The 72,089-nt window shown below is 41.9% G+C and overlaps 1 protein-coding gene and 1 pseudogene across 3 annotated transcripts; one reads left to right on the top strand and one right to left on the bottom strand.

The window, feature by feature from the left end:
- Window positions 1-40,764: 40,764 nt before the first annotated feature.
- Window positions 40,765-61,874, bottom strand: LOC147429732 (uncharacterized). Of its 3 annotated transcripts, none has more exons than XM_086495971.1 (7): window positions 61,488-61,870; window positions 43,825-43,882; window positions 43,653-43,733; window positions 42,205-42,243; window positions 41,805-42,047; window positions 41,582-41,720; window positions 40,765-41,484 (listed from the first exon to the last, which is right to left on the bottom strand). In XM_086495971.1, the coding sequence occupies exons 1-7, from the start codon at window positions 61,778-61,780 to the stop codon at window positions 41,216-41,218; spliced, it is 1,122 nt and encodes a 373-aa protein (XP_086352097.1). In that variant the 5' UTR covers window positions 61,781-61,870; the 3' UTR covers window positions 40,765-41,215. The 3 variants fall into 3 exon arrangements, with proteins under 3 accessions (XP_086352097.1, XP_086352099.1, XP_086352098.1); XM_086495973.1 differs by having other exon boundaries at window positions 43,825-43,871; window positions 61,488-61,611; XM_086495972.1 differs by having other exon boundaries at window positions 41,314-41,500; window positions 61,488-61,874.
- A 727-nt stretch (window positions 61,875-62,601) lies between these two features.
- Window positions 62,602-66,339, top strand: LOC147429731 (uncharacterized; annotated as a pseudogene).
- The last annotated feature ends 5,750 nt before the right edge of the window (window positions 66,340-72,089 follow it).

Below are 72,089 nucleotides of genomic sequence, written 5' to 3'. Positions count from 1 at the left end.
TGTTTTCCATGGGCTTGACATTACGTCTAGCCCCTTGATGGAAATTGATGCGTGAAGCAACCATGGTGTGATGGATTACTTCGCTAATAGTACCAAGCCGTTGAGAGTTGATGTATTCGGCCATCTCTTCAGGTAATCCCGCACATAATTGCTGCCTTTGCTCGTCAAAGTCTATCTTTTGAAAGACAATAGCCTTGAAATGTAAATCCCAAAACTTGTCTACATATTTGTGGATAGACTCATGGGAGAGGAGCTTCAAGCTGCGCCATTCGGTAAGAACTTTGTCCTTTGCATCGCTTGCAAGGAACTGCTTCATGATGGAAACGCGTAGAGTCTTCCATGTCTTTGGGGCTTCACCATTTCCACGAAGGCTAGCCCACCATTAACGAGCTGATTTTTGGAAGTGCATAGCTACATGGCGTAGCTTGGAGGACTCTGTGAAGCCCTCATCTCCAAAGGCCGCATCAAATTGCTGAATGAAGGCCAACACTTTGTCGGTAGCACCAAAGGTGCCATCATAGGTGAGAAAAGAGATACTCTTTCCTCCCTCCTTGAACTTCTTTGGTTTTTGTGACCTTCGCCATGCAGGAAATGATTTGCGATGTCCTCCCCTCTTGTATTCTCTAGGAGAATAGCCATAACTTTCGTCGGAAGAGGAGGAAGGTGAAGAAGAAGGAGAAGAGGGTGACCTCTTCCTAGCCCTTTTCTTCCTTTGTTTCCTCTCTTGCCTTTCAGAATGTTGAGGAGAAGGACTATGTGTTGATCTTTTCCTCTTGGGAGGAGTGGATGATCGTCTAGACTGCCATCTTCGTGGAGCCACATCTTCAGAGGAACTTAAACTTTCGTTGCTTTCTTGCTCCTTGGATTCCTCCTCTCGAATGGGAGAGAGTCTTCTTTTGGGGGTCTCTTCAAGAGGCCTCCTAAGCTCTCTCTCCTCTTGAAGAGGAAGGGAAATTCCATAAGCACGAAGTTGTTGAGTAACTTCGGCCTGTAAAGCAGGGTTGCCCATAGCTTGCTGCAACCTAGTAACGAGATAATTCACAAACATGGGAGCATCATCATTAGCACCTTCCTGTGCAAAATCAAAGCTATCAATGTTCATTCTACTCTCTTGATTATTGTCAGCCATGTGAAAATTTATGTATGTACTTAGTGTATGCTTTGGCAATTCAAAACCTTAGTTGCCACTCCTCTTAGCCTTTGAAAATCGGCTCTTAAGTATATACACCCACGGCTCGAAGTGGTTAATTATAGAGAGTAGAAGAGTAGGTCTAACATAGCAGAATTGCCGAGGGTTACCTCCTTTCAGACTTCTTATGGCTCAATAATGGTAAAGCCGTAGGCAAATCTAACAAGACTCCATTATTAAGTCCAAAGCTCCCGAGGTGTGCACCATCCCCCACATAGTGGGCTCAACAAAACCGATAATAGATCCCAGTTCCACAACATCAACCATTTATAGGCTACTTAAGGACCTCTCTTCTTAAGCAAGAAAAGAGAAACCAAATGCTCTGATACCAATGTAATGGAGCGGAAAGTAAATAACATATTGAGCATTTCCTTGAGTATTCTTTAGTGTGTAGATGTATAGTGAGAAAGAAAGTGCTTGGATAGGGAGAGCGACACTTAACACATTACTTCATTAACATGGCATGATCAATACTTGTAAAAGAGAGTGAGAGTTTAGAGAAATTGACACCAATAAAGGACCGGATTAGTTGGAGCCGGTCCCCCCTCCAATAGGCATTTGTATTATAGATTCTTCCATGACGGAAGACTTGTTTACAATACAACTGTTTGTGTTCCTTGAGACCTTCTTGATGAGATGAAGATGGTAAGCTTCACTCACCAAGCATTAGCATAACTACAACAATAAACATGATTAGCATGAGCTTGAAAAATGCCCAGCCTCAATCCCAAGACCTCAAACACCATGAAAGGTGAGGAGAGCTAGCAGGGAGTGAGGAAGAAGAGAGAAGTAGAAGTAGCTCTACTAGAAAGAAATAACCCCTTGCACATAATCACTCATAGCTCTTGTAGCATAGCTTAGCATAGAGTTAATGGAGATTAGAGAGATTGATAAGCAAGCATAAGCATTCTCTTGTGTGGATTTGCATCTATAGCTAAGAGCTTGTGGTAGTAGGCACTCGACTTCTCAAGCTTGGAGAAGGAGGTGGAATCCTTGCTTCACAAGAGTGTATGAAGGGAAGAATGAAGGAGAGAGAGCTCGTGGGAGGCTCAAATGAGAGAGAGAGAGAGAGAGAGAGAGAGAGAGAGAGAGAGAGAGAGAGAGAGAGAGAGAGAGAGAGAGAGAGAGAGAGAGAGAGAGAGAGAGAGCTAGCTAGGTCGGACCCCTTTCCTAGGGTTCCTTTGAAGCTGATTGGGCCATGTATCCCTCTAGCCAATGAGAGCTGGGCTCCCTTTGGGGCAAGGTGTGTAGCCTCTTGACAAGTGTCCTTCTTCCCTTTGTGAGGCTAAGCTAGCACCCCCCTTGCTTAAGCACAGCCCCTGCTTAAGCACAACCCCTACTTGCTTGAGTAGTGTGTCTCTACACTTGACAAGTGGCCCCTTTCCTTTCATAAGGGTATGGGTCCTTGGTGAGGTGATCACTTACTATCTACCTCCCCCCTTTGTAGGGCTCGCCCCCTCTTTAGTAGCAAGTTATTTGAACTTGGTAAGCAGGCAACCCCCCTGCTTAAGCACAGCCCTAGCTTAAGCAAGCTACCCCCTTTCCTGCTTGGACTTTAGTGACTAAAGAGTAAAATTTTAAAGACTATGTCTTAAAGCTTTTAACACTTACCTTTGGAGGCTTTAATGAAGACAACCCTAAGGTCTTTTGCTCCATTAGTTAACCTTTCTCTTTGATAGACCTTTTCTCATATGGGCCCCTTTACCATTGGCCCCGTGCTTAAATAGATCTATAAGAACATCTATATCTTAACCCTTGTTCCCGTTTATTCTCCCACATTAAATGATCAGTTTAATATGAGAAAATCATTTGGGTTGGTCAGATATTAGATTTTATGACACCAATGTATCATGGATTAGGAGAAATCCGGAGGTTCTCGCTTCAGCCATTACACCACACACGTTACCCCAAACTACAAATCTCTCTTCTTCTCCAAACGAGGTAACCGAACTCATCCCTACAGCCTTGAGCCCATCCCGTTGAGTGCGATCCACACTATTGCCTCCATTCGTCTTAGCTCCCATTCTCTACGTTGCGAGACAGGACGTTGGGGCACTGGCGAGGAGTGTCATCGACTTTGCACCTTATGCCCTCGTCAAGTGCGAGAGAGTGAGTTCCACACACTACTTGAGTTCTTAGCTTTTGACCACATTAGATCCTCTTTTCCCCATATATTCAGCCATGAGCTCTCCCTATATACCTTCCTCTCCCAACCACGATGTGGACTCTCTATTGCGACGCTCATTTTAGCCATTTTTGAGCATCGAGAGTCACTTATGACCTCCACTCACACCACGTGACATGTTCATTTGGTCCCATAGGTCATATTTGACCTCCGAGGACGATAATAGAACTATCTGTCTCTCTCTTTCTCTCTCTCTCTCTCTCTCTCTCTCTCTCTCTCTCTCTCTCAATATCTCTGTGCGCTTTCATCTCCTTTTCATGATGTGCTGCGGCCTAGTGCTTTGATCTTCTTGCGCCATTGCTTTTTTCATTGTTTCTGTCTGCGTTTTACCATGCATTTTTTATTTTACAAACTCTCCTATTTTAAGATCCACTTTATTCTCGCCACATGGCATAGCTAGCTTTGTTGCATTCTTCAAATTGTTATTACATAATCAAGGTAAAAAATTGCCCCGGCTTCAGCAAACCTCTCGTAGAAACCACTATGGGGTACCAGCTGGAGAAAATTCAAAAAATACATCATTAACACCCTTTGAATTGGAGGTTTAGTCGAAGGCTGAGTGAGAGGGAAGGGAGCCAAGGCACGTGGAGGCCATGCATTTTTTTCCCCCAATTTCGCTCTCTCTCTCTCTCTCTCTCTCTCTCTCTCAGCACATCTTTGAGGTGAAGATGATACACATGGCATGAGCAATCACCTCTCTGTGTCGGGGTTGATGAAAATGCAGCACGAATGTACGCGAGTGAGGAGGTCTTGGTGGACGGAGGGAGGAAAGGGCGAGGAGAGGTGGAGGTGTGAGGAATAGGATAGGAGGGGGTAGAGGATGGATACGCGGGCGCTGGGTGCTGGTTGCACTACAGTGCTAGCGATGGCGAGGGGAAGCGAAGAGATAATGAGAGCGAATCTATTAAAGTATTGAATGAAATTTTTTTACATGAAGCCAGTAGACACTCTGAGGATTCAGATTTTGCCCAAAACTAGATTGCCTTGTTTGATTCACCATGCAGATGGTAAGAAGGAAAAAAGTGATAGTGATGTGGATTTTACCACATGGCATAGCTTGTGATGATAGCTCCATAGTATCTCTCCTCAGAGCTTTTGCCAAAAGCTCCATGACCTCGTATCACAAATGAGATTTAGCATTAAAAGGCGTATGAAGGTGAAACTTCGCACATTATAATATAAATTTAAAGATAAAGAGAGATGTACTTCGTGCATTGCAATGCTTGTGCCCATAATAAAAAAGGAAAAACCATATATATGATATATATGTAATGGAAATGGCCCATGAAATTTGAGAATAACGGAATTAAAAGAATTAAAGTGAGCATTTTTATGAGACTACTTTGAGAACATAGAGGATGAACTTAATTAACGGTAGGAACATAACCATTATACTTAATTAATTTGGGATGAACAATAATTTTGCAAGAGGGAGAGAAAATTAGAGAACTTGACAACAGTTGAGGACCGGATTTATGTGGAGCCGGTCCCCCCTCCAATAGGCTTTTGTGTTATAGATTCTCCCATAAAGAGAGACTTGGTATAATACAATCTTTGTGTTCCTTTGTGACCTTGGTGATGCTATGAAGATGGAAAGCTTCATGCATCACGAGCATAACATAAACTTTGTAAAAGCATTAACGATCCCCGGCCTCAATCCTAAGGCCTCAAACACCTTCAAAGGTGGAGAGAGCTAGCGGGGAATGAGGATAGGGGAAAAAAAGAAGAAACATTCATAGGAGAAAGAAATAGTTCCTCACTTATCATCACTCTTCTTGCTAACTATCATAATAATCAATATCTAATTCTCCTAAATGATTTTCTCATGTTAAACTGATCATTTAATATGGGGAAGTGCCAGGGGAGAAAAAGCTAGAATATTGGTTAAGCTAGCAGACCGGCCACAGTAGGGATCCAAAGGAGGGAAAATAGGGATCCAAAGGGGGGGCCATATGCAAAAGAGCTATGTGCAAGAATGGGCTAAAAATACCCTAAGGTTAAGCCCATTAAGACTTCCAAAATGCTAAGGTTCCAAAATTCAAAGGTTGTGTCCAAAGGTCAACCTTAAGGGAATTGGATGCTTTGTGTGTGACCAAAAAGTCTTTGCATATCCCTACATAGGAGGGGGCGAGCCTAGCATGTAGGGGATGAGAGAGAAAGCCACACACACACACACACACACACACACACACACACACACACAAGCCCCCTTTACACAAAGGGAATGAGGGACACATGTCAGCTCCCTAGGCCAGATGCCCACAAGGTGTACCCAATTCCTATTGGATGGCCTTGGAGGTGGACCAATGAGAATTAGGCTAGAGTAAATCTAGTTTAATTAATTTAAAAACACTTAATAAAAGAACCAATGAGAATTAAGTTCTCTAGAAGACTATTGGACAGTCTCCCAAGGGGTCCAATGAGCATTCAGCAGCCCAATGGCTTGCCTGATTCCTATTGGCCAGGAGGCAAAGGGGTCCAATGAGAGTTTAATTGAATTATTAATTTACGTAAAGCTCTCACAAAAGGGGAAAGGGGGACACATGTCAGAAGGCTATCACTTATGTTGCTTAATAGTCATTGGCTTGACTTGGGGAGGGCCAATGAGGGTTGAGCAAGAGCAAATGGCAAGAGGGCTCGCCCAAGAGAGAGAGGGGGCTGATTTTTGCAAGGCATTATCACACACACACTCTCACACAGTCTATGTGAGAAGTAAAGAAGACTATCTCTTCCCAAGCTTTAACGGAGAGCTCATCACCTACTCCAAGCTTGTGAGATAGAAGCCTACATCGACATACTCTTGGCATGTGGATGCAAATCCAACCAAGAGCCAAGATTCAATGCATGCTCATCTCCTCTACCAAGCTAATTACTAAGCTAAGCTATGATAATATGAGTGATTATGTGAGGAGATGTACATCTTTCTCGTAAGATACTCCTTCTTCCTCTCAATCTACTCTCATACCCTGCTAGCTCTCACCATCTTCGAAGGTGTGTGGGGTCTTGGGTCTGAGAACGGGGATAATTGATGTTGTGGTTGCTAAGTGTTCTGCTTAGTGCATGAAGCTTTCATCTTCATTGCACTAGCTAGTTTTGAAGGAACACAAAGAATTGTATTGTACAATGTCTCTCTTGATGGGAGAAACCATAATACAAAGCCTTTTGGAGGGGGGACCGACTCCATGCAAATCCGGTCCTCAACTGTTGTCAATAGCTTAATTTCTCTCTCTTTTGAATTATTTGTTGATGCTATCTAACTAGGTGATGCTTTTTGTTGCTCTCTGCACCCAAGCACTCTTGTAATTCTCATTAGAATCTATTCTAATGAAATACCCACTATGTTCATGCTAATTTCCGCTACACACAAGTTTGAAGACCATTAAATGTTACACTAACATACATAATAGCATAGTAATGAAGATGGAGAAGATGGAAAGCTTAATCATTGAAGCATGGCTCTTGGTTGGATTTGCATTCCATAGTCAAGAGTGTTGGTGTACGCTCTCAACTTGTCAACAAGCTTGGAGAAGGAGATGGAGTTCTTGCACTTTCACTCAGTGAGAATGTGTGAAAAATGAGTGTGTGAAAGGATGTATACCCCCAAGCACACCCCTTGCTTGCCTTGGTCAACCCCTCCTTGTAGCTCAAGCTTGAAGCTCATTGGACCCCTCTAAGCCTAGCCAATCACATGCACAATGCATTTCAAGCAACATGGGTAGCCTTTGGACAAGTGTCCTCCTTACCCCTTTGAGAGAGAGAACTTGAAAATATCTGGATATTTGTTGAATTGAACTAGAAGCTCATTGGACCCCTCTTTAGCCCATCCAATCCCTCTTTAGCCCAACCAATAGGATTCAAGCAGAGCCTGACATGTGTCCATGTGTCCCTTGAGAAAGGGGGTGCCCTTTGGGTAAGTGGGAGGTTAAGTCAAAGATTTTCCAACTTTGGGACTTTCCCCCTCCTTTGTAGGGTCTCTTTTTTATTAAAGCAGCTTACCCCCCATGCATGGGAAGCTTCTCAACCCGGGGGATTCACTCTATATACAAAACAGGATGCCACCTGCGAGCGGACAACTTTGGTAAAACCCCTATATACGACTTATATTAGAGAATATGACTCCCCTTTCTACGCTTATACGACAACCAATCAAGAAAAGTATCATACCCCTATCTTACATATAAAATTTAGGTCTCACATGATCTAACTGAGTAAAACTACTCAAAGAGTGTGTAGCCGCTAGTGAATGGCAACGTACTAAGGAATCATTTTGGTTGATAAATAGATATACCCTCACTGTGTCTTGATTTGACTTTAAAACTATGTGCTTGATGCAAAATGTGATGTGTGACTGATAAAAGCTTCCCCAAAATTCATCCGAGTTATAGTGCACACTGATGACCAATCATTACAAGTAATCAACCTGGGTCAAGTCTCCCCCCCCCCCCTAAATATGATACCCCCCTTCCTTATTTTTAAGCTTGGGAGATAAATTATTGGGGTCCTGCCCCTAACTTATACACTTATGTAGCTTGTTAAAAAAACCCCCTTCCTTGCACTTACGTGGTGCGGTAAGTTTTTCATGGTGAATCCCCCGGGCTTCTCAAGCACCTTACTCATCAAGCATGACAAGCACGACAAGCACCTCAAGCTTGGGTTGGGTTCCCACCTCAAGCTCAATCCTAGCTTGCCTAAGGTCCTAGGTCTAAGGACTTTTAACACTACCCTTTGGAGGTCTTTAATGAAGCTAACCCTAAGGTCTTCAAGCTCCATTAGATGCACGTTGCTCTTTGATAGACTATCTCTTTTTGGACCCCTATTGAGATGTAACCATCTCTCCTCTTAGTCCCCTGCTGAGATAAGTCTAAAAGCACTTATTATGTTGGTAGACAATCTCCTTTTGGACCCCTATTGAGATGTAACCATCTCTCCTCTTGATTCCTTGCTGAGATAATTCTAGAAGTACTTATTACACATTGCTCTTTGGTAGACAATCTCCTTTTGGACCCCTATTGAAATGCAACCATCTCTCCTTTTGGTTCCCTGCTGAGATAAGTCTAGAAGCACTTATTACACATTGCTCTTTGGTAGACAATCTCCTTTTGGACCCCTATTGAGATGTAGCCAGCTCTCCTCTTGGTCCTTTGCTGAGATAAGTCTAGCACTTATTACACATTGCTCTTTGGTAGACGATCTCCTTTTGGACCCCTAGTGAGATGCAACCATCTCTCCTTTTGGTCCCCTGCTGAGATAGGTCTAAAAGCACATGTCTCTATTCTAGCTCTTGTTCCCGTTTATTCTCCCACATTAAATGATCAGTTTAATATGAGAAAATAATTTGAGTTAGCTAGATATTAGATTTTATGACATATACGTATGGTGTGGAGTTGGCACCATTCTCCACATTTATAATGATATCGTAGGGAACGTGTCTTTCCCCTATCACTTTTATCCCCTCCAGTGTTGAAGGGGGACTTATGTTGCTCCTCCAGTGTTGATTTTTCTTATTGTAAAAATACTGCAATTGTAAAAAGAACTCATTACACCGATATTTTATGAAGATGTGTATAATTCCAGGTTGCCATGACGTGCCGTACTTGAGAAATGGCCAAGTGATGGCTGGTATTATATGCTGCAAGATGTGCTCCAGTGTCATTGTCATCTCAATAGTGATACCCAGCTTGACTGCACTAGAACCATCCAATTGATCTAAATCTAATCCATACCAGCGACAAAAAATTATCAGTCATTAAACATGTTAGACCTTATCCCCATTGGATGTAATATTTGTGAGGACCTTGATACCATCCTCCTTGATAAAATATTGTGGATGGATGACAACGTAAATTAGAAGGTGAGCTCGGCCCAGCTGTCATTTGCAGTAGTGGTGGGGAAGGAGACGCCTTGATTCTTATACACGGAGGAGGATAAGTGAAGCCTTCAATATGTGAAGGGTGTCAAGCGCAGGAAGAGGCGTGCCTCGTTGGGCCAACTCATGAGAGATGGCTTGCCAGTGGCGAGGTTGTAAGTGTATTGGAACGACCGTGAAGTGCCGTCTCCTATTTGAAGACCAAGTAGTTCCATTGATCATAGAACGCGGAAGATGGATGCAAAAAGTAGGTAGACCTTGCCACTAGGACCAGCCATTGGCATGTGCCCACTTGTGAAGACCATTTGATGCACACATGCAATCAGACCACAGACGGGGCTTTGATCGAGTCCCTTTGGGACAGAGCTGAGTATTCCATCTACTCCTAAAGAGGGCGTAATGGTGCGGGGCGGCAAAGGACACACAAGGACAAAAAGGGAGGAGGGGGGGCTAAAAAAAAAAAAAAAAAAAACATAGAGGAGGTGGGAGGGGAGGCAGCGAGCAGGGGGTGGGTTGGGCGGCACCACAAAAGGCGGGGGGGGGGGGGGGGGGGGGGGATGGGGGATCTATAGGGGTGAGCAAGGGACAATGCAAGAGAGGGGGAGAGGCCAGACGTGGAGAAGCGGTGGGGTGAGATCGAGGGCAGCTTGCAAGGAGGGGCCAATAGCTAAATATCGGCTTGTTAGCCACACTGTAGGTAAGGGTGACTGGCAAGGCTGGTCAACCAACTTTTGAGTGGGCTTGTAGTAGGTATTTAGCCATCATCAGCTGCATGCGTTGAGTCTTCAACGCACACCTGTAGGCGGAGTGGTAAAGCACTAGCCTCATGAACTCGAGGTGCAAAGTTTGAAGCTACCACATCAACTTTGTGTTGAACTTTTTAGTCAACCCTTGTTGGCCAATTGCAGTTGACTGACAACCACCTTAAGCTGCCTCGCCATGAAGACATGCAGGTTGATACTTAATCAACGCCCAAGGAGGGAGGAAGGACAACGCATTGGGGGGGGGGGGGGGGGGGGGGGGGGGGGGGGGGGGGGGGTAGCTATCGAACTTCCTCCATTCAATGTGAAAGAGTCACCAAAAACGATACCAACTACTTTTTGACTCCCACAATGAGGCCTTCTGTTGGACTGTCTTTTAGATTGTCGGAAGCCAGAGTGAACTTGGTGGCAATTTGTTCTCCTAACTTGTAAATTTTACTACCTGCATCTATGCTGCATGCTTTCTAGCTACCTTTGTTACCAAAGAAAGCACCCAGTTCTACGGACTTATGGCACCGAGGAAAACTGGTAGTAGCAGGCTGGTCGTGATTGGGGCTTCGCTGCCAAAGTAAGCTTTTGGCTAATCTCACCTACATTTCCAATATGAGATTGACATCCAGCTAGAGCACCCATAACAAGAGCATGGTTATGCAAGCTCTTCAAATTTACATGTTTCATTCACTGTGTGCTGCATTTTACAAGCTGCATTTTGGCTAGGACACCCAAGGGAGTCCTCTTTCTCAATTTGATGGTGTTAAGATTGCTTACCTTGGTTGTGATGATACAATCACTTTGTCTATGGGAGCCCCATTGTTGTAATGCCAAGGGAAAACTTAGGGGGTCACTAACCCAGGCCAAGGGCTAGCTGCTAGGTGTGGACAGGGGATTCTAAATTTGATGGCCAAGGGCCTACATAAAATGTGATAGGGCGGTGAATCCTCATAGCAGTTCCTGTTCTCACACTGGTATCAGAGCTCAGAGTTTTTGGAAAAGAGGGACATGGTCTCTTGGCTTATGCATGAAGTGCATGAGCATGCAAGTCGTGGAGAAGGATATCTAGGACGATCGCATGTAGGGTTTGCTAAACAAGAGGTCGAAGCAGGTTGTGTGGAGTGACTCCAAGTTCAGGAAGAAAGAGGGGGTCGACTTGCATCGTTTCGATCAGGGTAAGCACGGTATGTTAGCGTTGAGGAGAAGGGCAAATTTTGCTTCTCCACCGAGCGTCATCTCGGCATGTAGCCGACGGGGTGATCATCTTCTTCACGAGCTCACTGCCTGCCATCGTTTTTTTTTGTGCAACGGGTGTCCATTTTTTATTTGGCTGCCCACTTCGAGTAAAACTTTGAGCCCATCAAGAAAGGAAGGGTGCCCACGATAGCCCCCCCTCCCACCTTCTTCTCCTCGCCTAAGAGGCCACAGCCCTGGCAAAAGCAATCAAGGTCAAGGGCCAAAGAAACCCAAATTTTAGTCATTTTTATGAAATTACAGCGATTTTGATTAACTATAATATATATCATAATTATCAATTTTCAGCATAATCGACAATTAGAGTTGGAAAAACATTCAAATAGTACATATAAAACTACAGAGATTACATCTCTTGATCTTCGGTGCTCGCAAGCAATGAAGGCACGATTTTCTCTTTGGCAAGGTAAATTTTCTCGCTTCGAAGTTTCTTTCAAAGGACACTTATATATAAATACTTCAAGCCATCAAGAAGCTATTATAGCTTCCAATTGCGATTCAGAGAGGGTCGACATTGGCACCAGATTTGCTTTCGACAAGGCTACGGGCCAATACATCAGATTTTTTGATGCTACGACATACAAGACTCCCGCTTTAAGGATCAAGGCTCCATATCTCATTGCTAGAAGACAATTTTTCCCTTGAATCGGGCTATATGGGCTCCAAGATTGGGGCAATTGATAGGATCAAAGAGAGTTTCTCTTACGTTTTTCATAAACAAGGTAACTTATTTCCAATCTTTTATCAGTTGATTAATCATAGAAGATGCATGCAGGCAAGGTTGCCTAGTCCTAATGGCAAGTCGGGGCTTATTCTTCCGTTTGACATGCAAAGGCAAGTACAGGCAAGGTCTGTGACTTGTAAGGTCACGAGTTTTGGATTTTCTAGGGCATAACTCCCAAGCAAGTTTACTGCAACCGAGGCAGTAAAAAACTGTCATGCTCAACCCATTAGCGACAAGCTAAATTCTATGGGTTTTTAAGAAGTAATTAGCAATAGGTGCATGCCAGCAGTATTGGCCAACTCGGGTACACTTATGCTTCTGCAATTAGTGTAAGTGTGTTTAACTTTTTGGTCTGATATCTTACTCGACAAGGTTGACAATTGGCAGGGTTAATTTTCTTTCATCTCCGTTTAATATGACAATGCCATAAGATGCACAAATGTACATCAATTTTAAATGGGGAGCAAGGCTTTGTACAAGGATTCTCAAGAACCGGCTTGTGTATTATATCGGTCATTATATCTTTGATATCTCCTCCTTGTGCTACCTAGAGGAGGGAGAAATAAAAGCTTCTAGGAGCATGACTCCATGCATTGGATGCATAATCACTTCAAAGACATTATAGCTTGCCAGTGTGCAGGCATGTAAGTATGTGAAGTACATTGAAAGCACAATCATGGCACCAAATGTGACGACTTCCAATGCCAAGGACGGTAATGCAGAAAATTGATAAGTACGTTAAATTTTGAGCTTCATTACTCTTGCAGAATCTTTTACAGTGCCAACTTGCCAAGCAAATGTTGCTGCATAGCTAAGTTTCAGGTGCTAGCTCTTGAGTATCTCTTTCAATATTAGGCAATCTCATGATTCGCAAGGCTATTTCTCCATAAAAGTTTGACAAGGTTGATTCTTTTCTGATGTCAAAGCACCTCTTAGCTAGGAGCACTCAGGCTTTGTTCTTCTCATCTCCTCGATGAACTTATGCAAAGTAAGGCTTCTATTTAGAGCATTTGGCCTAGAAGTTTCCTAAGTTTGGAATATGTTATTAGCATACGGACTTGGGAAAACTTGGCAACATGTCTACCTGTTTTTTATTGGAGGTTAGTAGTATGAACCAAGCCCCAAGGGCATACAAGGTACATCCTATATCTCTAAATTTCTTAGCATACATGGCTACGAGCCACATTCAAGCGAAGGCAATTGCTCTTAGAGAGACGACAAGGTTAGACAATTTCACGTTCTACTTGTACCTTTGTCTTACAATTTTCATTTGAAAAGATTTCTCTATTGTCCAAAGCAAAGTGCTTTGACAGACTTGCTCCAAAGCAAGGATTCTGTTTTGTGCCACAATACTATCCATTGACTTAGGATCAAGGATAGTGGTACACCGGTTTGGCAATAACCAACTGTGATGTATCCTTGCCAGTATGCATCATGCGAGGCACATATAGTATCTGCTCACTTTGTGGAGACCGTCAGTGAAGCCAAGGGCTTATCACAATATTTTTATATATGCATGCATGGCATGCTAGCATTATGGATTCGTTCCACTAAAGCACGGTTTACGCTTTCACTATAACATCAGCTACTCCGGTTAGAAAGAGTTGAGGCTGGTATATTTTCTTGTGATCGTTGTATATAACTACAACGGCGGGCAATTTTTGTGCACAATGTGCTGGCAATATACAGGATGATTTTTGTGGATAGTAAGTAGGCACGGTCTCTCTATCAAGAAAATATTTCATGGGACAACATGAATATATTAAAAGAGCCTCCTAGTAGGTAATCTCTTCTTACAAACCCAAGAAAATATAATATGGCTGCTTTAATTGGAGTGTGAGGAATCATTTTCTTCTATTCGAGGAGAGGTATAGCCATTTGATATTTAGTTGTGAATAATATTCCAACTATGAGATAGTCTATGCTTATTTGCAACACTAATTTTGTCTCTTGGAGTAGTAATTGTAGGGGTATGACCCAGCTAATATACAACCACTCCATGGGTGTTGAAGGTCATAGTTTGATTTGTCACAGTTCTCCTTTCAAGGAAAGAAGTCCATAAGCTGTCAAGGGGTCGTGGATAAGTTCAACTTCCAAAGTTGATTTCAATCACTGCTAGACACGGTAGACTGTGTTGGTCATTGTTGATGACTGCTAGGGTGAGCAATTTTCGTACAAAGTCTAACCAAGGGGTTTGACATTCTCAATTTTAACCAAGGGGTTTGGATTGCAACGGCCACAACCAAGGTTACCATTGCAATACTGCTTGATTTTCACTTATCTTTCAATTAGTGTTACTAGGGCCTTTCAGATGGGCGATTTGATCATGCGCATTTGACTATGGGTAAGTGAACGCTATGTTCAAACTCCAAGTACGCATCTGATTTGCTTCCATTCTATTTTTGAATATGCTTTGCTTGAATTTTCTAAGTAGGATGTGTTAGCTTAAATGATTTTATCCATTTTGCTCTTAACAAACATGACAAGGTCATTTAGAAACAAAGTATTTTGGGTTGTAGTGTCCGCAATACATTTTTGTATTATGCAGTTATAGACCTACATGGTAGAGTTTTATTTGACACATGCTGTCACAAGAGGAGAAAAGCGGTCTAGGAATTCATGGAGTTTGGTTTAGCCAGTGTGGAGCAAGGATAATGAGGGTCCCTCTCACTCGCAGTGTGTTTACAGTTACGTCCACATACAAGTACAACTCGTACTTGAAGAATGTTCTTCCTTCATCCTTATCTGAGACATATTCCACATGTGGAGAATATGAGTCTCTGGGACTGACACTCGCACCCATTATTTCAATTGTGTGTCACGATAAAGTCCCAAATCCGTTTGTTAGACCATTATGAGCACATTCTATCAAGAACAATTTCAGTGGCCAAAGATTGTTGGGTACTTAGTAAGACTTGTTAAGGTTACAAGTATTGTTAAACAAAATTAACGGATGGTTCTTTATGCACATAACAAAGTTCCGTTCTGTTACTGAACTAGTTCATTTGGTACCTAGGTGTGATGGTATTTTTACATTCTATTATTGTCCCATAACATTATCCATAAGCATTGGCAAGTACGGTTATGGATATGCAGGTTTGGATTTGTTTTTGCTAAATACATGCACACTAGGTGTTATCGGCCCTAGTGTTTAGCAAAGACTGATTTGGAGCGGCATGCACATTCATGACATTAGTAGCTTTTAAAGCATTTCATAGTAAATGTGCAATGTCTCTTATGAGATTAACTGTAGATATGTTTATCACCAATAGAGGCCATGGCTCGGTTTGGGTGCTTGTTCACTAAAGTTAACCAAGATGATCGTTCTTAACATTGTTGATTAATTAGCAATGTTGCACAAAATTGTGATCCCTATTTACCAATAATTTTGGCGGACTATTTGTAAATGGTGGGGAAATACATCTCAGTACTGCTAGTCATCCAGACAGGGTAGGCATATTACAAGTGTTAATTTTCTGCTAAAGGATATGCAAAGCTACGTTAGCAACAAGCACTCCTATTGGAAAGTTTATTTCTCTAGTAAGAGTTTCTACCATGAGGCAAAGCATGTTGCGAGGCTAAGTTTAGTCTCTTCATGTTTACATCACACTCTCAACCTCGAATATCAGTTATGGTGGGGTTGTTTATTGATGCAGATTGATAACAAGTCAAGGACTTATACTTTGTTGATGAGTTATGTCAGCCACTTACTTTCATGGAAAGTGAAAAGAGGTAATTTTTGGGGGTACATCTTCATCTAGAACTCACTCGTTTAGCATGCTTGAGTGAGTTCTAGATGGAGTCTACATGCTATGTTGGATATGGGCCAGTTACACAAGACGATTGCAAAGGGACAACAATGTAGAAAATCAAGATGCTCTTCTTGATTTCATTGGATCTCCTGCTGAGCCACACTTTGGTCAAAAGAACAGCTAGATCCATGAAGGATGCCACTGCGAAAAACATTTGTGTCCAAGGGGGGAGTAATGTAATGCCAAGGGCAAACCCAGAGAGGTCACAGACCCAAGCCAAGGGCCAGCTGCTAGGTGTGGACATGGGATTCTAAATTTGATGGCCAAGGGCCTATATAAAGGGTGGTAGGGCGGTGAATCCTCATGGCAGTCCTTGGGTTCTCACAATTTCTAAGGGTAGACCGGCACTTGGTTGTAGACTTGTCATCCTCATGTTGAACAATGTTGTTCATGCAAACCACTGAAGCCATCTAGATGCACAAGATTAGCATCATTACCATGACTATCTTGAGACATCCTTGTAGAAGCATCCCGTGTAGCTTCTACTGCTTGAAGACTCCACTTTGGTGCATGGACCAACCATGAGAGCACTCTCGTAACAACTTCCACCAAATGAAGGTCTACTACCAACAGATGGCGCTTTGCGAAAGCTTTGCAAGGAGAGAGTACAACTAGGGTTTTCAAATGAATAAGTAAGTGCAATATTATTACTATAGCTTGGGTACTTGTCCACAATCCTGCTCGGATTGTAAAGCTTGGTGTGGAGGATACCAACATAGAAATCCATGGCATCGTTTCTTCTCTCTGCATGACACTTAGCCATTATCTTGTTTCTAATAAATTTGCCAAAACCCCATGATAATTTCACACACAACATCTTCTAAAGACTTTTTTTTTTGCTTTATCTTGTAAGGAAATACGTGCTCCCCCAATACAAGATAGAATAATGATGATTTATTGTAGGCTCATTCTCAAAATTCATTGACACAAATGCTTGTGCATAGGTGAATTTATTGGTGAATTTTTTTGTTTAAGGCACTTAAACATGAATCTTTAATATTGTATCAAATTGCCTATATCAAATTTTGAGCAATGTATTTCAAGGACGTTATGGGGGTTTCGATGAAATGTAGGGTTTTGTTAATATTGGAGACACTCGCATGTAAGGCCTTCATAAAGTATCATGGCAAGTATCCCATTATAAATCTTGTTGAATTGAGTTTATTTGACCTTACACGCAGTGATAGTGTGTCTCTCCAGAGATGCAAGTGTGAATCATGCCTAGGCATGAGGGCAAGGACCTCAGTTTGCCCGCAACCAGTGCAACCCAAAATTGAATTTAGTCCAATATTATTTTTAGGAATACTTAACCAAATTAAAGATCAACTAGTCAAATTACCAGATGTGAAGGTCCCACATTTTTGCACCCTGGTTTCATACAAAGGAAATGTGGCAATTGAAATTGAGGCTACACTTCCTTAAAGGACCCTCCCAATACATGAGTTGTTACCCTATGATAACATGCCATCCTTTTTTATGATTCCATCTCCTATTTGAAAAAAAAAAACTTATTTATAACTGTTTTCTTTTCTGATAAGATACAACCTTTTCCTCCAATATGTGATAACCCCTTCAAAAGACTCCTTAGAATTCTCATATGAACCCACATGCATACTTAAACTCTACACACGCATCTCTCACACACTCTCTTTCAAATGACATGTCTACCATTGACAAGTCAAAATGAGCCCTTTGAGAGTTTCACATCAATTATTTTTAACACTTATATCTTGTTGAGCAAACCCACATTGCATAAGGGCTATTATTTTTTGAGCAAGGCTAAGTAGCCCGCCACATTCTTTGACACATGATATATCATGAATAAGGAGCTCCCTCTCTCTCTCTCTCTCTCTCTCTCTCTCTCTCTTCCCCCCCCCCCCCCCCCCCCCCCAACCAACACACACACACACCCAATAGTGAATATGGCCTATACTGCTCCTTGAGAAAGATTGGGTAATCAACCACTCGCTCCCACACTTGACAAACATCAGAGACACGAAGATCTCTCCCTCTTGTATGTGCACATAGTGTTAAGTGGCACGTATACTCCTGACATATGTGATCTTCAAGAATTTTAATTCAAAACTTTCTAACTTAGATCTTGTAGAACCACTTGCATTTTAGATAACGCGTTTGCCGTGCTTTAGAAAAAGTTTAGTAACCTGTCTCTACCTTTTGCACAATACCATACACGAGCAACTCTCTTTCTCACACACCTACATAAGTTGTCAAGCCACACACAAGCAAATTTTTTTCTCACAATCATAAATAGTGTTGATGGAATCTCGACTGCCCATCGCAGGAATGAACCCCAAGATTCAACAAAAAGATTCAAATCTAATAAAGAATAGGAGGTGGGCATGTGAAGCCACCAACCCCCTGCTTCCCTTACGTGCAGTGGCCCTCGTTGAAAGAAAACCCCATCCTTTGGTGCCTTATCATACCACCATCTCTATCTCCCTCTACCGCAACCCCAAAAGGGTGTCTCTTTGTCTCTCTATCTCACCTTCATCCAACCATGCAGTCCAAGTGACGTAGCAACCATGCAAATCCCCACACACACACACACACACACACACACACACACACACACACACACACACACACACACACACACACACACAACCTACACATGGAAACAATCCCCTAGTAAAACTTAATCCATCCCATTAAAACTTTCAAAAATCACACACACTAAGAGTGGGCAACCACCACTCCCTTAGCTCACAACAGCCAAGTTAAGACGTCCATGATAAATTCACTATGATGGATAACCCTCCGTGCAGCTAGAAAAAAGAAAAATCTGGTTGAGAGGATAATGGGACTGGCTTGACATTATCCATTCAGTCGTGCCCTTATATAGCCAAAGGCCATGTAAGGTCCCTTTTCCAAGCCTTTGTAGCACTACTCTCCCCTTGAAGAATAATTTTCGTTCTTGAAAACAGAAATGGGAAATCCTTTCTTAAGACTTATTTTCTCCCAAGGGGAACCCTCATTAATCTATCTTTCCAATTAACCAAAACTTGATAGCATTCATGATGCCTTGTATGTAAAACATCAATATCCATAATACATTTTTGTTCATGACAAAAACTTGGTGGTTCATTGAAATCAACCAAACATCTATGTCTACAACATTGTCATCAGTACTTAGCCATTTCATTAAACCACTAACCTGCAATCTTGGATGCACACTTGAAGAAGATGGCAAATCCAACTTATAAGAAACTTCACCAATGCATTTGATGACATTAAATGGACCATATTAATGAAGAGATAACTTCAAAACTAGTCGTGCTTTAGACTTTTCAAATTTTCCATTACACATAGAAAAACTTGATCACCTTCTTCAAAAGTAACCAATCTTCATTTTTCAGTAGCCTACTCTCGATACTTGTCTTATGCTTGTTTAACATTTAAACAAGTAGCACGTAATATAGCCATGTGATCCTATAAGAATAGAAACATGATTGGGACTATTGTACGCAAACTTCAACATTTGAAGATAGTCTTTCCCATCCCATTGTGCCTTAATATATAAAATATCCTCTATGACTTGACTTACCCTTATGGTTTGAACATCACTTTCAAGACACTCATGTTAAAGTTTATGCATCCATATCAAGCCGTGGGGCACTTAAGGTCCCCAAGTAGGTATAAATAGAGCCCTTGGTCCCCATTGTATAGAGCTCTCATTGACAAGCTCATTGGTGCTAAGAATCTCTCTCTCTCTCTCTCTCTCTCTCTCTCTCTCTCTCTCTCTCTCTCAACTCTATGCTTTCACATACTTGACTCTCGCATGATATCAAAGCTTCATGCTCTTTAATTAAAAAGGGAGAATGACTCGTGAAGGAGGAGCAGTTAAAGTGGAGGAGCAATGGGCGGCTATAACTACCTTATTTCTATGCATCTCCAATACAATGTTTTATTATGGTCATGAAAAATGGGACTTTGCAATGGTTTTTTTTAATTTAAAAGCTATGTTTTTTTACATACTTTGGACGAGGCTATGTTTCTGGCCTGCTTTGCACCTTTGTTTGGAGATGCACTACTAGAGGATGACCTACTACCTTGTTCCCGATCGCATCTTGAGATGCCCCCCCCCCCCCCCCCCCCCCCCCCCCCCTTCCCTTGGTGACTGGCCCTAAGCCTCATTGTTGCATCTTGAGATGCCATTCTGTGCCTTTCCCCTACTATGTCTTGATATGCCTCCAATAGGTTCTCATGTGGCACTCATGAAGGAAATCAAACCCGATGTACAGACTTTAAAAACTGCTAATGAAATGTGGTCAAATCTTGAATGAATATTTGATCGAGACTCTACAATCTGAGCAGTCGCCCTTATTGGACATTTATTTTCCATCAAGTTTGAAGGCCAAACTCTTTTTTAATGAAGGGAAACGCGATCCATGATGAACTATTCACTATAAAAAGTTCATTGACTACTACGAGATGGTGGCAAGGGCATTACGCTTGCAAATCACAAAATAAACTAGAATTTGATAATCTCAACTCTTTTCTCATTAAGGAGGAAGCCATCTTAATCTCGCAAGGCAAGGTTTGAGTTTTGGGGAAAAAATGGAGAGGCACTTAGTGCTTTGGAAACCAAAAATAAGTCTAGTTTTATGCTTGGTGGCAAGGGCATTACTCTTGCAAATCACAAAATAAACTAGAATTTGATCATCTCAACTATTTTCTCATTACGGAGGAAGCCATCTTAATCTCCCAAGGCAAGGTTTGAGTTTTGGGGGAAAATGGAGAGGCACTTAGTGCTTTGGAAACCAAAAACAAGTCTAGTATTTAATATTATAATTGTGCAAAGAGTGGTCATGTGTCAGGATTGCAAATCCAAAGCAATAGCTCAAAAAAGGGCAAAGACAAATGTAAGCTTGACGAGAACAACAATGATAGTGATTCAATTGAGGAATCGATGGAGTCTGCGAGCCTCACATTGACCACACTGGCAATAGCTCTAGCTTTCTACTCCATTGCAATATGCTTTGGCCAGAGAGAGGCACGTGAATGGCAAAGAGGGATAATTGGATCTCTCAATACTTGATTTGGACCCATGTGCTAGAGTTCACTTCTTTAATGTTTGAACCAATGTGTTTTCATCACTAGTTAAAGTGGAACTTTGTGTAGAGTCATCATGAACACTAGCTTAGAGTGTTGGTGAGATCTCATTTCATAACATGACTTTGCAGCTTAGAGTACGACTGATTATTCTTGCATTTTCCCTTAACATATATAGAAATTCACTTTGAATTTTTGTAAATGCAAGAGCATTTACCACAGGCATGCGACTTAAAGAATTCATTGTAACATTGTGCTGATCTTTTTGATACCTTAAATTGTAGTCATAGTGTTGAAAGAGTTCAATCCACCAAGTCTTAGGTCCGTTCAAATCTTCTATTGTGCAAACAATTTTATGCTTTCACAGTTTTAAAAAAATCTCAAATTGAGAGCCATACAAATAGTGTTTCCATTGCTTCAAAGCATAAATAACGGCATAAAGGTCACACTGATAAGAGGAATAACTCTAATGAGCAGAAACCAAATTCTTGATTTCAAAAGCAATAGGACATCCATCTTAAGTAGCATTGTGCCTATGACTTTGCTGCCTGCATTCGCCTCAAGAAAAAACAGTTTGAGAAGATCAATAATAGCTAGAATGGGCACCATGTTAAAGCTATCTTAAGCTTATCAAAACCACATTGTTGCTCTTTGCACCATGTGAGGACCTTGCCTTGATTTTAAAATTGTTTCATCATAGGAACCGCCATCTTAGCATAATCTTTAATGAATTTATGCTAGTAGCCCACCATATATAGAAAAACATGTTCTTTCAGGCCAGTTGTATGTGGCCATTGTAAGATTGCCTCCACCTTGGCTAGTCCATTTGAAGACCATCATAAGTTATAACATGCTCCAAGTAATTAATTTGAGTTTTCCAGAAATCACACTTATTGAGCTTTGCATAAAACTTGTGCTCTTGTAGCAAATCAAACACCAACTTGAAGTGCTTTAAGTGGTCTCTTTGTCAACACTAGAGAATAAAATGTCATCCAAGAAAACAATGACAAAGTTCCCCTATAGTATCATCCATCGTAGTCATGAAAGTGACAGGAGATTATTGAAACCAATGGGCATAATGAAAAATTATAATGGCCAAATTTTGTATGAAAGGCACTCTTTGGAATATCTTCCAAACATATGCATACTTGATGATATGAGGAGCATCAATCTATTTTAGAGAAAACCTAAGCTTCCTTAAGTTGATCAAATGACTCATCCACCCTTAAGAGAGGATACTTGTTCTTAACCAATACTGCATTCAAGGCATATAGTTTATGCACATTCGCATAGAACTGTCCTTTTTCTTAACCAACAAAATTCCTGGCACTTATGGTGAAGAACTTGTTTGAATCAACCCACCGCTTAAGTAGTCTGCAAGCGACCGCTCTACCTCCATGGCTACCCTATGAATGAGGCTATAAGGAGACTTACTTAGACGTTTTACTACTAGGTACCATATCAATGCCATGTTGCATTGAACATTTTTGTGTTAAGCCTCAAGGAAAATCTTGAGGGGAAACATCTTTGTAATCTTATAATAGTTGCTAGAGTTGATGTGCTACATGCTTAGAGATACAATTCTAAACGTGTTTGTGAGTAGCCATAGAAAGAAGAGAGTGAGACTGATGAGTTGAGGAATTTCCTTCGTTAATAGACACATTGCCATTAAAAATTCTAGCAAAGCATGATGTAATGAGTCATGACTCACACAAAAAGTCTCTTTTCATTCATCATTGTGGTACAACTTTGACAATTCCATGGAACATATCTATGGAGACCTAGGTACATCTTTTTCTTCTCGCAACAACATGTGCTTCTATTGGCAAAGAATCAATGAAGGGAATTATGCTCATAGCTCCTAGCTAAAAAAGGACCTAAACTGTGTAACCATGCTCTAATAAAGACCACATTTAAAAGACCCATTTTTATCACTTGAAAATACAAGTGCACGAGAAGGGCTTGGACAAAACAGACCAATGTTAGCTTGAGTTTTGTGGTAGGGTTTGGTAACCAATTTTTGATTGAAGAAATTGTGTGCTGCACCATCCACTCAGTATACACACACATGTGCCCCACCACAAAACAAGAAATTTATGGAGATCCTTCATGTGAGAAACCTCCACCAAAGAGTATGTGGAAGAGGAGTTTAAGGGCAGTAATTGCACCATGTTCAAGGCCTTGCCTTAACCCTCCTCCTTATCTTTGCAAGATCTTTGCCATCTTGGGGTTTCCCTGAGTGGTCCTCAAAGTGCCTTGAGGAATCTCTCGTAAGAGCAAATATTTTTCTTTTCTTGATAGATGCAGGTGTTTGTGTTGATGATTGTGCAACTTGCAAGTCTTCTTATTTTTTACTCACTTTTACACAAATTCTCATCATGGAGTTGTGCATGTTGAATTGCTTCACTTAAAAGTTTAGGGTTATGGGTTTCACATTTAGCCCGATACTTTGGATCAAGCTTAGGGATATAACACCGCACCTTATGAAACTCATCTTCTAGCTTCAGGATGACCTCTTGTATAATTGGTCATGTAGAAAGTAAGTGTGAGAATATCCATCACACACTCATCTAGGCATCCCAATTGAGATCTTGCTCATTCCGTGAATTGCAAAATGCAATCTCAAAAGATGCAGAAGTGGCCAGCTTATAAGGGTCCTTAACACTCATTCACTATTTGTAGGCCTTACCCTTCAAAGCTAGACTAGTCTCTACCCCTTTTTCCTCTTGCCCTTCAAAGATAGATTAGTCTCTACCCCTTTTTCCTTGAGTTGTGTGCCTGAGCTTGTGAATATCACTCCACTTATGGAGAAAGGTATTCATGGAATCCTTATTCCACTCACAATCTTCTCCATCAATTTTAGATTCGTGGTCTCATGTTCTTAAGCTTATTCTTCACCCTTTTTTTGGACGCTTATCCTCACATTGGTCTTTGAAATTGCATGCTAAGAATGGCGGCAAAAGGATCAGCGTTCTAAAAATTGACAAAGGTGTAGCATTACTATTTAAGGGTAGTGGCAAAGGACGTCAAGATCTACAAGCTTATAGTAAAGTTCCTTGGGACCTCCAAAACATCGTCAAGGCTAGCCATGAAGTACCACCCACATGTTATTATTATTCTTAGACCATGGGCTATGCATAAATCTAGTGACCTGTGAGACTGCAAACTGAATATCCCGGCCTCATGTTGCATAAATAATAAGGCATCCACCAATAGTTTGGTAAAGAGTGACATCTGCAGGATCACCAGCATCATGAAGACTCAATTTCAAACATGTTTTCATGGGAGTGGTTATAGGTTTGCAATCCTCAAGTCCAAACTTACATAGCAATGTCTCTATGTAACTTTCCTGACACAAGGCAATACCACAATCACACTGCTTAAACTTTATACCCAAGTAATGATGCTCATCTTGAAAGTAGCATTCAAATCAGTCTTAATTTCAACAATAGTCTCTCATTTGGTCCATTGATCAGCAAATCATCCACATAAAGAACCACAATGAGAAGTACATCACTCTCACGCTTTACATACAATGTGCTTTTTGTTGGACTATTACGAAAGCCTCGTTTGACCAAATGGTGTTAGCCTTCTCATACCAAGCATGAGGAGATTGTTTCAACCCATACAAAGCTTTGTTACATTTGCACACATTATCCTCTTGTCCTTTCTTGACAAAACGGCGAGGCTGCATTACATAAACTTCCTCAAATATGTCACCATTCAAGAAAGCTGTAACAATGTCTGATTGATGTACATCCCAACCAGAATGAGCTGTCATGCACATAGAAAACACACAGTTGTCATATAAGAAGTGGGAGAAAAAGTCTCTTCATAATCTATGCCTTTTTGTTGTGCATAACCTTTTGCAACAAGTTGAGCATTAAGGCGATCAATCTCACCATCCAGCTTGTGTTTCAACTTGTACACCCACTTTGTACCAATGGCCTTCCTGCCAGGAGGCAATTCACATAAAGTCCATATGTCATTTTCTATAAGTGCATCATATTTTGATTGCATGGCAGCCATCCAATTTTTTGAATTATGTGCTTCATCAAAAGACAGACGTTCCTCAACATCATGTAAGCTAGACACAACCAAATCATAACAATCTGATGCATGGCAAGAACCTGAACGAGTACGACTAGACAAAGGTGCATCCAATTTACTATCACACAAAGTATGCACCAATAGGCATACCTCTAGCTTGCTCATTCTCATCCCTTTCCTCATCAAGTATGTTATGTACATCTGCATTTGTAATAGGCTGATCTGTAACATTTTCAAAAGCCCCCATAGGCTGTACATTTGATTTCGTGTAATTGAACTTTCACCACTGAAAAGAGGCAACAAAGTGTCATAAATGTCATGTGAGCTTACATTATTGTCTCTAGTACATGACAGCAAGGGCTGAACAGAATTTTCCACAAACATAACATCCTGTGAAACTAGAATAAGCTTTTTTTGTGGATGATACAACGTGTAACCTTTGCTTTCAACACTATAACCAACAAAAATACATTTGACAACCTTATCATCCAATTTAATACGTTGCGTTTGTGGCACCAAAGCATATGCCAAATAACCAAAACAATGCTTGTGCTCAATAGAAGGCTTTCTATCATGCCATGCTTCATATGGACTAAATAGAATGCAAAGCTTTTTTAGGATACCTGTTAAGTATATAAGTGGCACACATGATGGCCTCAAGCCAAAACAAATGCGGCAAAGCTTGAATTTTGACCATACATTGTGTCATTTCCATAAGTGACCTATTTTTCCTCTCAGCAACACCATTTTGTTGAGGCGTATAAGGCAATGTACATTGGTGTTTTATCCCACGGCTAGCCAGAAATGGATTAAATTCATGAGACATATCCTCCCCCCTCGATCGAAACAGAGGGTGCCCATAATACATTTTGAGACATTTTCAGCCCTAGCCAGAAATTGTTTGAAGCACATAAATACTTCGGACTTTGCTTTAAGCGGAAATACCCATGCATGCTTGGAGTAATCATCAATGAAAGTCACAAAGTAAAGGTAATTGCCCAAGGACAGAGTTTGCATGGGTCCACAAACAACACTATGAACAAGCTGCAAACTACATGTGGCCCTAATTGAACCATCCTTTGGAAACTTCAAACGCTGCATCTTACCCAAAATATAGCCTTCACAAACATGTTTGACAGGTGCTTCAAGAGGTGGCAAAGAAGTAACCATATCAATTTTTTGCAAACGCAACAAACTGGCAAAATTCAAACGACCAAAACATGCATGCCAAAGTTTTGCATCTGTAATAGCCCTTGAATCTACAATTGCATTTGAAAAATTCTGCCCACACTTGTCATACAAAGTGAGCTTATTCAGCCAAAGGCATAAAATAGCAGATGCAACAATTTGATCACCAAAACTGAGATCATGTACTGTACATTTATCATCCACAAATTTGACTACAAGACCAAGTCTAACAAGTGCACATACAGACAAAAAATTATTCTTTATCCCAGGTACATAAAATAAATCTTTCCAACTCCCTGAACCAGATAAGAGGTATTGTTGGCACAAGTAACTAAATTCCCATGAGGGACAAACTCAAGAGAGGTGAACAAATCATGATGTGAGGTAATGTGCTTTGTAGCACCATTGTCAAAATACGACACATATGAATCTGCACCAATTGACATGCATGCATCATGGACAACAGGGTTATAAGTGCACTCTGCACTAAAAACATCAGCATCATAGTCTCCTTTCACAGAAGACTCAACAATAGTTGCATTTGTAGTGGAACCAACATTAGTAGTGGAGCCAGCCTCTTTCTTCTTAGCCGCTTTGGCCTTCAACTTAGGACACAACTTGATCAAGTGATCATTAGCTTTACAATAATGGCAACGCATTGTTTGTTTGCCCTTATCACCAGAATTTCCAAACAAATTGTTGCCATAAGAAAGATTAGGAACATCTGATTTTCCACTCGCAGAAGAACCATAAGAAGTGGCTACATTATTGTTACCACCTTTTCTTTGAGCAATAATAAAAGCCCGTTCAACTGCACACTGTTTAGTCCTGTTTTTCCTGGAAAGTCACTCTTGCAACAACAATGTGCCCAATGCATCAAACTTGACAAGTTGAGGATTTCCTTTGGTCATAAGTCTCCAAGTACTAGCAAAAGTCCAATAAGAATCTGGCAAGGCATCAAGAATAGTCTGCATAAGGGAACTGTTTGAAATGACTTCACCTGCAGAAATAAGTTGCTCATTGATATCCTTGACACCAGCAAGGAAAGTGTCCATATCATCTACCTCATGCTTAATCTTTGACTAGCTCTTTACGTAGCAATGCAATATTTGCCTCATTGCGACTTGCATAAAGACCATCTAAAATATCCGAAGCTTGTTTTGCAGATTTCACTGAATGAATGTGAGGAGTAATATTGTGCTTCACAGACAACACAATCAATGCATGAGCCTGCGCATCTTTTACATCCCAACGAGCTTGTTCTACCGTAGGCAAAACAACTCTAATAGCAGCAATCCTTGCAACAAGACCTGCGACATCCATTGCCTACATCCTTAGAAACAGGACGTACATCAATGCCTTGCACAATATTCTAGACACCCTTTGACACAAGAACATGTTGCATCATGTAATCCCACAGAGGGTATTGTCCCCATCCAATCCGTCCTCAACAACAAACATCTTGAACACATCTGTGTTGTTGTTGGCCATGGCGAATGCCTGCACATCTGATGTGAAAACTGCCCAAAAAAAAGGAGAAACGAAGTGGGAACAACACGTGCTATATAGCACAAACCTTTAAATTACCTAATTTATGCACTATTATAAAATCCACACATTCCTCTAGCCAATAAATTCAATATAGCATCTTTGGTGAGCTATGTCTTACTCTGTCACTCTTTCCCTTCTAGACTCTCTATAGATTCTCTTTTAATTTACTCCTACCACACATAGTGATACGAGTGTTTTTATCATCCCATACCTTTAAATTTTGATCTTATTATAGATATTTTCTAAAGGGTGGGATCACACACTAGTGCAAATGGGATACACTTTGGAACTCCCATCTCCCCCTTTGATCATTCAAGGGCTACTACCCTACATTCGAGATGGTAAGTTCCATAGGGCTACTATTGAGTATGAAATGGAAAAACTATAGAAAGATGAAGCCCTTAAGCTCCTACTATTGATACAACTTGACCTCCCGCTTTGGTTTAGGGTCTATGCCCTCCTAAGTAAGTGTTGAGAAAGTGAGCTTTCCCAACACAAGCTACTACTTAAAAAATTGCTACTAACCTCCATAATTATTCAGAGAAATGATGCTAAAGAAAATATTGATAAGAGGTAAAGTTCCCACCAATTCATTCAAAAGTTCATGGAGTGCAATCGAAATAAACTATGTAATGAACCCTTTATCCAAAAACATAGAAAGTTTTTATGTTGCAAGGGGCCTTCTCCCTCTCTCTCTCTCTCTCTCTCTCTCCCCCCCCCCCCCCCGCCCCCCCCCCCTTCCCCTTCCCATCATTAAAGCTAACATGCTCATTCCTAAGGACTTGAATGAGGAGGAGAGTCAATATTGTTAGCCAGAGCTTCTCCATAGCATCTGTCCTTTTCTAATACCAAAGAAGACATACAAAACCTAAACTAATCCCTTCATACCCAATTGCCTACTAGAGCTTTACCTAGCACATTCCAACCACGAAGCATGGTCTGTTGGTAGCTTTGCGATATTGGCCCCCCTCAATGTGACTTTTCTATTGTCATCCATAAATGCCAATGATAAGGAAATAGTCACGATAGGACTACAATGGATTGCGAACTCAAACAACTCTAATACATTGGACTCCTACATTATCATGTGTCCCTTTACAATATACTGATTTGAGACACAAAGATGGAATGCCAACTTGAGCAGCTTATTGGATGTGAAAGGAATAATATAACCCATCCGAAGGGATGCAAACTACATGACATAGATCTAAAATGTGGATAGGCCATTCAAAAAAAATGAATGTGAGCATGCTCGAGAGGGTGATCTTTGTTAAGATGGAAACATTTTTTTGTTCGACCATTGTTTATGGTTGATGATGCATAAAATCACTACCTTCTCTCATGTACCCTCATGTAGGAACTTTAAAGAAATCCATGCTACTATTTTGATGATGGGTTTCAATTGAGGGTCAGGAGATGTAATGGAAATGGCCTATGAATCTTGAGAGTAGCGGAATTAGGAAATTAGATGAAGCACTTTTGTGAGATTACTTTGTGAGCATAGCGGGTGAACTTAATTAATAGTAGCAACATAAACATGGTACTTAGTTAACTTGGCATGAAAAATACTTTTGCAAGAGAGAGAGAGAGTGTTTAGAGAACATGACAATAGTTGAGGACCGGATTCATACAGAGCCGGTCTCCCCTCCAATAGGCATTTCTATTATAGTTTCTCCCATCAAGAGAGACTTGGTACAATAGAATCTTTGTGTTCCTTGTGACCTAGGTGATGCAACGAAGATGGAAAGCTTCATGCATCACAAGCATAACATTAAATTTGAAAGCATTAACTATCCCAAGCCTCAGTCCCAAGGCCTCAAACACCTTTGAAGGTGGAGAGAGCTAGCGGGGAATGAGGATAGGGAAGAGGAAGAAGGAACATTCCATAGGAGAAAGAAATAGTTCCTCACTTATCATTACTCCTCTTGCTAGCATACATAATAGCATAGTAATGAAGATGGAGAAGATGGCAAGATTAAGGATTGAAGCATGGCTCTTGGTTGGATTTGCATTCCATAGCCAAGAGTGTTAATATAGGCTCTCACTTCTCACAAGCTTGGAGAAGGAGGTGGAGTTCCTCAACTTTTTCCAAGTGAGAATGGCTCCACCAAATGAGGGTGTGTGTGGTGTATATCCCCCTAGCACCCCATTTGCTTGCTTGGGGCGACGAGTTGTGACTTTTCCACATGCTGCAAGCTCATTGGACCCCTCCCCCCCTAGCCAATCACATGCATCATGCATTCAAGTACATGGGTAGTCTTTTGACAAGTGTCCTCCTTACCTCTTAGAGAGAGAGAGAGAGAGAGAGAGAGAGAGAGAGAGCTTGAAAATATCTAGATATTTGTTGGATGGAATCAGAAGCTCATTGGATCCCTCTTTAGTCCAACCAATAGCATTCAAGCACACCATGTGGTTAAGCTTAAGGAGAATCTAACATGTGTCCCATGTGCCCTTTGAGAAAAGGGGCGCCCTTTGGGTGAGTGGAAGGTTAGGTCAAAGATTCCCCTAACTTTGGGACTTTCATGCATAGGAAGCTTGTCAAGCACCTTCCTCATTAAGTTTGTAGGGTCTCTTTTTGACTCAAGCACCTTACCCCCCATCCATGGGAAGCTTCTCAAGCACCTTCATCATTAAATATGACAAGTACCTCAGGTACCTTAGTGATCAAGCATGACAAGCACCTTAGGTGGAGTTCCCACCTCAAGCTAAGCCCTAGCTTGCCTAAGGTCAATTGCCTAAGGTCAAAGGCAAGTTTAGGTCAGTTTCCCACCTCAAGCTCAGTCCTAGCTTGCCTAGGTCAAAGGACTTTTAACACTTACCATTGGAGGTCTTTAATGAAGCTAACCCTAAGGTCTTTTAAGCTCGATTAGTTAACCTTGCTCTTTGACATACCATCTCTCATTTGGGCCCCTTTACCATTGGCCCCGTGTTGAGATCGATCCGTAAGCACATGTCTATATTCTAACCCTTGTTCCCGTTTATTATCCCACATTAAATTATCAATTTAATATGAGAAAATTATTTGGGTTGGTTAGATATTAGATTTAATGACATTACCTCTCTCTTGAAATCATAATCGTCCTTGACTATGAGGTAAAAGAGATAAAGCCATAGTCATTAATCAATTTGTCTTCGCAGTAGAGGATCCCTTTTTACCCTACGGCATCATTCCAAGATGGATGACTAATCCATTTGGTGCTTGGGAGACATAGCTGCCGTAAGCATGTCTGCTCTTTAGTCCATTTCATCCTCCCAAGTAGAGTGACAAATTCTACATGGTGTTTGAGAGACGTCGTCATCCCAAACATGATTCTTAGTATGCATACTACTTGAATTTGTGCACAATAAAGAGAGAATTAGTCTTATAAGACAAAAACATTGAGCATTAAAAAGAAACATGTACATTTTGCTTATTGTAATGTAGCATTGAAAGCATTGACAAGGTTCATATTATCCTTAAGTTGGATCCCTTGCATCCATCTAACATATTCAAAAGGATAATTTTTGAACTTAATAAGATACCGTTGGATAATCTTACCATGTCCTCTAGTACCTTGTCTTCATGCCGAAGGACAGCTTCGACTTGTAGTACCTCTTCTTGATCTTCGATTTCGGGAGGGTCTTCAATAATTGGTTCATTTAGAGGCTCTCCTTTGTAGGGCTTGAGTAGGCTCACATGAAAAGCATTGTGTATAAACCAATGGTTAGGCAAATTGAGTTGATAAGCCACCTCTTTGATTGGCTTCAAAATTTGAAAAGGACCATAGTATCTTTTTGCTAGTTTAGCATAATACTTTTGATGGCCTATAGGATTTTTGCCCGTCGTTTGCCTCAATCGAGCCTTAAGAAACTTAAGTAAGACCCAATCATTTTCTTTGAACGTTAAGGACCTTCTGTGCTTGTTCAGAGCAACTTTTTGCCTTAGTTGGGAGATGGATATAGCCTCTTTAATCTTTTGAAAAGATGCTTGCAGGTCACAGCTATACTCCTCGGCAACGAAGATCTTTCCATGTACTTTAAGTAGCAAGGGGCTTTTCCCGTAGAAGTATGGATAGTATTATTATACGCATACTCTACAAGAGGTAAGTATTTTTTCCATTGTGAGCATTGATCTACTTCTGTAACATAGGTCTTTAGTAGATCAAGAATCATAAGATTGGCTATCTCACTTTGGCCATCCGTTTGTGGGTGATAGGCCGAGATAAATTCAATCTTGTACTTAGATTTTTGAAGAGATCTTTCTAGAAATTACTGGTCATTCTAGGATCTCTATCTGACACGATGGATGTTGGAAATCCATGGTGTTTGAAAAGATGGGATATGAAGAGAGTTGCCATTTGGTGTGCCTTAATAGTCTTCTTGACAGGGATAAAGTGTGCTTGCTTGCTAAACCTGTCGACTATTGTCCATATTCTCGTATTCCCATGGATAGACTAGGGTAATCCAAAGATAAAATCCATGGATATACTTTCCCATGGTGAATTAGGAATTGGCAATGGCTGGAGTAATCCAGGTTGCTTCCCTCTATCATACTTGGTCTTTTGGCATACCACACATTTTGAAACATACTCTTGTATGTCCACTTTCATGGTAGGCCAATAAAAGTACGTCTCTACTCCTCGAAGAGTAGGTTGAATGTCTCTATGCCCCACATAGGAGGAGCATGGGATTCATACATGACTTTCTCACAAAGGGAGTGGGTAATACATAGCCTATTGCCATGGAGAAGATAACCATCCTGCAAGGTGAATGGTTCCTCTTTCTTCCCCAAAGCAAGGGCTGACATTATGTCTTTAAAGTCAGGGTCAATGGCATACTCATCTATCATAGAAGATAGATCATTGTGAGTTGCTATTGACACAACATTAACTTTTGGTCGTCGTGAAAGTGCGTAAGGACTGGTTGGGAGGTAAGCTTCTCTTTGAGCTTGTCAAAAGCACTTTGCTCCTAACATTATGTCTTTAAAGTCAGGGTCAGTAGCATACTCATCTATCATAGAAGATAGATCATTGCGAGTTGCTATTGACACAGCATTAACTTTTGGTTGTCGTGAAAGTGCATAAGGACTGGTTGGGAGGTAAGCTTCTCTTTGAACTTGTCAAAAGCACTTTGCTCCTTAGCAGTCCATGAATACTTAAGGTTTTTCTTTGTTACGTCATGTAATGGTCCTGCTATTTGGGAGAATTTTGCTATGAAGCGCTATAGTATGCACACATGCCAATAAAGCTTCTTAGCTCATGTAGATTCCTTGGATTATACCATGCTTTTATTACCTCCAACTTTGACGGATCCATACGGATACCATCTCGAGAGATAATATGGCCTAAGTATTGAATCTCTTGAAGGAAAAATTGACTTTTCTTTTGATTGAGAAAAAGCTTATTCTCCCTTAATGCTTGAAAAATCACTTGGAGATGTTGCTTGTGTTCCTCCAAGGAATTGGAGTAAATGATGATATCATCAAAGAACACTCCAGTGAATTTGCGGTAGGATCTAAAAATTTTCTCCATTAATCGATTGAATGTAGCTGGTGCATTAATCAAGCCAAAGGCATGACTAGATATTCATAAAGGCCAAACGTTGTACGAAACGCGGTCTTTAGGATGTCTTCATTCACTATCTTTATTTGATGGTAGCCACTTTTAAGGTCAATCCTACAAAAGTAGGTAGAGCCTTGTAGCTTATCAAACAGATCTTCTATCCAAGGTACGGGAAATCTATTTTTGATAGTGATATGGTTTAGTGCGCAATAGTCCACACACATGCGGTATGTACCATCTTTCTTTTGCAGTAAAAGGACTGGAGAATAAAATGGAAAGGGGCTAGGCCTCACCATCCCTTTAACTACCAATTCTTGTACTTGCCTCATGATCTACTCTTGTTGAGCTTGTGAAACTCGATAGGAAGGTTGGTTAGGCGGTGAGCTTCCTGATAGGAGCTCAATTTGATGGTCATCATCCCCTCGTTTTGGAGGTAAGTCCATAGGGATATCATCGGTGAACACATCTTGGAATCCTTTTAGAAGGTTAGACAAGTCTAACTCTTCTTGATTCCTACCATTCACCTTTGATGAAACATTAGGACCTTTTAGGGACTCTTTGACAAAAATCATGTACGTAGAAACTCAGCTTTTCATTGATTATCAAGGGCGAGAGGATTTACAAGTGGTATAATATGACCAGACTCATTAGCATCTATATATATATATTCTTTCCCCTGTAGGTGAAGTAGATTCTCCTTTCAGGGAAATTCATGTTGGCAGCCATGCGGTTGAACCATGGTACCCCTAGGATAGCATCCTCATGTTGGAGAGGAGAGATAAAGAAGTCTTCTTTGTCGACATAGCTTTGGACATGAAGCCTCAACTTCCCAATCAAGGGAGTAATGGAGGCTTGTTGTCCCTTGAAAGCGGCATCGGCAGTTACAACATCTCCCATCTCAAAAGCTTGAATGCCCAACTTGGTGGCCAACTCCATGGATATGAAGTTGTGATTAGAACCAGGGTCAAACAAGATGAAGGCATCATGCTCCGTTATCTTTCCCCAAGCATAGGAGAGAGGTGATCCTTTACAATGAGCATCGTCTTTTGGACATTCGATAGTGGAAATCTAGGAGTCTCATTGCGAGCATTTCTTTTGGGGAAAGAACGATAACCAAGTCCTTGCTCCCCTCACTTAAAACATTTGTGATCCTTGCAAAAAGTTTCAAGCTCTTCAGGAGAGTTTATTTTTAACTTTGTAAACCCCTTTCTCCTTGGACCGAGATTGTTGTTGTTGTTGGAATGGCCTTGGGAAAAATTTTGGGTATTAATTTTTCCCTCTGCATCACTTTTGTCTTTATTTTCCATGGCCTTGACATTCCGTCTAACCCCTTGTTGAAAATTGATGTGTGAAGCAACCATGGTATGGTGGATTACTTCGCTGATAGAACCAGGCCGTTAAGAGTTGACATCCTCGGCCATCTCTTCAGGTAATCCCGCACAGAATTGTTGCTTTTGCTCAGCAAAGTCTATCTTTTGAAAGACAGTAGCCTTGAGATGTAAATCCCAAAAGTTATCCACATATTTGTGGATAGAGTCATGAGAGAGAAGCCTTAAACTCTGCCATTTGGTGAGCACTTTGTCCTTTGCATCGCTTGCAAGGAATTGCTTCATAATGGAAACTCGTAGAGTTTTCCATGTCTTTGGGGCTTTACCATTGACGAGCCGATTTTTGGAAGTGCATAGCTACATGGTGTAGCTTGGAGAACTCCGTGAAGTCCTCGTCTCCAAAGGTCGCATTAAATTTTTGGATGAAGGCCAATACTTTGTCGGTAGCACCAAAGGTGCCATCATAGGTGAGAAAAGAGATACTCTTTCCTCCCTCTTTGAACTTCTTGAGCTTTTGTGACCTTCGCCATGTAGGGTAAGATTTGCGATGTCCTCCCCTCTTATATTCTCTAGGAGAATAACCATAGCTTGCATCAATAGAGGAGGAAGGTGAAGAAGAAGGAGAAGAGGGTGACCTCTTTCTTGCCCTTTTCTTTCTTGGTTTCCTCTCTTCCCTTTTGGAGTTACGAGGAGAAGGACTATGGGTTAACCGTTTCCTCTTGGGAGGAGTTGGCGATCCTTTAGTCCGCCTTCTTCGTGGAGCCACATCTTCAGAGGAATTTAGGGATTCATTGCTTTCTTGATCTTTGGATTCCTACTCTCGTATGGGAGAGAGTCTTCTTTTAGGGGTCTCAACAAGAGGCCTCGTAAGATCTCTCTCCTCTTGGAAAAGGATATCCCATAAGCACGAAGTTATTGAGTAACTTCGGCTTGCAAAGCTGGGTTGCCCATAGCTTGTTGCAACCTAGTGACAAGAGAATTAACAAACATAGGGGCATCATCATTGGCACCTTCATGTGCAAAATCAAAGTTATCAATGTTCATTCTACTCTCTTGGTTATTGTCAGCCATGCTAATTAAACTTATGTATTTACTTAGTGTATCTTTGGCAATTCAAAACCTTAGTTGCTACTCCTCTTAGTCTTTGAAAATAGGCACTTAAGTATCTACACCCATGGCTCGAATTGCTTAATTATAGAGAGTAGTGGAGTGAGTCTAACATAGCGAAGTTCGCGATAGATAGCTCTTTTTAGACTTCTTATGGCTCAATAATGGTAAAGCCGTAGGCAAGTCTAAAAAGACTCCATTATTAAGACCAAAGCTCCCTAGATGTGCACCATATCCCACACAGTGGGATCAACAAAACCGATAATAGATCCGAGTCCCACTTACCATAATATAATTAACAAAAACAACCATTAAGAGGCTACTTAAGGACCTCTCTTCTTAAGCAAGAAAAGAGAAACCAAATGCTCTGATACCAATGTAATGTAAATGGCCTATGAATCTTGAGAGTAGCGGAATTAGGAAATTAGATGAAGCACTTTTGTGAGATTACTTTGTGAGCATAGCGGGTGATCTTAATTAATAGTAGCAACATAAACATGGTACTTAGTTAACTTGGCATGAAAAATACTTTTGCAAGAGAGAGAGAGAGTGTTTAGAGAACATGACAATAGTTGAGGACCGGATTCATACAGAGCCGGTCTCCCCTCCAATAGGCATTTCTATTATAGTTTCTCCCATCAAGAGAGACTTGGTACAATAGAATCTTTGTGTTCCTTGTGACCTAGGTGATGCAACGAAGATGGAAAGCTTCATGCATCACAAGCATAACATTAAATTTGAAAGCATTAACTATCCCAAGCCTCAGTCCCAAGGCCTCAAACACCTTTGAAGGTGGAGAGAGCTAGCGGGGAATGAGGATAGGGAAGAGGAAGAAGGAACATTCCATAGGAGAAAGAAATAGTTCCTCACTTATCATTACTCCTCTTGCTAGCATACATAATAGCATAGTAATGAAGATGGAGAAGATGGCAAGATTAAGGATTGAAGCATGGCTCTTGGTTGGATTTGCATTCCATAGCCAAGAGTGTTAATATAGGCTCTCACTTCTCACAAACTTGGAGAAGGAGCTGGAGTTCCTCAACTTTTTCCAAGTGAGAATGGCTCCACCAAATGAGGGTGTGTGTGGTGTATATCCCCCTAGCACCCCATTTGCTTGCTTGGGGCGACGAGTTGTGACTTTTCCACATGCTGCAAGCTCATTGGACCCCTCCCCCCCTAGCCAATCACATGCATCATGCCCCCTAGCCAATCACATGCATCATGCATTCAAGTACATGGGTAGTCTTTTGACAAGTGTCCTCCTTACCTCTTAGAGAGAGAGAGAGAGAGCTTGAAAATATCTAGATATTTGTTGGATGGAATCAGAAGCTCATTGGATCCCTCTTTAGCCCAACCAATAGCATTCAAGCACACCATGTGGTTAAGCTTAAGGAGAATCTAACATGTGTCCCAGGTGCCCTTTGAGAAAAGGGACGCCCTTTGGGTGAGTGGAAGGTTAGGTCAAAGATTCCCCTAACTTTGGGACTTTTATGCATATGAATCTTGTCAAGCACCTTCCTCATTAAGTTTGTAGGGTCTCTTTTTTACTCAAGCACCTTAACCCCATGCATGGGAAGCTTCTCAAGCACCTTCCTCATTAAATATGACAAGTACCTCAAGTACCTTAGTGATCAAGCATGACAAGCACCTTAGCTGGAGTTCCCACCTCAAGCTCAACCCTAGCTTGCCGAAGGTCAAATGCAAGTTTAGGTCGGGTTTCCACCTCAAGCTCAACCCTAGCTTGCCTAAGGTCGAAGGATTTTTAACACTAACCATTGGAGGTCTTTAATGAAGCTAACCCTAAGGTCTTTTAAGCTCCATTAGTTAACCTTGCTCTTTGACATACCATCTCTCATTTGGGCCCCTTTACCATTGGCCCCGTGTTGAGATCGATCCGTAAGCACATGTCTATATTCTAACCCTTGTTTCCGTTTATTATCCCACATTAAATGATCAGTTTAATATGAGAAATTCATTTGGGTTGATTAGATATTAGATTTAATGACAAGAGACTATAAAATATCACTTGATTCACTTATAGTACAAGAAGAAACTGAAAGAAGCAATGAAGCACTTCTCCCTATCGTAGAGGTCACCATCGTGCTAAACCGAAGGTGTTCATGAGAAAGATGACCTAAGTATAATGGAGGCACCAAATGTGCCAAAGAAGAGCATCATTGTTATAAAGGTAGAATCATTGTCATAAGGGTAGAACCGGAGCTTTCATCCCACAAAGAACTCCAAACACACCCTCTAACCCCCATGCTTGGGATACTGTTGAAATCGCCAACTATACTACCAATCCTCAAACCCACAATCAAACTGCAACCACGCCTACCTTCCCTGCCCCTCTTGGATAGCATTCAAAATCACCACAAATATAGGAATGCGTGCAAAACTGCCACAAATATAGGCAAGCATTCAACGCAAGTTCCATTCTATTGGGACATCTCTCTTATAGCATGGAAGAATTGCTTTTTTGCTTGGTCTTTCAACCCCACTATACAAATGCTTATTTGTAACCAATTACATGTTTTTCATACGATGGAATCACAAACCTCTCAGAATTGGCAACGAAAGATGGATGGATATGGTTGAAAACAATGACAATATGTACATAAGCCCTCATATCCAATGATGGACATGAAAAATCTCCAAATATGGAACCTCCGAGAACAACCCCTTCGCAGAGATCTCCTAGATCTATAGTATATGCACACTTGGAGAGTTGCTTAGGGCAAGAGAGGACATAGTAGGAGAGGAACCTCGAAAAATGCAAGGGCACAACAGAGAGGGAGGATGATTTGGCAAAGATGCTAGAGAGAGAAACTTTGCAGAGCAGAGAGAGAATGCTAGAGAGAGAGAGAGAGAGAGAGAGAGAGAGAGAGAGAGAGAGAGAGAGAGAGAGAGAGAGAGAGAGAGAGAGAGAGAGAGAGAGAGAGAGATCCAAAACATTGGCAAGGTATCGTTGAAACTCATGCAATTGTGACCAAAGGTGGGCATCCTACTAGGGAAGTCCATATTCCCCTATCTTCACTATAAAACCCCACACCCTTAAGGGGAACCGGAAGAAAGAGGGGGAAAATGCTATAACTACAAGTAGGTGCACATAAGAGGTATAGACTTGTGGAATAAAATGCCATAAGCCTGTGGCCACATGAGGCACACTATTTGACACTGCTAGCAGTACAGGGCAAGCAAAACAATTGTGTGAACATCCAAAAATGAGAAAAGTGTCTCACATGGACACATCCACAACCTTCACTCCCTAGGATATATTAGGCCACTAGTAGGTCCGGAGAGGTGACTAACTCTAACACCTCCTCTCAGCTCCTGTCGGGTTGCACAAGTGTGGATCCACTAAGTGACGTCAAAGAGGAATCCGTCTTTCCTAGGCTGAGAAGACAACAAGGCAAGGCATGCCTCCATCTGCTCTCCTTCAAAAAATCTAAAGGTAATTGTCACTATGAATGGTGTGCGAGTGTCAACATGGGGTCGCACATCTTGAAGCAAATCTAGCATGCACGAATCATGGAGAGTAATCCATATCCACTTGCGTATCTCCACCATATGCACCATATCACTTGGAGCACTCTACCCCTCCCTGCAAATGCAACCACTCTCATCTTGCACACCATGTAGCATCTCGTTTGTAGTAACTTGCTTGAGAGTAAACTTAGTTGGGTGTGAATCCAGATCTAAAGGAAGAGAATCAAGTTGGTACAATGCACACTATCATATCCCCTCCAAGCGTCGGATACTTTATCTCAAATCAACACCCTGTTCTCGTCAAATACTACCATCATACCAAGGTTGCAAAGCTCGAACACTAGCAAAATGTGGTAGCTAAGATGAGGCACATAAAGAACATGGGAGATATATATTCCCCCTCTACCCTCTAAAGTAAGCTCCACATCCCCCTCCATACAAGAGCCACTAATCTGTCTCCAAGTATAACTGAACTTCAATATTACCTCAAATACATCAAATCATGAAAAGAAAGCATGTGCCTAATAACACCACTCGATGATCCAATCTTGAGAGTCGAGGAAAGTTAGATCCCCCTATCAAGGGGCACGGCTCCTTAGGCAAGGCCGGCTAGGTATGCATGTTCAAGGGTTCCTAAGGTGGGCTATGGGCCCGGAAGAAGAGATATTTGGGTGAAAAAGAGCATGTTGCACTCCTTGTCCTTCAGGGGTATCATAGTAACTCAAGTTCTTGGGGAGGAGGGTTGTGAACCACCACAAGTTGCATGTGCATGGGCATGCAAAGCTCCCATGGTGGGCTGAGGAAGCGCAATGAGCCATGTAGGAACATGCAGGAAGGCGCCATGGTAGCAGAGCTGCTTGTGACGGGGGTGGAACCAAACGAGGTGAAAGTGGCACTGGCATCAATTTGCACATTTTCTGCGAGCCAAGCCAAGGTCTACACATAGAGTGTTGGGATTCATTCTCTCTCCCTATGCTGCTCGATGCCTTCCATGTCATGGCTAAGCCTGATTTCACATGCAAAGTGCCCACTTTTGGGGCATTTTTGAAGTGGCCCTTGGCCAAACGCCCTCTAAGGAGTTATTTCCCACAAGCAAGAAGCTTTGACAATTTTGGGAATATTTCGCAAGCTTTTCACATGATTCGAAGAAGCCCAGAGAGAGAGAGAGAGAGAGAGAGAGAGAGAGAGAGAGAGAGAGAGAGACTTTTCTGAATATTTTTTCAAATTTGCAAGAGTTAGAAAACGTCCAACACCAAGCAAGGGTGCTTGCGGAATGAAAAGAAATAGAAGGACATGTGAGCTTCTTGTCTGCTCAAGTCCTGGTTCCTATTCTCCATTTATGCATGCTAACACCTTGGCCTGTCTATTTATCAATCTATAGCTATCGTCTATTTCAAATCCAGTGTACCATACCAAACATGAATTTGTACCTTGAGCCAAATTTTTATGACTTTTAGATGGATGGAGCATAGACACATGTAGGTTTAATTTGTCTACTTCAACCTCTAGTAGACATAAAGATCTTTCTTTCTTTTATTCATTTTCTGCTGCAATTTATATCAGTGTCAACAAAACTACCCCTTAAGAATATAACACTTTTGCTCCTGCATACACTTATAGTTAAATATATTTTGAACAAACAAAGAAACTAAATACTAGCTCAAGACACAATAATTTGAGCAAAGATGCTTCAAAAATTTCAGGTACATGACAATGCTAGTCTGAGTTGAAGCGATAGGAGTTTTCATAATATAGTCAACTGAAAAGCTCTTCCATGACTCGGGATGGGAAATGCATACTTGAACTTCATGGCTCCCAACTGACCAAGTCATCTAGGATTCCATAATGGGGAAACCGGAAATACTATTCAATTGAGTGCAGGTGTATTGCCCTACTTGAACCAGAATTCAGTAGCTTTCCAGCGTTGTATTGCATGTCATTTTGAATATATTAAACACCCTCCATATGAAGAATAGGTCTCTGATTTCTCGTATAAATGATTTGCTGATAAACTCGAGAGAACCACTGTTTTCTCAGAAAAAACATTTTGGCAAATAATAATTTTTACAATAGTTATGACTTTTATAGCCTTGTGGGCAGTTGAAGCTTATAGCCTGCTCCTGCAACTAGCATCCGTCTCTTTCGACGATATTTTTTCATCTTGGCTGGCACTCCCAGTGAGCTCAGGTGTGTTTTCCTTCTTCAACTGCAAATGTGGCATCCTAGAAATTTGATTTATTTCTGCAATGACAGTCCCTGGCAGCTCGGTCCAGGTCGGAGTGTGTCTCTCATGTCGATCTGAATATGTTGAGAATGCTCTTACTAGCAGCTTCTTCACTTCACTCGAATATTGATCTGGATGGCGGCGAAAATGGCCTGAAAACCAAGCTCTCTTTCCACATCATATAATGGGACAAGCACCAGCAAATGAACCTAGCCTCTTTTGAGTATTAGAGGTAGAAACAGAACGTACCAACATGTTTTGAGTCTTTCCATACAACCACATCTATCTTCCCACCAAGTCTGTTAAGATTTGAAGAAAACATGTGAATGGTCTCAAGTGGAGCCAGCTCATCTACTTCTGAGCATAAGACAAGTATCGGTCCCATATTCTGAAATAGACAGGCATCAGCACATAGCATAGGGTTGCTGAATAAATTCCAAACATTATCATAAAAGAGAGGCTAGGGGTGTACCACGCAAGAGTAGAGTGCATGCCAAAGCTCTCTCCTTTGGAGGGCAAACTGCTTAGAGAAAACAAAATCTAGTCCCCTGCCAACCGCATTTGCTGCATGCTCGATTACTGCTTTCGACCTACCTGGTTCTAGAGTTAAAACTTGTTGGCTCAAAACCTTTGCTCCAATACTACTTTCAAACTCCACAGGACTAGAATCAAAAACCAATCCTGCAATAGACTCTTCCACAACTTTGAATTTGTCCTGCAAATCAGAAGAGGAATTAGCTTGCAACTACTTGGCTCAACAATCAATGTGTGCGTGCGCGTGTGGGTGCTTCCACTAAATGGAACATGCATCCAGCAATGAGAAAATTTGCATTTTTGCAGCCTGTTTGCTGAAGATGAACAGCAAATCATACCTTATCAGTATCGACCTCTCCGCACTGGCCAAGCAAGATCTGCAAACACCACCTCCACAGTAAGGAAATACACACGAAAGCACTCGCAAAAGTTCAAATGATGAACAAAGAACTCCAGCAAGTCCATTTTTTTCACTGTAATAGCTTCCATAAAGACGATGGGGGCTGACAATGGCCACCGTTGTCATGTGGAGACTCAAGGTGAGGGCAGGCCACCTTCCAAGATGAGAATAGTAGATAATTCATGAAACACACTAAAGAGTTCCACACCAACCCAAATACACTGTTAGCTCTTGAGTTTAAGCTAGCTAGCCTAGAAAGACAATTAGAAAGGGAAGCTTGCAAAAGGAAGATTGCCTTTTAGATCGTGATGTTCAAAACGAGCCTTATATACCAAAGCCTTTCCCATAGCACCTGTTTGAGCCATTTGAATGGACTCAAGTCCTTGAAACAATCAATAGCTGTGTTAATGAGTCTACATCAACTTGCAGCATGTTGGCATTGCCCAAATAACCACATGGCCCAGTCACCATGGCATACCAATCAAGTGAGTACACCCTCTATAAAGCAATTGTTAAATGCTCCCTACTTGTTCTGCATACAGACTTCCCATATACATAAGAGTCACCTCCCATTGTCCCCTGATAAGCACGGATTGCTTGCAGTTTCTATTCAAGCTTCCTAAGACTTCCATATAGATAAGAGTCACGTCCCATTGCCTCGTGATAAACACAGATGGCTTACGGTTTCCATTAAAGCTTCATAAGACTTCCCATAATAAGCATAGAGCCACCTCCCATTGCCTCATGATATGCATGTCGGGCTTACAGTTTCCATTCAACACCCAAGCGTGCAAAAATGTCACAATGTCTTGCCAATCTTCAAGAGAAACACCCTCAAACCAAGACATGCCAAATGTAGACCTTGAAATAAATGTCATCCTGGTTAGAAAGCATCATCCCCCTATGACTGCTACTTCTGTTAGGATAAATCTCAACTAATCTTTTCCATAATCTCTTATCTATCACTTGCATTTGGTTATCACTAAATTAAAAACTCAGTTGATTACAGTTTTTAGATTTCAAGGCCTCCCGCTGGTTTTGGAGACTTGAAGATAGAAAGGATATTTCCAGATCACAACGTTGGATGAGCTCAAAGAAGTACTAATAAGAGCAAGCGAAGGCGAGTGCTGAGATTTTTAATTGGCATAATGCACCTAGTGACAGCCATGGATGTGATTTCCAAGAAACAACCTGGTTTAGGAAGACATGCTACATTGTTCCAATGTGAAAAATCTCATAGAGACGTTTAGAGTCCTACCTGTCAATGCTGAGTAATAACAAAACTACTTATCTAGAATCCCACCATTTCATCCAGCTGAAAATACATGTGCCTTCCTATAATTACAAAGTAATGTTAAGGAAACGAAGTTACTCAATTGAAAAGACCTGTAAAATTTTGTACAAGCAGGTTTTGTGTCCTCCCGAAAAAGTTACAAAAACAACAGGGCTGGGATGCCCTTCAAGCTCCTATCAGCCAAAAAAGAAACGACAAATCAGTTATATGCCTCAGTATTTGGGGGTTAACATATTGCCCATGCAAGATGTAAACAGCTCTTACCTTGAGGAGCTCATCTAAAAGACTCAAAGCTAAGGTACTTGCCATACCTGGAAAATGACTACAAAGATGTAAAGCAAATGTTATGCATACGGAAGAAGTAGCATTAAGTCAATAAAGTCACCGCAAATTTCAGTAAAAGATTGTTTTGTATGCCAGATTTGCATGAATGCAAGAAACCTGGGTAGCGTGAAATGAGCCCTAGAATATATTGGAATTCATATACCAAGTCATTTTATGTACTAACGTGTTGAAAGTGCTGTTGTATTACAATGAGTAACAAGGACATAACCAAAATATGATGAATAACTATAATATAGCTACCTGATTGTTCAAGGAAATGCAAACATTTGAGAGGTAAGAACAAAGCCATTATCAAATAGCTCAATTTAGTTTTAGATTTAATACAAAATAAGGAACTTTAGTAATGCCAAAAACTAGGACAAAATATTGTTGGAATTAGGGTTGCAGAGAAACACACACAGCTTGGAGAAGATGAAGGAAGCTCAAGGCACACAATAGAGAGTGTGTTACTTAGTGTGCAATGGAAAGATAGATAGCCCTAGAGTGATGAGCGTATATACAATGCACGGGGGAAAAAACCTCCTAAAGAGGGAAAAATGCCCCGGCGGTCCTAGTGTGTTCACACACATCACTACCACACGTATATGGTAACAAATCCCCCCTGGAGTGATGCGGTGAATGAGAGCTGGCACATGAGTAAAGGGAAGTGCCATGCCTTGAGGACAGGATCAATCCACAAAGGGGAGTAAGCCCAAAGCTTTGCGAAAAGCTTCAAGCTTCTCACGAGACAATGCCTTTGTGAAAAGATCTGCAAAGTTGTCCTGTGTTGGCACATAAGCCAAGCTGATCTCTCCTGCTGAGAGCCTCTCCATGACATAGTGGTAATGCACCTCAATGTGCTTTGTGCGAGCATGAAAAACTGGGTTCCTCGCAACTGCCAATGCGCTTTGACTGTCAGTGTAGATAGTGTTGGCAGTGTCCTGTCCAACACCCAAATCAGCCATAAGGCGTCTGAGCCATACACACTCAACCGTAGCTGTGAAGACTGCCCTGTACTCAGCCTCACAACTCGAAGTGGCCACAATAGGTTGCTTCTTGCTCAACCATGATATACATGAACTGCCAAGCATGAAACAAAAACCACTTGTGGACACTCGCGTGTCAAAACAACCAGCCCAATCTGAGTCCGAAAAAGCATGTAAGTCTGGCGGCAATGATCCCCCCTTGGGATAAAACAAGCCAAGATGTAAAGTGCCACTAAGGTAGCAGAAAATCCTCTTGACAGCCTGCCAATGCTTAGACCCTGGGCTATGCATAAATCTGCTGACCTGTGAGACTGCAAACTGAATATCTGGCCTCGTGTTGCATACATAAATGAGGCAGCCAACAACAGTTTGGTAAAGAGTGACATCAGCAAGATCGCCAGCATCATGTAGACTTAATTTCAAACCTGTTTCCATGGGAGTGGCAATACGTTTGCAATCCTCAAGTCCAAACTTACATAGCAATGTGTCTATGTAACTTTTCTGACACAAGGCAACACCACCATCACACTGCTTAAACTGTATACCCAAGTAATGATGCAACAGCCCCAAATCTTTCATCTTGAAAGTAGCATTCAAATCAGACTTAAATTCAGTAATATGTCTCTCATTTGGTCCAGTGATCAGCAAATCATCAACATAAAGAACCACAATGAGAAGTACATCACCCTCACACTTTACATACAATGTGCTTTCTGTTGGACTGTTACGAAAACCTTGTTTGACCAAATGAGTGTCAGCTTTCTCATACCAAGCACGAGGAGATTGCTTCAACCCATACAAAGCCTTCTTACATCTGCACACTTTGTCCTCTTGTCCTTTTATGACAAAACTGCGAGGCTGTGTTACATAAACTTCCTCAAATATGTCACCATTCAAGAAAGCAGTAACAATGTGTGATTGATGTACATCCCAACCAAAATGAGCTGCCAATGCACATAGAAAACGCACAGTAGTCATACGACAAGTGGGAGCAAAAGTCTCTTCATAATCTATGCCTTTTTGCTGTGCATAACCCTTTGCAACAAGTCGAGCCTTATGGCGATCGATCTCACCATCCGCCTTGCGTTTCAACTTGTAAATCCACTTCGTACCAATGGCCTTTTTGCCAGGAGGCAAATCACATAAAGTCCATGTGTCATTTTCTATAAGTGCATCATATTCTGATTGCATGGCAGCCATCCAATTTTCTGAATTCTGTGCTTCATCAAAAGACAAGAGGCTCCTCAACATCATGCCAACTAGACACAGCCAAAGCATAACAATCTGATGCATAAGATGCATGGCGAGAGCCTGAACGAGTACAACTAGACAAAGGTGCATCCAATTTACTGTCACGCAAAATGTGCACCAGCCATTTTGGCATACCTCTAGCCTGCTCATTTTCAGCCCTTTCCTCATCAAGTAGATAATGTACATCTGCATCAGTAATAGGCAAATCTAAAACATTTTCAGAAACCCCCATAGGCTGTACATTTGCCTCATTGAAACTTACATTCGTATTTCCACCACTGAAAAGAGGCAACAAAGTGTCATAAATGTCCTGTGAGCTTACATTACTGTCTCTAGTACATGACAGCAAGGGCCGAACAAAATCTTCCACAAACACTACATCCCGAGAAACCAGAATACGTTTTGTTTGCGGATGATACAACCTGTAACCTTTGCTTTCAGCACTATAACCAACAAAAATACATTTGACAACCTTATCATCCAATTTTCTGCGCTGCACTTGTGGCACCAAAGCATATGCCAAACAGCCAAAAACACGAATGTGCTCAATAGAAGGCTTTCTATCATGCCATGCCTCATATGGAGTAATAGACTGCAAAGCTTTCGTAGGACACATGTTAAGTACATAAGTGGCACACATGATGGCCTCAAGCCAAAAAGAATGCGGTACAGCTTGACTTTTGACCATACATCGTGCCATTTCCGTCAGTGACCTGTTTTTCCTCTCAGCAACACCATTTTGCTAAGGCGTATAAGGCACTGTACATTGGTGTTTTATCCCACGACTAGCCAGAAATGCATTAAATTCATGAGACATATACTCCCCCCCTCGATCGGAACGGAGGGTGCTCATAGTACATTTCGAGACATTTTCAGCCAGAGCCAGAAATTGTTCGAAGCACATAAAAACTTCGGACTTCGCTTTAAGCGGAAATACCCATGCATGCCTGGAGTAATCATCAATGAAAGTCACAGAGTACAGGTAATTGCCCAAGGACGGAGTTTGCATGGGCCCACAAACATCACTGTGCACAAGCTGCAACCTGCATGTGGCCCGAACTAAACCATCCTTTGGAAATTTAGAACGCTGCATCTTACCCAAAATACAGCCTTCACAAACATGTTTGACAGGTGCTTCAAGAGGCGGCAAAGAAGCAACCATATCAGATTTCTGCAAACGCAGCAAATTGGCAAAATTCAGATGACCAAAAGGTGCATGCCAAAGTTTTGCATCTGAAATAGCCCTTGAATCTGCAACAGCATTTGCAAAGTTTTGTCCACACTTGTCATACAAAGTGAGCTTATACAGCCCACGGCACAAAAGGCCAGATGCAACAATTTCATCACCAAAACTGAGATCATGAACTGTACATCTGTCATCCACAAATTTGACTACAAGTCCAAGTCTAGCAAGTGCAGATACAGACAAGAGATTCTTCTTGATCCCAGGTACATAAAGTGCATCAACAAGTGTGAAGGAACTGCCATTAGCAGCAGTGAGCACAATCTTTCCGACTCCCTGAACTGGATAAGAGGCGTTGTTGGCACAAGGACATAAGCTCACCATAGACTTGGGCACATTATCGACCAGTGTCTGGCCACATGTGGATGACCAAGTCTATATAAAGGGGACTCCTATGGTTGGGTGGACAGTCCACTCTTAATGCTCCTATGCAGAGAGCTCCTTGGTGGAGAGCTCAGTCTTGAGAGGTCTTATGAGAGGTGTATGACACCCACATTACATTGATGGACCTAAACAATAGGTGCCCAACTTGCTAGGGATCACATGGGCCAAAAGATTTTAATAAAGGTTAAAAGTAGGCTAAAATGCATTTACAACGCAAAACTAGTCATATTACCATGAGATCCAACCTTATGTACCACCATGTGGTGATGGGTCTAACTCTAGCATGCTAAAGAAGATGATCCAGAGTAGGTCAAGGAAGGTCTACAGGACAATATCCCAAGCTCATATGACCACCCTCAGTATAATCTCAAACAAAGTGGTAATGACCATGGATATGCTTAGTCCGTCCACAAATAGCAAGATTATATACCATAACAAAACCACCACGGAGTTAGAGTTCAGGCATCTCTTTGGATTCGTAGTCGGTCCCAGTTTCTCTTAGGGACAAGTCTCTCTCTCTCTCTCTCTCTCTCTCTCTCTCTCTCTCTCTCTCTCTCTCTCTCTCAGGGGATGGGTTTGTGATTCGACTCAGCTATCTGGATACACATCTATCTCATGGGTTACAGTGTGCCGTTGGTCAAATGCGGACATCTTCACACCAACTTGAGATTGAGACTAGTAGATTTAGAGGGATACCAACAGCTAGCAGGATATGCCGCCTATGCCATACACAGCCAGAGACGGAGACACATTATATATGTCGGTGCACAATGTATTATGAGATACGAGGTAGCTTCCACTATCTATTCTGAAAAGGCTTCTCGAGAGTCATGAGCTATCAGAACCAGAGATGTGTTGGCCTGTATCTACTTGAGTTACACAGACACAGAGATAGTTTACTGAGGAGATCTGGAGAGAGAGAATCCCAGAGACAGATTATTGATTTCTTCACACCAGACACTAGACAAATAGAGCAGCAGCCACCACTGCAAAGCTCAGCTCATACTCACACCCGCGGTACATTATTGATTGAGCATTGGAGCTAGGGAAAGGAGCTTCACAGCATCGACGGAGACTACAACAGAGGATTCGAGCCATATTATCTCGACATCCAGAGTATAGCTGAGGATAGATTCATCACCCAATGTATCTTTCTCTTGTATTGGGCACCCATTGTATCAGTGATCACACATACCCCACACAGTTCCAGCTAGTAGCACTTCTAGATTCATTTTAGTATCTCTTTTTTTGTACTCAGACATGGTACCAAATTCACAAGTTTGTAACAGATTGGTCTCATAGGTCATTTTGGCCTTTTGAAGACGTTAATATATCATTTCATTTCATTTCATTTCATCTCTCTCTCTCTCTCTCTCTCTCTCTCTCTCTCTCTCTCTCTCTCTCTCTCTCTCTCTCTCTCTCTCTCTCTCTCTCTCTCTCTCTCTCTCTCTCTCTCTAGTATCTAGTTCTTTTGTACCCAAACATGGTATTAGATTCATCATTTTGTAACAGATTGGTCTCATAGGTCATTTTGGCCTTTTGAAGACGTTAATATAACATTTCATTTCTCTCTCTCTCTCTCTCTCTCTCTCTCTCTCTCTCTCTCTCTCTCTAGTATCTAGTTCTTTTGTACCCAGACATGGTATTAGATTCATCATTTTGTAACAGATTGGTCTCATAGGTCATTTTGGCCTTTTCAAGACGTTAATATAACATTTCATTTCATTTCTCTCTCTCTCTCTCTCTCTCTCTCTCTCTCTCTCTCTCTCAAACATGCTCTTTTTCTAACTCAGTGATCTCTCCTCTCCATAGACTTTCCCTTGTTCATGTATGTGGCATTGCAAATGTTCTAGATCGGAGTCAAGATGTCCACTAGATCATGAGCCAGTTCTTGTCTTCATTGCATCTTCCACTGCCACCTTTGACATGGTATCAGAGCCCTAGGTGACATGACCACCTTGGATGCTCGGATGTGGCTGATCCAGTGCCGTTTTGGACTTGATTGAGAGAGAAGAAGCTTGCTGTGGTTTCCCGTCTTTCCTCCAGTTTTGGGGCAGATTTGAGTATGTGGAGGCTATGGATCCTCGTCTACGACTTTCAAGTCTTTACCCTTGTTTACTCCAACTTCTCTTTACCGAGGGGAACCTAATGGAGGCTACAAGATGTGTAGCAGTGTTGGATTGCTTTAGTTTTCCCAGATGGAGTCATGTTGCCGTGCCTTCCCGCAAGGGGAACAAGCATGCGGTTGTTGGATCCAGAGGAGAAGCTATTCATTTCCGACTACTACTTCAAAGAGAAGTATTTGGACACCAATATGATCTTCTTCTAAAAACTTGTGTGTAGCGGAAATTAGCATGAACATAGTGGGCATTTCATTAGAATAGATTCCTAATGAGAATTACAAGAGTGCTTGGGTGGAGAGAGCAACAAAAAGCATAACACCTAGTTAGATAGCATGAACAATACTTTCAAAAGAGAAAGAAATTAAGCTATTGACAGCAGTTGAGGACCGGATTTGCATGGAGCCGGTCCCCCCTCCAAAAGGCTTTGTATTATGGTTTCTCCCATCAAGAGAGACATTGTACAATACAATTCTTTGTGTTCCTTCAAGACTAGCTAGTGCAATGAAGATGAAAGCACTTCTGGAGTAGGTTTCTATGGCTGTGTTTTCTTCGAGGAGATGGATTGGCAGATTTGCTATGCCTTTTCCGAATGCACGTCTTTATTGGACTTGTCGACAGAGCTACCTATCTGATGGGTAGCAGATTGATCATTCAACTGCATTTTTGTACCAAATTGTGGATTATGGATAATAGAGGGGTTCTTGAAGCAGAGGATGCTCTTTGATTTTCTCCGAGGATGGAAATCCGGTTTCAGGTGACTCTTGTTCATCCGGTATGCAGCAATTGAGGTGCATGCGTTGGAGTTGGCTTTGACAGGCAGAGGGGGATACTTATTTCTCCAAAACCACTTCTTGTTCGATCATCCACCATTCTTGGATGAGGTTTAATGTAAGATGCAGCGGAAGGGAATGTTGAACTTTGCTCAAGATTAGTGCTCCGAACTGTGCTCAAGGGTTCCTTTTACTTACGGCAGGGAGAGCCTTCCGTTCCTTTAGTGAGAGAGTGCAAATGATCACAAACAAAGTGGATGAACACTGTGAATGAAGGTACTGAGACTGAGAGATAGAGAGAGAAGAATACGACACCAGAATGTTGTCAAACCCTCCTCCGAAGGCCCCACTCTCTATGGCGAGAGCGGTCTACTTATGATTGCACAAATCTCTACAATGCTTGGACTTGCTGACGATGTCGACGACGATGAGGATGAGGACGACGACGAGACAGGCTGAAATCTGAAAATGCTAAGAGGTGAAATCTGCAAATCTTTATCTGCTGAATTCTGACTCTATGTCAGTGACAATGTCGATGACGACGATGCGACGATGATGCGCCGAAAACGCAGATGCATGCTGAAATCTGTGTTTTCCGGGCTGAAACTGCAAACTACACTGGATCTGACCGTGTGGCGAGGATCTACTGCAGGAAGGTGAGATCTGCGAGGTTCTGGACTTCTTCTGCGGGTACTGACTGCTAAAAACTGAAAACGCTAGTGTTCTTGATGTCCTTGTCGCGAAGATCTGCAAAAACGCTGAGGTTGATCTGCAAACCAAAAACGTTAGGGGCTGAAATCTGTCCTTGCTGAGGAAAACTACTAACGCTAGGGCTGATCTGCTGTCTACTGTCGCCGTGAATCTGCAAGTGCAAAAATGCTGGCTGATCTGATGCAAAAACGCTAGGCCTTCTGCAATGCTGAAAACGCTAGAGTTGTCGCGGGGGTTGGTCTTGCTGAGAAGTTGCCTGTTAAGCAAGGTGCTCCTGCTGCCTCTTCTGCCAGAAAGTGCTAGCCTTAGGTTTGCTTATATATTATCTTAGCAAAATTGCTCTACCTAGTTTCCAACAAAGGTCACTTAATGAATAAGTGAAAAATGTCAAAAATAGGAAAAATAGGTTTAATGCACTGGAAAATTCCCCTGATGGATTCTGATGGGAATGCTGATGATCATGCTGTGTGCAACCGGAGGATATGCATCTAATCTAAGTGATTGGTCATGCACGGTCACACAAGTGCCACATCACTTCCTATTCTAGACTGACTTGACTGACTGAACCCTGGTCGTGTTGTAGCTTGTCCACGGACACAGAGTTGGATGTGTCACGTGACATTTAGAGGTAGAGCAAGTGATGCCAGACCCTTAGCCGACAATGACAATAGTAGAAGGAGGTTTTGATAGAGTGTGGACTCCTCCTTTCTCCATGTTCCCTCCTTCCACGGTGGTAGTGTGGCCCTACAGATTTGGTCATTCCTTTGCCCTTAGTGATTTTGTCAGCACCAATTGTTGGACATGTTTGCAACCTCTTATGGGCCGTTTTCTTGTTGTTTGACAACAGATTTGTCGAGATCCTTTGGATGACACATTTGCACGTCGTGTCGGCAATTGTGGGGACATCTAGTTCCTACTCCTGCAGTAAGCAACATTTGGATGCTTCTTCCATACATCCCCTTCAAGAGCTCCAACCTTGGGGGCAGCTGCAGATCTGGCCACGGATGGCAGGTGTAGTAGGTTCCTCGCGGTTTTTTGCCCAGCTTTCTGGCATGTTATAGATAAGCCCCAGTGTTCTTCACGGGTTTGTTTCTCGAGCCGATTCCTTTACTCTTCTCTTGCGTATTGGTGTCATGTTGTGTATTGGATATTGAGTGCACAGTTTAGTTGTGGATATGTTCTCTTCAACACAAGTACAAACGGTAGTTTTGGTGAAGATTTTAAGAAAGCAAGTTACAACAGTGGGAGTATATGTGCTCTTCCAAGTCAGTATGCAGTTTGGTATACTGTATTGGATTGTACCTACAGGTTTGAGCTTCGTAGATAAGAGTAGTGGCGGACATTTGATTTGATCTCAAGGAGTTTGCTTGAGTAGCTAGATTCTTTTTGGGACTCCGACGGCTTCTTTGGCAAACATGATCTTCAGGTGAACTTTTCAGGTCTTCCAATTCTTAGAGTCCGAGTTTACCGATGGTGTCATTCTCTTCGAGTCTTGAGTTCCTTGAGATTCAAGTTTTGCTATTCAATTACAGAGGAAGCAATTTTACTCCAAGTTGTCTCAGATTTCTTTCTTCGTTCTTATTCTCTTTTCCCAAGATTGAACGCAAAGGTGGCTTCCTCTCTTGGGGGGAGTTCTTGGCTTGATCTATGGAGCTTTCAGTGACAGTGTTTGCTCTGTTCCGAAGTGGGGTTGAGTTAGTTACCTCAGAGTGTACTTTTGCGGATACTTCTCGTTCAAAGTACCGGCGCTCCATTCAGTGGAGTACCATGTACGGTGCCTTCTAGTCCTTGGTTTCCTTACTCATTTCTTGCAGCTTTAGATGGTGTGCTTTTAGCCCACAATGCAATTAGTTTCTGGGCAGATGTTTTTTCTTTAGTCACTTCGGTGATTGCTTCGTCTCTCTGATTTGTGGTGTGACGGTTGCTCTTGTTAGTGCATCCGAGCAGTATTTCCTCTTCCAGATTGATCCCTGGAAACTGTACCATTCTCAACACACTTATCCTTAAATTGGCATATTGTTTCCGTACAAGTGGATATTGGTTCTTCTTGGACTAGAAACAAGTTACAGTTCCCTCGAGCATTCTTCATAGTGGGGAGACGGTCTTCTTGGTTCCCCAAGGTTTGGTTCCAGGTTCTACAAGTATATTTCCTTTCAGATATACCTACCTCCGGTGATCCAAATACATTAGTAGACACTGTTGGAGAGTTAAGACAATATCCATGATTTAGGTGTTCTCCCTTCAGAGGGGGGTGCGGAGCCAGCTTGGGAGTTAGTTTGCGCAGACTACTTCCTTCAATTTTGGTGGTTCCATGTCCAACGGATAGGATTGACAATCTATTTGGTGGCTTTCCATAGCATCTTGTTCTTCTCTTACATAGCTTCTAAATGAATGCTTTGGAGCTAAATTCCCCGCCTTTGTCCAATCGAATAGTCTTCAGTACTTTATTGCTCTCCTTCTCCACAAGAGTGTGCCAATTCTTGAAGAGGCCAAATGCCTCGAACTTGTGCGGTAGAAAATATACCCAAGTAAAGCAGCTGAAATCGCCCACCAGCAACATGAAATAGAGAGCTTTACAAAGGGAAGGAGTTTGCATATGTCCACAAAGGTCAGCGTAATCCAACTCCAAACAACAATAGCTTGGCGTGTAGCAAGCCTTTGAATAGCATCTCGATGTTGCTTCCCACAAATGCAAGTGATGCATTTCCCATGTACTCCCAACATCTGGTAGGCCTATAAGCATTTTCTCACGAAAAGCAAGCCGAAGAGTATCATTGTTCAAACAATCAAATCTGAAATGCCAAAGATCACCTTTAGGTATCCTGATTGTTGAAGAAAGAGCAAAGAGCCTGTAGAGTCCTGTAAGGTGCAGCGGAAGTGAATGTTGAACTTTGCTCAAGATGAGTGCTCCGAACTGTGCTCAAGGTTTCCTTTCACTTACGGAAAGGAGAGCCTTCCGTTCCTTTATTGAGAGAGTGCAATGGACACAAACAAAGTGATGAACACTGTGAATGAAGGTGCATGAGTGTCACGTGACACATCCAACCCTATGTGTCCGTGGACAAGCTACAGCACGACAAGTGTTCAGTTAGTCTAGATTAGAAGTGATCTGGCACTTTTGTGAGTCTATTCGTAGACCGTGCATGCCCAGTCACTTAGTATAGATGCATATCCTCTAGTTGCACAAAGCATGATCATCAGTATTCCCATCAAAATCCATCAGATTCCATCAGGGAATTTTCCAGTGCATTTAGCCTATTTTTCCTATTTTTGACATTTTTCACTTATTAATTTAAGTGTCCCAACAAAAGTAGGTAGGGCAAATTGGGTAAGAAAATATATAAGCAAACCCAAGTTAGCACTCAATGGCAGGAGAGGCAGCAGGAGCACATGCTCAACAGGCTTTCTTCTCAGCAAGAACCCTCAAGCGCCAAGCTCCCCCATAGCCTAGCGTTTTTGGATTGGACACCCTCAGAAGATCCCTGGCGTTTTCAGCCACCCCTTGATCGCCAGCAGTCTCAGATGTATAGCGTTTTTCCCTAGCGAGAGCAGGCTGCCTGGTGTTTTTGATTTTCAGCCCATTAGCGTTTTTGGATTTCATCAACAGTTCCAGGCAAATCAGCGTTTTGGTTTTCAGCCAAACTGCAGTAAGAAGATCAGCGTTTTCAGCATGCATAGGAGGTAGCAGATTCAGCCCCATTGGTTGCAGAAGAACCCCCATTTTCAGCCATAGAAAACGCAAGCCAAAACAGTCATTTTCAGCCACCGAACAGCCCCGAAAATCAACAGATAGAAGACCACAGATTTCAGCCCTAAAGTCGTCGTAGTCATCAACACCGTCGTCGTCGGCATAGTCCCAAGTTGCATCAGTCCATTGCATACGCATTGTACCACCTTGTGCAATCAATAGTAGACCACTCTCGTCGACGAGAGTGGGGCCTTCGGAGGAGGGTTTTACAACGTCTCTGGCGTCGTATCTCTCTTCTCTCTCTATCTCTCAGTCTCATACACTTGCACGCACATTGTCCATTCACTTTGTTCGTGATCATAGCACTTTCCATTAAGAACGGAAGGCTCTACCTTCCATAAGAACAAAAGGAACCTTGAGCACAGTTCGGAGCACTCATCTTGAGCAAAGCGCAAACAATCATTCCGTTGCACCTAACATTGGTATCAAAGCTTTGGTAGTATTCTGTATCACTCAAGGAAAGAACCACAAGAACCACAAGAATTTTTTTTGCTTGTTGAGGTCGCATGAACCCAAGTTCACTTGGGCGTGTCGATTCCTAATCGTGTTTTTGAAAAGTGACAGGAATCCCAAGAAAGAAGGGCTTGTCCAGCCTCCCCTTGTGTCTCTTTTCACTCATAGAGAGCGGACCGTGCACTTAGCGGCCGGCCAATCGACGTGAGGTGGAAAAAAGTAACCTTGGTGTGAGCGCAAGGCCGCCAAGGGGTGCGCCCGCGGAAAGGAGTAGAACTCGGGTGAAGAGAAGATCCTTCTCGAGCACGATTTGCAAGCGAAAGATAACCTCAAGAACCTCAAGACCCCCAAGAACCCAAGAACCCAAGTTCCTCGTGGACTTAAGAACCAAGACTCCCAAGAACCCAAGTTCCTCGTGAACTTAAGAATCCAAGACCACAAGAACCCACAAGAACCCACGACTTCAGAATGGTCATCACTCGAAGCGGCATGGATGCTTCGCTTGAAGGTGATGAGCATGAGAGAGGCGAAGATGAATTTTCCCCACCATGAGTTTTTCCGACCCTCCCCCTTTTCCATCTACGACAAGGATTGCACTAACTCCTATGGAGGCTTTCGACAAGAGGATAATGGACAGGAAGTTAGAAAGCGAAGAAAGAATCGCAGCCATCGAGCGTAAGTACCAAGAAAGAATGGCAACCATAGCGCATGAGAGCGAGCAAGCACACTTGGAAGCCAAAGCAAGAGAAGCAGAAATGGATCGTAGGCACGCAGAAGACAAAGCAGAAAGAAAAGCACTACAAGAACAGAGCGACCGACAAAACAAAGAGTTCTCGCGACTCTATTCTGAAGTTCAGGCACAGATGTAAGAGATTTGGGGAAAGGAGACTCTCAGTCTCTTCTTCTCCTAAGCATGTCACACAGAATTTGCATGATTATGAGAAGCATGATGATTTGAATGATAATGATTTACATGATGGTCTGGATGACAAAGATAAGCATGATGATTTGCATGATCAAGATGTGATTTCTCATAAGCATGATGAGTTGCATGAAGAGGATGTGATAGTTCACCATGATGAGGTGTTAGTGGATGCTTTTTCTAGCGAAGCTAACCTCGTTGCAGATTCAATCAATCACGAAGAATCGATCTTGGCTCTCAAGCCTAGGTCCAAAGAACCCTCACAGGAAGTATTATATGTTCGCATGATTGATACGCACGCATTGTTCGAGTGTTTCATTCGTGATTGATTCCTGTATTTTCGTCAGCATCTTTATGTGATCCCTTTTCCTAGGCATGCCATATTGTATGTTGAGCATGTTTCACTCATGAATGAGCACGAATGTATGCGGATTTTTCATGAAAAGCTGAAAAGTATGCATTCAAGGAAGTCACATTCCATGTCTCTTCCTTGGCACGACACATTCATAGAAAGAGCACATGAAAGTATGAGCACCAAGCATTGGTATTTCCATTGTGAATTGCCACAGTTGATTGATTTCGATCAGAAGAGAAAGATTCGATCTCATTGTTTGTGTGTACGTGGTGAACGGTTTGGCACTCTGTCTCTTTGTTCATCTACATTGCATGCACAGTCTTTGAGGAAGACAAGATTTGTTCCAGTCACTTTCCATGGAATAGGTATGTTCATGTTTTTGTGTTGGAAATGGTTTCGGGAATTTTCAGCCATGGAGATTCTTGAAGAAGAAAGAGGCATGACTATAGACGAAGTTGAAGCATTGAAGGAGCACAGAAGACTTTGTGTCGTTTTCGGCGCGGCCCAAAGAAGCAAGCGTTGTAGACCTTTATGAAGTTCAAGTACCGCGCGACCCACACATCAGAGTGGGCCGACGAAGAGTCCCTTTCAGGATTCCGGATGCTATTGGCGATCTCCCTCGACGCCATACAGTTCGGTACCAGTACCTCACTTTGAAAGGAGGGGATGCCACGTGACACATCCAACCCTATGTGTCCGTGGACAAGCTACAGTACGACAAGGGTTCAGTCAGTCCAATCAGTCTAGATTAGAAGTGATCTGGCACTTTTGTGAGTCTATTCGTAGACCGTGCATGCCCAGTCACTTAGTATAGATGCATATCCTCTGGTTGCACATAGCATGATCATCAGTATTCCCATCAGATTCCATCAGGGGAATTTTCCAGTGCATTTAGCCTATTTTTCCTATTTTTGACATTTTTCACTTATTAATTTAAGTGACTTCCCAACAAAAGTAGGTAGGGCAAATTGGGTAAGAAAATATATAAGCAAACCCAAGTTAGCACTCAATGGTAGGAGAGGCAGCAGGAGCACATGCTCAATAGGCTTTCTTCTCAGCAGGAACCCTCAAGCGCCAAGCTCCCCCATAGCCTAGCGTTTTTGGATTGGACACCCTTAGCACCCCCCAAGATCCCTGGCGTTTTCAGCCACCCCTTGATCACTAGCAGTCTCAGATGTACAGCGTTTTTCCCTAGCGATAGCAGGCTGCCTAGCGTTTTTTATTTTCAGCCCATTAGCGTTTTCGGATTTCATCAACAGCTCCAGGCAGATCAGCGTTTTGGTTTTCAGCCAAACTGCAACAAGAAGATCGGCGTTTTCAACATGCATAGGAGGTAGCAGATTCAGCCCCATTGGTTGTAGAAGAACCCCCATTTTCAGCCATAGAAAACGCAGCCAAAACACTCATTTTCAGCCACCGAACAGCCCCGAAAAACAGTCCCAAGTTGCATCAGTCCATTGCATACACATTGTACCACCTTGTGCAATCAATAGTAGACCACTCTCGCTGACGAGAGTGGGGCCTTCAGAGGAGGGTTTTACAAGTCTCTGGTGTCGTATCTCTCCTCTCTCTATCTCTCAGTCTTATACATACACTTGCATGCACATTGTCCATTCACTTTGTTCGTGATCATAGCACTTTCCATTAAGAATGGAAGGCTCTACCTTCCATAAGAACAAAAGGAACCTTGAGCACAGTTTGGAGCACTCATCTTGAGCAAAGCGCAAACAATCATTCCGCTGCACCTAACAATGAGACTGAGAGATAGAGAGAAGAATACGACACCAGAATGTTGTCAAAAACCCTCCTCCGAAGGTCCCACTCTCTATGGCAAGAGCAGTCTACTATTGATTGCACAAATCTCTACAATGCTTGGACTTGCCGACGATGAGGACGACGACGAGACGGGCTGAAATATGAAAACGCTAACGGCTGAAATCTGCAAATCTTTATCTGCTGAATTCTGACTCTATGTCAATGATGACGACGATGCAACGACGACCCCCTTAAAAGGCAAATGCTGAAATCTGCGTTTTCCGGGCTGAATCTGCAAATTGCGCTGGATCTGACCGTGCGGCGAGGATCTGCTGCGGGAAGGTGAGACCTGCGAGGTTCGGGACTTGTTCTGCTGTGTCTAAGTGCTGAAAACTGAAAACGCTGGTGCTTCTTGGGATTCCGTCGCGGTGAATCTGCAAAACACTGAAGTGTTATGCTGATGCAAAAACACTAGGGCTGAAAATCGTCTGCTGCGGTGGGAATCTGCTAACGCTAGAGAACCTGTTGTGTTGCTGTCGCTAGGGCCAATTTGTTGTGCAAAAATGCCAAGGCTGGTCTATGTGATCAAACGCTAGGACCTTGCTTCTGATGCTCCTGCTCAGAAGGTGCCTGTTGAACAGAGTTCCTACTGCCTCTTCTGCCCATAAGTGCTAGCGCTAGGTTTCTATATATACAAGCTTATCAAATTTTCCCTACCTAGTTCCCAACAAAAGTCGCTTAAAAATAATAAGTGAAAATTGGCTAAAATAGGGAAAACAGGTCTAGGCACTGTAAAAATGCTCCTGATGGGTTCTGATGGAAATCTAATGATCATGCTGTGTGCAACCAGAGGATATGCATCTAATCTAAGTGTCTGAACATGCACGCTCTGCGAACAGACTCACAAAAGTGCCAGATCACTTCCTAAGCTATACTGACTGGACTGAACTGAACCCTTGCCATGAAGTAGCTTGTCCACGTACACATAGGGTTAGGTGTGCACGTGACAAGTCAATTCTCCACCGAGCCCCTTTTGACCCCCTTGCTAGAGTCACAATCCTGAATACATACAGCATCCTCTATAAAAATCACCTCCATGCCTAGCTTTCACACCTCATGCACAGACATAAGATGAAATCACAGCTTTGGAGCATAAAGTATCTTGGAGATATGTTGTCACAAATGATGATGTGGCATGACCACCCGCGAACAGGGCAAACCCTATGGACATGTGACGTGGCAGTACAAATGTTCGCAAATTGCATTGACAACCAGATGACATGGTACAACTATACGGACGTCCGTGAAACGCGTTGATTGCTGACGTGGCAGAACAGTATGGGATTCCTCTTTTTGCGCCGACAATGCTGACGTGGCAGTCTGTACGGATTTTCGTAAATTGCGTTGGTGGCTTTTTCTACCAGCTTTTGGAACCATTAGCTTTTGAACCAATTGCTTTTAAGTTTACTGCTTTTTGGGGCTCTGCTTTTGGTATCCCTTGTATCAATAAATAAGCCCCAAGGGCTTCAATTCTCAGAGCATCTGGACGTAGAGTCTGAGAGTCGAGGACCCGCGGGAGTTGTACTTTGATCAAGCATTAATATTAAAGAAATACCGAAAGGGGCGCCAGTCTTTGGGACCAATCTCTCTGGGCACCGAACTACGTCGGGCCGTGTCGACCAAATTGAACTATGATTTTAAAGTTGTGAAGTATTTTAAGTGAATCTCTCTCTCGTGTCGCGAGAGATTCTAGACTTGGGGTGCCCAAGTTTGTGACAATGGTATAAGAGCACGGCCAATTTCTCTTCTACCGAGAAATCCGATCCTTCTTGCGACACACATGGATTCAGGAAAGAATCACACGACTCCTCTTGCCACCTCGGAAACGGGAGGCGGTACGGAATAATCAAGTGGATAAGCAAAGAACGAGTATGGGCCACCTGGCCTTTGCAGTATCAACTCATGGAGATGCAACATCAACAACAGTTGACACATGCGTAATGCAGATGCTTCAGTTTGCCAAGGACCCACAATATGCCAAATTTTTGACTCGGCATCCGATGGATGAAGTGCACACTCACTAGCAGAAAGCCATTGAGTCACCAATAAAACCAGCAATCAAGAAACCTTCTGTCCCACGGATGTTTACTGAAGATGAACTCGAGGACATTGTCGAAATACGAGTCAACCAACTATTTGGGTCAAAGGAGAAGCAACTAAAGAAACGTAACAAGGGAATTGACTTCCCTGGTTACTTGGGCCGAAAATCCTCTTTTGAGAAAGCAAGATATTAGAAATTGAGAAAGCAAGATATTAGAAGAAGCGTGTACGCTTTGAAGCATTGTCCAGTTCATCCTCATCTTCTTCTGACAGCTCGGACAACTAATCCTTTTCTGACTCGAGTGATGAGGATGAAAGAGAGAGGGAAATCTATGCCAAAAATCCTTCAGGTGCTACAGGGATAACCTCCATAAATGTGTGTCTTGTTGGCTAAGTAAACATTTTCTTCTAGCATTAGCATTGGCAAGTCGCATTGTGAGCAAGATCATGATGAGTACATTTTGTAAGTGTCTATAATGATTAGTTGTAAAATAATGTTATCACAAACTTCAATTGCAACATGTGGAGAATCAAATTAAGATCTGGAACTCAAGACCAACAAACGCACAACCGGATCTTCAAATGAGTGACTGTCATTCCTAAAGCAAAATAGAAAGCCGCCCTAAAGTCATTCAGCTCCTCTGTAAATTAACCTAAAGCAAGTCACATACCACTTGCAGCCATGATTGCAAATCATGCATGGGCATTTTCGACTTTGCAAAATGTTCACATTCAAATGAGAACATTCCCATAAGAGCATAGACAGAGAACCAAATTTGACACTTGATAGTTGAAGGCTTACAGGTTGAGAGGATGGGAATGGCAGACTAAACAATCCCAACCAAGCGAATTGTAGAGCTGGGTGAATGCGGTGAGTTGCCTGCGTTCGCTGAACATCCATGCCAAGATGACTGCGATGCCAGATGAGTGCCCTTTTGCCTGCATGCTTCTCTGCTGCTTCTTTCCTTCTTCATCGTTTCCTTCGTTCTCTCCTCCTCCTCTTCCAACTTCTGCTTCATCTTCTTCTTCTGTACGATGAGCAACGTGGCACCTTTCCCAGTACCAGAAGCTGCGTTTGAAGAACTGGCTAGCCATGTGTTGAAGTGTGCTGGATAAAGTCACTGCAAGTATTTACATAAAAATTCGCTGCCCAGAACACATTGTATAGTATTTTCACAAAAAATCGCTGCCCCGACGCCCAAATCATCAAGGGTGCTTACACATTGGAAGTGGACAACGTGGTTTTTTAAGCTTGACCAATAGCATTGCATGGCCTCAACGAAGCGCTTACACACCAAGTGTTGGACATCGCGTGTAGAAGCTGAGTCAACTGCCAACACATGCCCAAACTTCGAACGAATTTGCGCAGCCAGCCACAGCTGTCCAAGGATGGGCATGCAACGTGAGGACCAATCATTGCCAAGCTCCCCTTTCCCACTTATCGCGTTCGTGGGCTTCTGCAGCCTGCTCGACATTTGAAAAGGGGAGCTGATAGCGCTGTGTTTTGCATCTTGCAAGACCTTCGCCTCTCACCATTCCCGGCTCTTCATCATCTGCAGCCCTGACATTCCAGGTATTTCAACTTTTTTGCATTTTATGTGCTTCTGCTTCAGCTTCATAAACTTAAAAAAGGCTACTGTTTTGTTATGTCGGGCTTGGTTTAGAGTCGCGTGTCTTGTGCTTAGACTTGGTTGAGAAGATAATGTTTTCAGCTTCAATGATTGTTGCTAAGGTTTGCAATTATTCACTGCAAGTCAGATCTGATGTTAGACATTAAGCTGTGCATGTTTGTCATCGACACAGCTCCACGTGCATGTTGTCTACAGAATTTTTAGGTTGTGATTCTGTTTTGTTGCATGATTAAGCGTTTTCGACATGTTGATTGCGGTTCAGCTTCTAAATTTAGCATTTTCGACATGTTGGTTGCGATTCAGCTTGCAATTCAACTTGTAAACATTGATGGATGTAGAGTAGTTGAGTTTTTGCATGATGCTTTGTACCTTGGCTTGAGCAATAACCGACTACCATTTCTCACTTGGCTATTTTGTTAGAGTCTAAAAATCTGATGTTCTTCCAAGTCCATACGGATGTTAGTTTCTAGAGTTATTAGCTGAGGCAATGCATGATGTTTATCACCTTGCTCTACAATCGACTCAGTTATTTGCGGTGCCAAAAAAATGTCTAAACTATTGTTCACTGGTGTTAAACTATTTTTTTAGGAAATGGATTCACAAAGCCCTTCTAGTTCCTATTCCGTCTCCTCCACAGGCCGACACACCAACAATAACAATGGAGGGAGATACCAGCAAGGGCGTAAATGGGGACGAAGGTAGGCTACCCAAATTGCCGACCAAGCGAAGTGGGACCAATGATGAACACTACAAGCCATGGAGGGAAAGGAAGAAAGAAGAATCAAGCCAGCATGGCTAGTCCAGATGAGGGCAGGAAAGACAAGAAAGGGAGAGAGAACTGGAAGGATGCATGGGTTATGCAACTCATTCATATTTGCGGCACTATGCATGATGACTTTGGGAAACCTCCCAAACAGGATGTAGATCTTTGGTCAAAGGTTGTGACACAACTTGCTTCGCTTTTTCCAGAATGTGACAAAGATGACCAAGCTTGCAGCAAAAAAACTGGGACGCGTGTACGATGCGTATAAGAAGGACAAAGCTCACAATTTTATATTGGGCAATGATTGTAGGATAACCTGTGATTGGTACGATATAGTGGATGAGTACATGCATAGCAAAGAGACTCATGCTTCAGCACTTGGCGACTCCAACAACATTGATATGCAAGATTCAGTGAGTCCCTCACAAGCACAGACAACAGAGGACGAAGGAGAAGGTGCATCATCAGCTGCAAAAGAAAGAGTCTTAGGTCCTGTTTGAGACTAGCGCCAACGAAAGGACAAAAAATTTGAGGACTCCTTTGTTGATATGGCAAATACCGCCAAGATTATGGCGGCTCAACAAAGGGAATCAGAAGCATCTCGCAAGGCCGAGCAGGCTGAAAAGATTAAACTTTTGGGATCTCTCAATAATGCATTTTCTGGATTCTTGGATGTATTGAAAAAATTCAAAAAAGATTGATGTAATGATGTCTTTGTAGCGTACATTTTGCGCAGTGACATGATTTGATATTTGATGCTGATGAAAAGCAACATATTTTTTTGGTTTTTCTTCTATGTCTTGAGCTTTGTTGTCTCTATATGTTGTTCTTTTAATCAAATAATCATATGTATCAGTATCTTCTTCTAGTTGAGTTCGAAAACTGATGAGTTGGCTGTTCTTGCTTGTTTCTTTGCATTAATTATTGGTGCAATCATAGCTCTAGAGCTTGTAGAATATGACGATACTGGCATGGTTGACTACACATACCAAGTTCATGTTCTTACTTGTTTCATTGGTCGAGTAATACTAGCCAGAGCAGCTCGCACACTGAGGAGAAGGCATGAGAATAGGGCATGTTAGGAATATCCCCAGCCACACACATCACGAAGCAGTGCTTGAATGGTAGCTACTAAGACAAGATGTTTAAGAGCAGGCTTCGGGTAAGCAGAGACACCTTCAATTTCTTGATAGCATGGTTAGCTCCAAAGATGCACCGCTCTGACACAGACTTTTGCAAGGCAATCCCCATTGATAAAAGAGTCTGTGTAGCTTTTACATCGCTTGGCTTCAGGGAAAAATCTCCAAATTATTGCAGACATGTACTCAATCTCCACAGGCACATCATAAGAGATTGCCAACCAATTTTGTGATGCAGTGTTTCTTTTGGTGTGCATGATCTTTTTTTCAAATGGCCTTTGATTGACAGAATGCAAAGCCTCGCCAAGGTTTTTGAGGCAATCCATAGTATTCCTGTTGTGATAGGTGCAATGGATGGCACCCTTGTGCCAATCATTGCCCCTCAAGCCAAACATGAGGACTACTTCAACAGAAAGGGATTCCACTCAATTATATTGCAGATGACAATTGTCGCAAATTGCATTGTTTGGGATTACGACATAGGGTGGGCAGGGTCCATGCATGATTGGAATGTATTTCAACGTCGTCAACTAGGTCAAAAATGTGAAGCAGGTTGCCTGGGCAATTATTGTCTCTTGGGGGATTGTGCGTACCCAACAAGATTCTAGATGCTTCCACCTTTCAAAGGCATCAAAGAAGGCTTATCTTTTGAGCGATACTTTTGGAACTACATCCAATCCAGTTCAAGAATGCATGTGGAGTGCGCTTTTGGAATACTCAAAGCTCGGTTTAGAATCCTTCTAAAGCGTTGTGGCATGCTTTTGCAAGGCGTGCCAAAGATGACCGAACATGCTTGGTCCTCCATAACATGTGTATTGTTCACGCAGGTTCATTTGATGAAGGGTGGATTTGAGAAGCCCAAGGCAAGCTGCAATGGGCACAAGCTCAATTGGATGCCACATGCTTGGATACAATAGTTCATAGCGGATTAAATGACACTCTTGGTGGTGAAGTCTCTTTCTTGATGGACTCTAACTCTTCACAAGCAATAGAGAGGGCACAAAATGGATGCAATGTTTCTTTCGATGTTGTAGTCAATGGGGCACATAGACAAGATAACATTGCTAGAGTGACGTTTAAGGAGAGAGAGCGAAGAAATGCTAGTGCAGTTTTTGGGGACAATGATTCTGTTGATGAGAGCTTTGAGAGCGAGTAGCTCAATTATCTTTTATGTATTGGAGTGAATAGATTCTATGTATTGGAGAGTCGAAGCTTGATTTGTATTGGAGAGTACTTGCTTGATTTTTATATTGTTAATGCAATTATGTTACTTAAGCAACAATGGTTGTGTTGCAAGTCATCATGTACAGTGCGTGTACTCATGTTTTATAGGTCATCAAGTACAAATCTGTGTACTCAAGTTTTGCAAGGTTATGTCTACAGTTTGTTGTAGAGTCGAAGCTTGATTTGTATGTTGTTAATGCATTCGAGAATTACAAATCAACATTTCGATGAGTCAAATGTACAATTTTATTTGGCAGGTCGTGAAGTACAAATCAATGTCTTGTACGTCTTACAGTGGTTGTCTTGTTGGTCATGAATGACAAATCAATGTCTTGCACGTCTTGCAGTGGTTGTCTTGCAGGTCGAATGTAGGATTTTGTGTTGTGCATGAGTAAGTCTCTACGGTTTGCTGGTGTTTTCATTTTTTCTAGTCTTTAAATAAATTGCTGGTGTTTTGATGTAGCACGTTTGCTTGGCTTCTTCACATACATATGGTTTTCTGTAGAAATTGTATTCTTATTTTGCAACTGCACTCGTGTCATACTGGCGGAGCACACTTAACGTGTGAAATTGCTAGCGGATCTGATAGCTAATTTTATTGATGCACGTAATAACTTGTTGTTGCTAGCTAATCTGGCTAGTGCATGGAATGCATGCTTGGTTTTGTTGTTGCGCATAAGAATTTTTTAATTTTAGTGCCCAAAGTTGTGTGTGTAGCACCAGTGCCCAATATTGGGTGGAAAAGTTTTTTAAAAGCTGCCTCAATGTTAGGCAGGCTCTTGGCACTCAAGGGAAGTCTGTAACCAGCCTAAGATGATAGGAACACCCCCCCCCCCCCCCCCCCCCCCCCCACAGTCTCGAGCCTGTGACCTCCCCATTGACAAGTTGACGCTCTAATCGCATCGACGCACAACCCTTAAAAGATGAGTGAGGTTGACCTCCCTCCATAGCCCAGGTTTCAAGCCCATGACCTCCCCATTGACAAGTTGGTGCTCTAACCCCGTGGCCACATGGATTTTGATGCTCCCCTAGCCACTTCATTTATTTATAAAGTAAACCACCCTAGGTAAAAGTACACTCCGATGCAAAAAAAGTAAATTTAGACCCATCGGACGAATCACAAGTGTCGCAGGAAATGTGTCTTAGTTCTCTCCCACCAATCCCATCGCCCTTGGGGTTCATTCAAGACTCCAAATGGAGCAATATTGGGTAAAATACCCATTGTGGGACTACTTTTGGTGGGGCTCTACTTTGGGGGTCCAAAGGGGAACGCTTCATGTGCTACCACATGTCAAGGGATTAAACCCCCATGGGGTTGTAAGAGCTTGAAGTGTGGACTATATATAATGAAACCACAAGTGTTAGCGGGTCGTCGAATGGACGTCTATAGCATAGCTATCTAGCACTAACATAATATGTCAATATGCAGGGGCATAGAGACTCTTTGAGGCTGTCAACCTCAATAAGTGAACCTAGCAAGCAATCATATCAACCCAACTAGCTAACTGCCACTCTCTAATCTGAAAATTTGCCTATGTTTAATCTCATCTCTCTAGGTCATCACACAATTTTGTTGATTAAACAGACTCGGATCGTCATGAAACATTAATAGGAGCTATAATAGGTCTAAGGGCACAAGTCTACCAAGTCTGGTGGCCATTTGACAAGGTATCAAAATCACAATCCATGTTATACCAAGTCATAAAAACCACAACAGAACAACATAAACAGGTCGCCCTAAGGTCTAATAACACTCTTCTATGGTCAAAATGTCCAAAAATAATTATTTTAGCACTAAAATCTACAGATAAGACTCATAGATGCAAAGTCATGAACCACAACAAAACTTGAAATGCTTTTACTTAATTGAAAGAGCAAGAGACAAGTGTAAGATCTCCAATTTTTAAGTCTCTTTTAAAAATTAAAAAAATAGCTTTCAATTTCTATTTCATCAAATCTTGGATTTAAGATGCTTGATTGACAGTATTGTAAGGTTCTAAAGTAAAAAGCAAGGTCATTTTCATGTTCCAATAGATCGAACAGACGTTCGGTTCAGTTTTGAGAAAATTCGCTATTTTTAGTTTTTTCATGCTTTTTATGTTTTTAGGTTCTTTTTTGCAAAAAGCAGGGTCGGATCCTTAATCTACATATTCCAAGGAAGCTATGGTTCTATTTTGTAAAAATCTTCTTTTCGAGTGCTTTTCACACTATTTTAGCTTTTCATGATTTTTAGTGCTTTTTAGTGATAAGGGAGTCCAGTTTCTTGTTCCAATGGACAACGAGAACCCGTGGTTCAATTTTAGATTTTTTTTTTTTTGCTTTTTATGTTATTTTTAGCTTTTCGTTCTTTTCGGCGTTTTTGAAAAGCAATGTGCTTTTTAAGGATGACCCAAACATAAAAATATTAATTTTCGTCTCTGTCGAATTTAAAAATGACCACCCGAAGCAAAAACAAGACCAAACGGGATTTTTTACGGGGATTATCTTTATAAAAAGCAATACTGTAAATACGCCGATACAGTACGAGAAAGTCATAATTACGTTGGGACATCACGGGGCGGCATAGTCTAACCAAGGTTCCATTAGTTGGTCGGGTACTGTTCAATTGGCCAATTTTACTATAAAAATTAGATGGTAAGTGGGACGTTGACCACCAAAAGCAAAAGCATGTTTTTAGCGGAGTTCCAAAAGCTGTGCAACTATTCTTGGGCCAAAAACTAGCGCTAGATTTTGCCTTGGGGCTCACTCCGATCTTGCACAGTGTCTATAAAATCACATGCAAGCCTCAGTTTTCAGTGTCGTCTGTTGCGTATACTATCGCAAGGCAATACTTACCTATTATACGGAGTGGTGCAAGTTCTTCATCACCATCTCCATAATTTCTTCTCTTTCGTTTATGGGAAGAAGAAGAAGAAGAATAAAAAGAAGAAGAAGGAGGATACTCTCTCTCTACTTGCTTACTATGTCCTCTCTCGTTTCACGGTGTACGCGCTCTCCGAAAGCTCACGTGATGAAAACCTCTACGTAGCTCTCATCACCGCTCTCTTGTGGCAAATCAAGAATCCTTTTGACAGCCCTTAATCGATTCTAAAGCATGGTGAGAAGCGCTACACTCCATAGCCATCATCATATCTCTCTATGTTGTTTTTCTTAGTCACCCTCTCGGTGATTGTTTTTTCATATACATGTGCATGTATGGATTTACCGGGTACGTATGAAGTCGCCCCATGATTATTTCATCATGTTGAACACGCTGATTTATGCACACGATGCGTTTATGATCACATGCATGCATACAAAGCGCTTTTCGTTTCACGTCAGAGAAGCAATAGGAACATTGTTTTGGTCATAACTCACAAATTGTTATGAGTCAACCCAAACCCTTTAAACCAGAGATAAAACACATGGTTTAGAACATTTTCTCTCTTTGGTGTTTTGTGAAAATCACGCACGAGGTAAGAGATATGGTAAAAAAACAGCTTGCTACCCACTGCACTTGGTCAAAATTTTGGACCCTAGGCTCCTTGGAGAACAATTATATAGATTCACTGGATGGACAAATTCACTTAATCCATTGAAAATTTTGATGAAAATTGATGATAAATGTATTTAGGTCTCCGTTATCACCTTGCGTATGTGGGTTATTGATTATTCCATAATCGGTTTTACCTACTTGTGTAGGGGTGCTACCAAGGGGGAGTAACATATGACGTCATGATTTAACCGAGCCGCTTATGTGTGATTTATGGTTTGTTTTGGTGAGTTGATTTTGGTTATTAGATGTCCACATACTTATGTGAGGGTATATGGTTAGTCAACCTGAACCGCATAGGCAGATATGACTAAAGTAGCTTTCTTTTTGGGTTACCGTTTGTTGTGTGAGTATCATATGGGTAAAGTGATGTGATAGAGTGCTAGTATATATTATGGATCTAAGTTTGATGCATTGGTTTGAGATCAAATACTTTCATTTTCATGTTATGCATGCTCCCAAAAATGATAAAAAGTTGTTTTTCGTATAAGTGTGAAATTATGGTTTATGGTCGACCTAAGGATCGGAGCTATTTTGCATCATGTTTATGGTGATGTAACGTTATCATATGATGTATGGAACCTTATGGGTTGATGTGGATACCTCATGTGCATGGGTCTGATTGCTTTCCACCTTTCTAGGTCAAAACTAGCCCTATGTGCTAGAGGGGTGAAGTGCATATATGATGCATCAACTTTACATGGTTGGATGTTGTCAAAATTGAATTTTTAAATCATGTTCAGTTGTTGGTCAGACTTATTTTATGCATAAAAAGTTCATGTCTTAAGAGTCATATGTGTGTGGACTCCGATTGACCACAGTGGATATATCAGACTCTAAGTGTGGGAGTTGGTTCAATGAGAATATGATTTGTGGTTAAGGGCTGAGATTCCCTCATGGATTATGGTTGTGGTTTTGTGGTGGAAGCCGATGTGACTCTTGGATTTTTTTCTGGATATGGTTATGCTGCTAAAAATTTTGCAACCATGTTATGTTCTAAAGTGGTTATGCAGGATTGGTTGTGCACCCGAGTTGGGTGGAATGCTCACCCATGTGAAGTGATTGGATTATGGTTTATAGTTTTGGGATTAGATCATGAAGTGATTTGGATGGTTTATGGTAGACGTGTAAGGGTAGAGACGATGTACAGTCTAGCTGCTTGGAAAAGATTGTTTCTGCATATGTGGTTATGTTTCTCATGGAAGCATCGCTACAAAACTAGGACCACCTGCATCGCTTAGCCTTAGACAAAAGGGTCGTTGACCTGCGGCTTTGTTGGATCGGGGGTATTGCCTAGGTCTTCTTCTTTCTATTAGGCTCATCTACACGGTTAGTGCGTCGGGGATTGAATGACCTACACGGCTAACGCATCGGGGATTTTGCCTTGGCTTTGCCTAAACACCCAATGCTGGGCATCGAAGAGGCGTGGTGCCTAAACTGGTATGGTTGGTGTTGATACCCTACCACCTAGTGGTACTTGGGATCCTTTCAGAGCTCGGGTTGAGGGAGGGAGGCGAAGCGGCCTTAGCTTATGTCTGGCTCAGGTAGGTTGGAGGTATTTTGGCTCGTTCCCAGTGAAATGAAATTCTCTTTGTCCGAAGTATAGCGGAAGTGGATGGGTGGACCGGTCGATGCCTACACAGAATCCGGTGCTCTGCTAGTTTTTTTTTCATTAACTTTTTTTGATGTTATGGTATACCCAGATTTTGTCATTGCATTAATATATGGTTGCCTGTTTCATTTAGATGGGGCATTTAATGACTCTCTGTTGTCATTCTCTCATGTCTCTGTGCACTCTATTAACTCTCTCTCTCTCTCTCTCTCTCTCTCTCTCTCTTCCCGCAATGCGGTGTACACATATATTCACCCTCCACAATGTTATATTTTTATCGAGTACGCTTTCATTCATAACACCCATTCAGAGGTAGCACTAGTCTCTAGATGCCTCTAGATGCGGTCCGGCTCATGGCCTAAAGTCCATGCTTGGTCGAGCATTGAGATCTCCTCCCCTATGCAAATGCTTTCGCAACTGTGATGTATATTGAAAATTGTATAAATGTGTAAATTGTATATTTTTTGCATAGACCCTCGGGGAGGGGTATCTCTCACCTGGAATTAGAGCGTATGCTTCAGGTTATGGAGATAACCTAAAGCTTGATACTAGTCGGGTTAGTCATGCATCGTGCACGCCATTATGCATGCTGTTTGGAAAAGGATATTGTATTCATGATGCATCTATAAGTAACATTGGTTGGTGGTACCTACTTGACTTGTCTTCTTGAATGGAAGTATTTGGTTCGAAGTGTTCAACGACGTCGTTGTAAATTCTTTGAATGTTTTTTTTGTAGTAACAAATGGCTCCCAGAGTGACGTCAAAATGCTTTAGCCAGGGGAATGAGGTTTTGGCCATAGTGTTCAACAATATGGCAACACGGTTATCAAGGGATGAAAGGGAACTCTTTTACTTAGAAATCGGGACTAAAGTCTTCGGCATGCCAGGAAGCACAACTTGTTAGAAGAGTGTTGATCGTAGTTACCTTACCCATCACCAAGAATCTTTTCGTCAATTATCTACATTGACGATAACAGTCCAAGAGACTGGTTTGCCAACTTCAGGCTACTTCAACTCAGAATATGGTTAGGCCTAGAAGACATGTTCTACTACTTGGCGATGTGCTCTCAAATGTTAAGGATTGTCGAAGTTGCTAAGAAGTTTGAAGCTCTTGCAGTTGTCATAGAGAAATAAAAATTAGAAGATAACTATAGACCACGTTGTCGCGTGGGAGGTTTAAGAGAATATCCTGTTATGAGAGTTAAAAGAATATTTAAAGATTTGGCTCCGAGACACCCATAATATTGTAATGAAATCCTAAAAGTCAAATTTTGATGAATAAAAGAAGCATAGACTCAGTTTTGGTTCACATGTGTATTAAGTTTTCTCTCTCCTTGTCTTGTTTTAGATGGATCTTCTTAATTGTCTAGATGAACTTCAAGTGATTTTGCACAAAGGGTCTTTTTCAATTATGCGGTCGGATTCAATATCCATTGAGAAATTGAAGTGGTTCGAGCTTCAAAGGGGACTAGAGACTACCTTGTTCCAAACACTTACGTAGCG

This window comes from Adiantum capillus-veneris, chromosome 22 (genome assembly GCF_014529385.1).
Source record: "Adiantum capillus-veneris isolate H3 chromosome 22, ASM1452938v2, whole genome shotgun sequence".
Classification (NCBI taxonomy): Eukaryota; Viridiplantae; Streptophyta; class Polypodiopsida; order Polypodiales; family Pteridaceae; genus Adiantum; species Adiantum capillus-veneris.
This window is presented reverse-complemented; position numbering and strand designations above follow the sequence as displayed.

What these genes read in the sequence shown, in the direction of transcription:
- LOC147429732 (XM_086495971.1), bottom strand. Translation starts at nt 61,780, where the DNA reads ATGGCTAGCCAGTTCTTCAAACGCAGCTTCTGGTACTGGGAAAGGTGC. An exon ending in TTTTAGATGAGCTCCTCAAG is followed by an intron (nt 43,734 to 43,824) that starts GTAAGAGCTGTT and finishes TTTGGCTGATAG; the next exon opens with GAGCTTGAAGGGCATCCCAG. An exon ending in ATGCACTCTACTCTTGCGTG is followed by an intron (nt 41,721 to 41,804) that starts GTACACCCCTAG and finishes TGTCTATTTCAG; the next exon opens with AATATGGGACCGATACTTGT.